At 38.6% G+C, this 72,089-nt stretch overlaps 1 gene segment (V, D, J or C); it reads left to right on the top strand.

Moving 5' to 3' along the window:
• Positions 1 to 44,604: 44,604 nt before the first annotated feature.
• LOC128632985 (immunoglobulin lambda variable 2-23-like) lies at positions 44,605 to 54,933 on the top strand. The segment is given in 3 exon segments: positions 44,605 to 44,790; positions 44,930 to 45,252; positions 54,757 to 54,933. Coding segments are annotated over 3 exon segments (519 nt in total).
• Positions 54,934 to 72,089: the final 17,156 nt, after the last annotated feature.

Below are 72,089 nucleotides of genomic sequence, written 5' to 3'. Positions count from 1 at the left end.
GGACAGAAAACAGCTCTATGCGAGATATGCAACAGTACCTTCCTTGCAGTGATGATGATGTTTATGTATCTGATAAAAGTTTCATTTATGGAAGAAGCACAAGCAATCAGAGAATAGAGAGCTGGTGGGGCTTTCTCTGTAAAGACTGTGTGGTCTTCTGGCTCGACCACTTTCTGATGAAGGTGATTTTGTTGGAGACTTCTTGGACCAGAACCTGATGTTATTTTGCTTCCTTGGTTTGATACAGGCAAGTGGCATCAATAGACAGTGGATGATGTACATGTCTAGTCTTCCCTATAGGCCTGTGTTTTTGCTGCAATCAGCAGTCCATTCCAACATCTGAAATGTTTTCCATTACATGCTACATTTTGTGCTTTTTACAAATGTAATTTAGTTCTAATTTATTTTATTCATATAGCACCATAAACAATTTAAATTGTCTCAAGGCTCTTTACAGAGCCCTGAGCATGAGTCCCGAACCCCCTAGAGCAGTGGTTCTCAACCAGAGGGGCGTGGAGAGATCGGAAGAGGGGGCATAGATTGTTTTCAAGAAAAAGAAACCCAGAGACAGAGCATCATTTGGGTACTTGGTGTATTTTATTGCTTTTCAAATAAAATATGCATAAATAAAAAAACCCACGTTCCCTCTCCCTCTGCATTTTCTTTTTGCCTGGGAGAGGCAGAGCTTAGCTTGCCTTTTATCTAGCGGACAGTGCAGACCAGTGTTGCCAATTTAGCGACTTTTTTGAAAAAAAAAAGTGCCTAGTGACAAATCTTGCAACTTTTTGGACAAACCATAGCGACGTTCCAAATGTCACCAGTGCTGTCCTCCAAGCGCGAGGTCTTGCTTTCCCGCTGCACTCACACCTCTCTCTGAGTATGCTCTGTTCAGTGAGGGGCTGAGAGCCGGAGATTTAACAATAGCTGCGTTTACATGTACAACAATAATCCACTCTTAATCCGATTAAAACCATACTCTAATTAAGAAACTACCATGTAAACAGCAATTTTTATTTACCTTAATCTAATTAAGGTCATAATCGAAGTAAGCAATAATCTAATTAAGACAGGTGGAGTACTCCTGTTATAGTCGCATTATGGATGTGTAGTAGTGACATGTAAACATCTTAATCACATTATGAACATCGTGTGGGAGTTTTCACCGCATTTTGCGACAGGACACAATCACACACGGCAGTTTTAGGTTTTACGGAGAACAAGAGAGTTCGGCTGTGTCCCAAATGGCATACTTGCCTACTATAGGCCTGTAGTGGGGAAAAATACATGTATCTCGGCTACTATATAGACGGTAAGTACGCGATTTGGGACACACCCACCGCTTCAAGGAGTTGTCTATTAGCACGTATAGCATGACAAATAATTAACTGCACTTAAAGCGTTCGTAAAAAAAATTAATAAAAACACCCGAAACTGTATACGGTACCATAATGAAGACGAACTGTATGTTGATACGTGAAGTTCTGGAGGGACATCGGACGGCGTGGCGCGGTGACGTAATGACATGGGCTCTAAATCTAATTATGTTCTATAACATGTAAAACGGGAACATGACAGGAGTATTCTAAAAGCAACTCACGTAAACACCTTAATCACATTATTACCTTACTTAGATTAAGGTGATTAATTTGATTATTAGATTAATTAGATTATTGCTGTCCATGTAAATGTAGTCAATGTCATGGATAACGAACCGTGGCCTTCCTCCGAGTTTACATCATTCGTATAGAAATGTTTTTAAAATGCATGATGAATGGAGTGCAACATGTTTTACATGTAATATAGTCCACGTTATTACAGCCTAGTTCAAGAAGTAGTTATAGTGTTCAGAAACATTTTTGATCATTCATGTTCCATACCTGTCCGTTATATAGTTTTATTCAATTCAATTCAATTCAATTTTATTTGTATAGCGCTTTTTACAATAGACATTGTCTCAAAGCAGCTTTACAGAAATATCAACACGGTATACAGATATTAAAGGTGTGAATTTATCCCAACTGAGCAAGCCACTGAGTGGCGACGGTGGCAAGGAAAAACTCCCTAAGATGTTTTAAGAGGAAGAAACCTTGAGAGGAACCCGACTCAGAAGGGAACCCATCCTCATCTGGGTAACAACAGATATTGTGAAAAAGTTCATTATGGATTTATATGAAGTCTGTATGGTGTTAAGAGCAGCCGTAGTCCCAGCAGTCTGGAATTAAAGAAGATTTGAGCTCCATCCAGAGGCTGAAAGGATCAGGATCTCTAGTATCTCCATAAATTCGTGTGGGGCTCGGCGAAAGGAGAGAGGGAGAAAGTAGAACAGAAACTAGTCAGGGTAGGCTTGAGTAAACAAATACGTTTTAAGCTTAGACTTAAACACTGAGACTGTGTCTGAGTCCCGAACACTAATAGGAAGACTGTTCCATAACTGTGGGGCCCTATAAGAGAAAGCTCTTCCCCCTGCTGTAGCCTTCACTATTCGAGGTACCGTCAGATAGCCTGCATCTTTTGATCTAAGTAGGCGTGGCGGATCATATAAAACCAAAAGGTCGCTTAGATATTGTGGCGCGAGACCGTTTAGTGCTTTATAGGTTAATAAGAGTATTTTATAATTAATGCGAGATTTTACTGGGAGCCAATGCAGTGTGGATAATATCGGTGTGATATGGTCGTATCTTCTAGTTCTAGTTAGGACTCTAGCAGCTGCATTCTGGACTAATTGGAGCTTATTTATATTCCTACTGGAACATCCAGACAGTATGGCATTACAGTAATCTAATCTAGAGGTGACGAATGCATGAACTAGTATTTCCGCATCATGTAGTGACAATATGTTTCTTATTTTAGAAATATTTCTGAGATGAAAGAAGGCTATCCTAGTAATATTATCTACATGAGCAATTATTATTTTTAATAATTAATTATTAATTTTTATAAAAGTCATAAAAGTTATTTTAAAGAATCATAAAAGTTATGAAAAGTACTAAAACACAAAAGCAAAAACAATTATAGATTATATATACATATATATATATGACGTGCCACATGATAGTGGAGGCTTGGGGGGGACTTTAATTATAAAAGATTGAGAACCTCTGCCCTAGAGCAACCAGTAAGGTGAAAGGGGCAAGGAAAAACTCCCTTTTAACAGTAAGAAACCTTGAGCAGAAGCTCAGGGGGGGAGACACATGTGGCTGGCCAGGTAGTGAGTTTGAGATAAGGGGTAGGGAGAGGGAAGCAGATACATCCATATACATATCAGGATAAAATGGACAGAGCCAGGATTCAAAGTATTTGTAGTAGAACAGCTTAGTGGGTACACAGTATGCACATATGGTTGCTATTATAAGGATAAGTAGAAAAATTCAAACTGGAACTCTATGTCACTGGTGGCATACTTTTATATTACAGGTACATAAACTGGCACACAGTATGTAAATGTGTCATAAGCAGACTAGGTTTCGTGCACAACAGTTTGGTGGGAATGGGCAGCTGTAAACAGAGGCTTTCTGCAAGTGGATGAGGTGGAAAGACTGCAGCAGCATCTCACCTTAGAGATTTTCTAGAGTAGGAGCAGAAGAAAAGTTGCCTTGTATGAATATATGGTATTATAGGTTATGTAGATGGAAAAACAATGTTTCCAGTATTCTCTAGAAATCACGATAAACCTTTATTCCCAGCCGTTTCCACAAAATATTAACATCCAGATGGATGGTTCATCTTCATTGACCCCAACTAAAACTGCATGTGACTTGGGTGTTATAGTTGATGACTAATTTAATTTCTTTGAGCATGTAGACTCTGTCTTGAGGTCTTGTTGGTTCTCACTTGATTCGGAAGGTCAGATCCTATCTCACACAATATGCTACACAACTCCTGATGCAGGCCCTGGTTGTTTCTAAACTAGACTATTGGAATGCAATTTTAATGGGCCTGCCAGTAGGCCACTGCAGATGATTCATAATGTGACAGCGCATTTGGTCTTTGATACACCGAAAAAGGACACAGCTAACTCCTCTGCTGGTCACCCTCCACTGGCCCCCTGAGGCTGCTAGAATTAAATTGAAGTCCCAAGATGAAAGTAAACGTGATTCCTGCTGTGTCTCCAATACATACAATTACTTGCTTGTGAAATTGTACAACCATCTCTCCTCCTCCGTCGGGGCATTTTTAAATGTCATTGACTATGTTTACATGGACAGCAGTTTAATCTAATTATTGGCCTTACTCTGAGTAAGATAATAATGTTATTAAGGTGTTTACATGAGTCGCTTTTAGAGTATTCCTTTCATGTACCTGGTTTACATGTTATAGAACATAATTAGATTAATGGCACATGTCATTACATCACCGCGGCACGCCATCCGATGTCCCTCCAGAATTTCACGTATCGACATACAGTTGGTATGGTATCGTATACAGTTTTGGGTGTTTTTATTTAATTTTTTTACGAACGCTAAGTGCAGTTAATTATTTGTCATGCTGTACATGCAGATAGACAGCTGCTTGAAGCCATGGTCTGTGTCCCAAACCGTGTACTTACCGTCTATATAGTAGCCGAGATACATGTATTTTTCCCCACTACAGGCTATAAGCATAACTTCGGTTTTCCCGCTTTTCAGAAACAGAAAGTTAGTATTCATCCATTTTTTTAAATCTCAGAAATACATTCAGAAAGAAAACAAACAATAAAGGTTTTCACCAGGTTTTGAGTGAACGTAGATTTGGGTATCATCAGCATAAAAGTGATAATGGAGGTCGAGCGATCGCAGCAGATGCCTAAGTGGAGATAGATAGATATTGAAGAGTAGAGGGTCTAAAACTGAACCCTGAGGAACACCAGTGAGCACAGAGCTAGTATCAGACCTGTAGCCACCCATATAAATAAACTGGGAACGGTCAGTAAAATAGGATTAAACCAGTTTAAAACTGTCCCAGACACACCAAAAACACTTTCAAGGCAGGTAAGTAAAATACCATGATCCACAGTATCAAAAGCAGCTCTAAGATCAATAAGAATAAGAATGGAAGTAGCGCTAGAATCAGAGGCCAATCAACAAGTCATTGGTAACTTTGACCAACGCCGTTCAGTGCTGTGAAGTTTAAGAAAACCTGACTGAAGGGGTTCAAAGAGGTTATTAATTGTAAGATGCATACATAGTTGAGAGGCAAGAACACGCTAAAGTATTTTTGCCAAAAACTGAAGATTTGAAATGGGACGAAATTTGTTAAAATTATCCACGGAAACATTTTCTTTCTTTGGTACAGGTGTAACAGCAGCAGTCTTTAGTACTGCTGGAATGACCCCAGTCTCCAGTGATTCATTTATAATGCTGAAGTTAGTAGGGCACCAAACATCAAATAACGATTTAAATAGGTTTGTGGGAATTGGATCCAGCAAGCAAGTGGTTGATTTCATACTGGATACCTCCCTTGAGAGAGCCTCAGAATCAAGCAGTGAGAAATGAGTGAAAGAAACACCAGTGAACGCAGATGGACGAAGGAGTGAAGTGGCAGGGTCAGGTGCGACAGAAATTTCTTTGCGAACATTATCAATCTTAGAATTAAAAAACTGAAGAAAAGAATTACATAGCTGTGGACAAACAGGCAAAGTGGTAACAGCATTAACTTGAAGCAATTTGTTTATGGTTTGGAACAAGTGTCTGGGATTATTTTGATTGTTTACAATAGCCTGAGAGAAGTAAGAGGATCTTTCAGTCTCAATTAGTGCTCGATAATCACCCAGAAGATCCTTCCATGCTTGATAGTAGACATTCAGTCCAGTAACGTGCCATTTGCGCTCCATTTTCCGACAAGCAGCCTTTCTAGAGGGCAGACTGTCATTATACTAGGGAGCATAGCGGGCGAATGTGACCTTATGGGTCACATTTTGTGCTCGCAGTACGCTATGGAATTTCAACAGAGTGTGACCATGGCCCTAAGGTACACTACACGCCAGCTTCTTTGGGAAGCGCAGGTCATCAGCGCCTTATAGTAATAGAGTCAGTAAGGGACCATCTAAAAAGTGCATGACATGGGCAATTGTATAACATTTTTATATGGCACAATAAGTTTATATGTGTAATATAAAGGTATATCATTAATAATATATATGCTATAAAAAATTCTTTATCCATACTGTATCCTAACACTGCAATAAGTTAGATATCCTGTTAAGTAGACGACTATAAACTTAGTAGAATCTTATACAGTTGCCCAGGTCACGCACTTTTTAGACGGTCTTTTGGTTTCACTCTTTCAAACAGTTAATTATAATATATAATTATAATTTAGGCTTTTTCTATTTTTTCTGTCTCCTTTTCTCTCCTTGCTTTGGCTGTGTGCCATCTGCGCAGTAAAAAAAAACTCTCTCGCTGTCACCTGTCAATCAAGGCGGGATCTACGTGTAGAATGGTGTTAATTGGTCAAAAAACTACAAGAAACATTTTAACTGGTTCAAATAACGTATTTTAAAGTATAGTGGTTTACATTCTGCTTTATTTTTAATTAATCTATATTGTTTTAAATTCAGTTTTAAATATTTATTTAACACACGGCTCCAATCACATCATCAAGTTCGTCAATGACACGACTGTGGTGGGTCTCATCAGCAAGAACGACAAGTCAGCATAGAGAGAGGAGGTGCAGCAGTTAATGGACTGGTGCAGAGCCGACAACTTGTCTCTGAATGTGGAAAAACCAAATAGATGGTTGCTGACTTCAGGAGAGCACAGAGCAACCACTCTCCTCTGAACATCGATGGCTCCTCCGTGGAGATCATCAAGATCACCAAATTCCTTGGTGTTCACCTGACAGAGAACCTCACCTGGTCCCTCAACACCAACTCCATAACCAAGAAAGCCCAGCAGCATCTCTACTTTCTGCGAAGACTTAAGGAAGCCCATCTCCCACCTCCCATCCTCACCACATTCTACAGAGGAACTATCAAGAGCAACCTGAGCAGCTGCAACACTATCTGGTTCGGAACCTCATTGGATCGCAAGACCCTTCAGCGGTTAGTGAAGACAATTAAGAAGATCATCGGGGTCTCTCTGCCCTCCATCACAGACAGTTACATGACATGCTGCATCCGCAAAGCCGGCAGCATTGTGGAGGACACCACACACCCCTCACACACATTCTTCATCCTCCTGCCATCTGGAAAAAGGTACCAAAGCATTCTGACCCTCATGGCCAGACTGTGTAACAGCCTCTTCCCCCAAGCAATCAGACTCCTTAATACTCAGAGACTGGACTGACACACACACATACGCTCTGAACTGAACACCATCCCACTCCCATTGCAATATTTGCACATTCCTGCATTGAATCTGTTGCATTTTTGCTGCTACTGTATTATAAAAATATAGTATTTAATTTTTTGTCACTATATATACTTTATATACACTTTACCTGGCTGCTACCACAATAACTGCTATGTTCATATTTGGTATAAGCTAATTTGCTCAATACTCAGTTTTAGCATGCCATGTTTACATTTATACCATTTTTAAATTATATTGTTACCCCTTGGCACCTATCTTCTGCACTACCTGTTATATCAGACACTTCCTCACTAAAACTGTGTACTGTTCAGCACTACATTGTCACTTACTGTACATATTGTTCTGTTTTAGTAGTACTCTACTGTCCTGTGTTAGCACACGTCTGCACATGCACTTTATGTAGAATGTTTGTAGATCTTATTTAGTTCTGTGTCATCTCATGTGGATAATGTGTTGTTGTGTGTAGCACTATGGTCCTAGAGGAACGTTGTTTCGTTTCACTGTGTACTGTACCAACTGTATATGGCTGAAACAACAATAAAACCACTTGAACTTGAACTTCTTATGATTCTGTTTAACAATCTGTAGAATTCATTGCTCTCGGTAAAGGAAATGCAGTAATTTTAACAGACAAATACCAACCCCAATACTTCCAATACTCTGAAAAGATAAGCGGTATAGAAGATGGATGGATGGATAACTAATACATAATATTTTAAGCATAATTTTTTTAGTTGATGTTTTGGGTCTGATTACAGAAATAGTTCATATTCTGTTAAATATATATATATATTACAGCAAGCAGTTTTGCAGATACAGTTTGCCAGTGGGCGGGGATGCCAGTATTAATCTGAAATGTTCGTATGAGTCAAGCAGCAATCCAAATTGGCTACACTGGTACAAACTATGGGCATAACCACACATTCTTTGGGGGGGTCATGTCCCCCCCAATGTTGAGGAAATACCAATCTGTCCCCCCAACATATATTACAAAATATTTTCTATATGTCCCCCTTTATTGAACCCTGCCAACGGATCTGTCTTTTCTTCATCTATTCTAATTATTTATGTCTATAAATATATTTTTAATATATTTCCGTTTGTTAAGGAAAATAGGTGTGTGTGTGTCCCCTCTCCAATTGTACACACAGTTGCGCCCATATTCAACGCAAGTTTGTTGATATATTTTAGCAGCTCAGTCTGTAAGAAATGGAGACAGCAGCCAAGTGTAGAAAAGTGCAGCAGAACATACAAGCTTTTTTTCAGACAATAAGTAACTAGATCCCTAAATAGTAGGTAACCTTAGCTTAGTATAGAAGGCATCATACCATGGCTTTGTTTGTTCTAAAGAACTTCAATTAACTTTTGATATTTGCACGCCCACGAAGTAGGCTGGGCTAAGGTCAGTTCCAGTATTTGACCATTAATGTTACGTTCACTTGCATATCCTCCCGCCGAGTTCGCTGTGAACCCTCAAGTTGTGACAGACTGTTATAAATGCGAGTGAAAGTGAGGAAAGTTGCACAGCATTTCGTTACTTTACACTACATTTGGGCTAAGGACAACTAAGTGATTTTACAAGTATAAGGCTCAGCGTAATGCTGAGATGTGCTAGCTTGGCAACGAGAGATATGGAACTAACATCTGAGTTGTGGCCATATTGTAGCTATCCATTCAGAACTAGTTATGTCAGTTTGTCTTTAGAATTAAGAAAAGAAAACTCAAGTACCCTTTACATAACTAATGTTTCAGGTTACTACTATATATTGTTGTACACTTTGTACACTTATTACATAGCAAGCTAAACAGCATGAAGACATTAACATAATAAATGACACCAGTTACACAAACAGAATATTCAGTTTGCCAAATTAAAATGATCATCTAAGTCAGCCATTGCTCTTCTGGGAAAGTAATGGTACCTGGTGACAATGCAAGCAGCAAAGCATTGCTTGGAAGCATCTGTGAGGAAATTGTATTTACAACATATATAGGGTTGAATTTAGTTTCATAGGTAGCCATCCTTTCTGAGTTTGTTTAAAAGTTGTGATTGCGTGTTAAAATGTTAGCGTGTGTGCTATGTGTCAAACTTTGGATGTTTGGGGGGGCTTGGACCCCCCCAATATCCATACCATGGTTGTGCCCTTGGTACAAACAATACCCTAACAGCGCACTAAAGTTTTTCTTATTTAAAGGTGCAAAGTTAGCAAGTTCTCATGAGTACAATCCTACTGGTTTTTGATTACAGTCAAAAACACCCTGATAATCTACTGAACTTATTATCAAAGATCTACAGATCTTAGAGTCATTGAAAGGCTGTACAAAACCATAGTTTATAAAAATCACAGTTCACGTGTATGTTTGTTAACCACAGGCACAAACAAAAGATGTGGTAACAAACGCAAATGAAATGAAAAGTAAATTATTTACTTTAAAAGAAAGAGAAATAAACATCTACACATTAACCAAAGTAAATTCACAAATCTACAGTTTAATAGTTAAAAATATATTTTAATGACATTTATGATCCATAACATTGCTGGTTTTCTTTTAGATGTTGTTACAATGATGCTGTTAGATGATATATGCGAGTTTGGTGTAATATGACACTGTTCCCGCTCTGATTGTAAAACTAAATGTAAGTGGTTGGAGCGAGAACATGGTATGATTGGTCAGTACAATGTGCAGGTTATCCAAGTGGCTTGAGTAGATTGTGAGTCCAATTATTTGTTAATTTATATGCACTCTTGATGCTAGAAATGTTTCAAAATCCACAAATGCACAAAGCAATCCACAAATTCACAGGATGCAATCAACAAATGAATGCAAGACAGAGTTGTGCTTGTGACATAAAAACATATTTGTAAAATACATTTTTATCTGCAAATCTCATTTTATTTATGTGTCAATTTAATTTAATTTTGTGAAAGTACTAACTACTATATTTGTGGATCTCATTCAATGCATTTCTCAATTTGTTTAATTTTTGTAAATCTTACTACATTTATTTGTGGATTGTAATTTATTAATTTGGAATGATGAAGCAATTCTAACCCCATAAAATACAGACCTCTCAGAGAGATAGCAGAAAGTTTATGAGTGGCCAAATCAAGAGATAGCAGAAAGTTTATGAGTGGCTAAATCAAGAAGAGTTGTCATGAATATGAATAAATATGAGTGGGTGGAGCTGCATGTTAAGATATCAGAGACAATCTCAAAAACACAACACTGACATTTATTTCTAAAGCTAGAGGTCTGAACTAAACACTCAGGATAACAATGTTATTCTTCATTTTGTTTTTCTTCACTATTGCTGATATTGGTAAGTCATATACATTGCACATGACTTGTTTTAAAATGCACGTTTTAAAACGCACAAAAAGAGCAATTATTTATTTATAAGAGTTTATTATTATTAAATGGTCATGATATTTTAATATCTTTATAGCAGAGGCTGCTGACAACAGCATTAAACCAGAACAAACCACCATGTCTGTAATTGAAGGCAGCAACACCACACTCTCCTGCACATATACTGGATCAGCTTACAGTCTCCACTGGTATCGACAAAAACCTGGATCAAGACCAGAGTTTCTGCTTCTGATTGATAAAGCCAGTGAACATGTCACACAGGCTCAACCACCTCATCCACATCTGTCAATAAAACTTGATGAAAAGAATACGAAAGTGGATCTGCTCATCTCCTCTGTTACATTGACAGACTCTGCACTGTACTACTGCGCTCTGAGGCCCACAGTGACAGGAAAACCAACTACACTGTGCAAAAAGCACTACACCTGTCTGGAGCAGGGCCATGCTTTGCTCACAAGATGGAGCTATTTACATGTTTACATTCACTTCTTCAGTTACCGGTCTATGATGTCAGATTAACTAGATGTCAGATTAACATAATTTTTGCACTGACAATGAGTTGTGGTAACAGTTTATTTTAAGGAACACAGTAATGAAGGTTAATTAATGTCTGATTTTTCATTATTAATTAGTCTTTATTCACAAAGACCTGCATTGCTTTATAATTGGGGATCTGTTTTGTGAAAATGACTGACAAATTATTAGTAATAATACACAAATAAACACTTTGTTAAATCCTTGTTATGCAAATTAGTTTATCTTATTAATGTAACTGAAAACTTGTTACTTCTGTTGGATCTAGGCAGTGTCTTGACTTGACAGTTCCCTTTCAAAGGGAACTTCGATGTTGCATTTAGCATAACAGTATGGGAGCGCCCTTGCGTGCGTGACCGGTCTCTGAAGCTTGTGTAAAATCATGCCTCTACTTATAGGCCTGCCATGATCAGGTGACGTGGAAATTAAGCGCGTTGCATGATATATATATATGGCACCTGTGAACCACGCCGCCAGCCTTATTATCTTCAGCGAGACTCCATGTCTGTTGTTTGTATGATAACAAATGCTTCAAAAAAAAAAAAAGCTTTCTACTCTATATTTTCTCAAAATCTCTATCCCTTTTTTTAAAAAAAAGAAAAGAAACGAGAGGGAAATAATGAGCGAGAAAGATTTCAGAAAGTGTGTTATGCCTTGCTCCCGTTTCATCATAGGAGGAGACGGATATGCTTTCTGTGTGAAGTGTTTGGGCGTGGAGCATGCTACAGCAGCCCTCGAGGGGTCTGACTTTCAGCATTGTGAACATTTCACAGTTAGGCAACTACGCTCTCAGCTCGCTCTCTTCTCATCTGAAGGGAGTTGGGTTTCAGAGCCTCATGGATCTGGGCCGGCCACTGCCGAGGCAGCCAGCCGCCTAAGGTCGTGGGGTTCTCGTATGGATCTGGAAGAGGAGCCGGAGACGAGTGCTGCTCTATCTCTTGCTGTCTTCCAGGCCCGGCTCTCCGCCTGACTTTGGAGCTCACGGCCCGACTCCTCCTTCCCTTCTGGAAAGCCAAAACACCCTCGCTGACTCCGAGGAGTCGGTAGAGGGTGCCATTGCACCAAAAACCGACAGCAGCTCTCAAGCATATAAAGAGCTGCTTGAGGTGATCACTAGGGCAGTTGAAAAGTTGAATATAGACTGGCCCGGGGAAGAGGAAGTGGCTCGTAGCAGGCTGGATGAGCGCTTACTCTCCAGTGAAAATAAATATAAAGCTCCCTCACACCGCAGAAAACTCCCCCTTTTTCCGAAAGTGCATGATGAGATATCACACTTTTGGAGAACACCATACACTAGCCTTGTTTATAACTTCACGACGTCTGATTACTCAGTCGTCATGGGGCGTGAGCAGCACGGCTATTTAGTGATGCCAAGGTAGAGGAGGCGCTTGCGAGCCACCTCTCTCCATCAACGGCAGGTAATTTAGGTAGGCCAACTTTACCTTCTAAGCGATGTAAGGCCACATCGGCCTTGGTGGGTAAAGCCTATGCGGCAGCGGGTCTTGCTTGCACCTGCTGAGTGAGCTCGATACTGGGGAGGGAATTGGGCCCGAGGCAATCGGCCAATCATATCGGCCATTCAATGGGTAGCCTGGTTGTGGTGGAGAGGCACCTATGGCTCAACCTCTCAGGGATGGGGGACAAAGATAAGGTCTCCTTGCTAAACGCCCCTGTTAAACCTTCTGGCCTGTTTGGCGGTGGATGGAGCCTGGGCCAGCGCTAGTGCAAAGGAGGCGCAGAAGGCGAGTGTGGTGACCTGCCTCCACCCGCAGATAGCCGGGGGACCGGGCGGCCATGGCCACAGACTGATAAGAGGCCCGATCTATGAATGATTCTAAAAGAAAAGCAGGCTAGGAAGGAACGGTTCTGATGGGCCACGGAGGGACATATCAGGGGACATGAGGTCGTTTGGGCAGTTAGCCCCCAGTGCTACTGTAGGGCCTGCCCTCGCCAAGGCCATCCCACGTTTTCAGCCTTCTCTGGTCAGCGAGCTGTCACAGGGAGACAGAAATCTGATGCTTTCCCTCCAACTAAATGTGGTAAAGCTAACATCACTGAAAGACCATTTGGCAGCATGGAAACTACTGCCAAATGTGTCTCCATGGGTTCTGTCTACCATAGAAAAGGGTTACCAGGTCCAGTTCAGAGCCCCCCCCGGTTCAGAGGTGTGCTCAGAACGTGTACCCCGTTCCCTAAGGGAAGGAGGTTTTTACAGCCATTATTTCCTGGTCTGCAAAAAAGATGGGAGTATGCGGCCATTTTTAGATCTGCTTCATCTGAACCATACTCTTCGGACATACAGGTTCATGATGCTGACGCTCAAACTTATCGTGCCACAAATTCAGTCCGAGGGTTGGTTTGTGACGACAGATCTGAAAGATGCATATTTCCACATAGGAATATCGCCCAGTCACAGGAAGTTCCTGAGGTTTGCGTTTGGAGACAACACATACCAATTCCGGGTTCTTCCCTTCAGGCTAGCTTTATCCCCTCGCACCTTCACAAAGTGCATGGATGCTGCTCTGGCTCCCTTGCGACTCCAGGGCATCAGTGTACTAAACTTCAGACTGGTTAATTCTAACAAGATCCAGGGAACAGGCAGTTCAACATCGAGATGTTTTTCTTGCCCACACGAGGAGCTTGGGGCTCAGGTTGAACCTCAGGAAAAGTATGCTTTCTCCAGTACACATGACAGCTTTTCTAGGTGTTATATGGGATTCTACTATGATGAGGGTGTTTCTATCCCCAACACGTGTAGGATCTATCCTATCAACTGTGAGCAAGATAAAGCTAGGTCTGGGCATCCCCTCCAGTCTCTAGGAGAGACTGTTGGGCCTTATGGCAGCAGCAGCCAATGTCATACCATTGGGCCTATTGCACATGAGACTGTTTTAGTGGTGGCTGAAAAGTCGGGGGTTTCATCCGAGGATGAAACCTCTGAGAGTAATCAGTGATATGCGGCAATGCCTACGTGCTCCGAGTATTTGGAGGTGTCCGCAGTTTCTAGCCTCAGGTCACACTCTAGGGGCATCTCCTTAACGCAAGAAGGTAATGACAGATGCATCCCTCACAGGCTGGGGTGCAGTCTTAAATGGCTGTCCAGCTCATGGTCTTTGGAGCGGCCCTCATCTGGAGTGGCATATAAATTGCCTAGAGATGCCGGCCATATTCCTAGCACTGAAATTCTTTCTTCCTAGGTTGAGGGGTCACCATGTGCTAGTTGTGTCAGACAACACAGCGGTGGTCTCGTATATCAACCACCAGGCAGGGTTACGTTCATGCCCCCTGTTCAGGCAGGTGCAACTAATCTCTCTCTGGGCAGAGGGAAAATTCTTGTCAGTGAGTGCAATGTACATTCCGGGCAGCCGGAATGTAGGGGCAGACATCCCATCGAGGCAGGGGCTGAGGCCCAGGGGTTGGAGGCTACATCCACAAGTGGTGGAGTCCATATGGCGGAGGTTCGGACAAGCGGAAGTGGATGTGTTCGTCTCCGAGGAGACAAGTGCACACATGACCGAGGTCACATCTATATGCTTTCCCCTGATCGCTCTGCTCCCACAAGTTCTAGCGAGAGTTCACCAAGACCATCTACGTCTGCTGCTAGTAGCACCTTATTGGCCAGTTGGAATATGGTTCTCGGAGATAATTTCCCTGCTCGACGTCACTCATTGGGAGATTCCCATCCGCAGGGATCTACTGTCTCAAGCTGGAGGGCTGATTTATCACCCTCGGCCAGAACTATGGAAACTGTGGGTCTGGCGGCGGGGTTCACAGGTGCCATATATATATCACGCTTAATTGCCACGTCACCTGATCATGGCAGGCCTATAAGTAGAGGCATGATTTTACACAAGATTCAAATACCGGTCACGTGCACAAGGGTGCTCCCATACTGTTATGCTAAATGCAATGCCTCGTTCCCTTCTCAGGGAACAGGGTTACATGTGTAACCCCGACGTTTTCTACTTTAAAAGCTAATAAGAATTTAATAAATCGCTAACACTACAATATGTGTCCTTATTCTGAAATAGGCTTTGAGTTATCACTGGAAGCTAAAAAGCATTAAATAAGTTCATATCCTACTTTTTAAAGTTAAGAGTCTGAATTTTACTGGTGTTTACTCAGCAAACCGTGATTGCCTTCACACACTGCAGTTTTGGTGACGAGGATGGGATGTTTTTATCATACAGAAACAGAGTTTTGAGTAACTCTGGTGACGCCTGCAGTCAGGGAGCGTGTTAAAGAGGGTAACTATGAGCAGAGTCTGTTAGAATGGTTTTCAGAAAGCCAGCGGATTTCCACTCCAATGATACATTCCACTTTATTACCCATAACTTTATATGCTGCCTCCAAGTGTTTCTGGAGCTCTTGATGTTGATGTTGCTTCCACTTGTGGATAATGGCCCCAATGGTGCTTACTGGAGGATTCAGAAGTTTTGAAATACGTCTGTATCCGATTCCATCAATATGTTTTGCAACAATAAGGTTGCAAAGGTCTTGGAAGAGCTCTTTGCTTTTACCCATCATGAGATGTTTCTTGTGTGACACCTTGGTAACGAAAAGCCTTTTATAGACCATCAATGTACTAACCCAGATGATGTCAATTTTTACAGATAGGGGTATAAATACTGATGGATTTCAGCTGATTCTTTCCCATACATCGCCTTTGAGAACTGCTTTTTCTTAGCATGTTCAATACTTTTTTCCTGTGTCATTCCACTTTATTACACATAACTTTATTTATGGACTTTAATGTTGTGAATTATTTATATTTTCCAGGTCTGTGTTAATATTGATGTCTGGTGAAAATTTCATGTGAATAAACTCATTGGAAATATATTTATTTAGCATAACTATTCTGCTATAAATATTGATGACTTTGATATTGATTTGACTGCAAATCAAGCATTTCTCATATAGTTAATTTATTATGGGCAAATGAATGGTCATAACTTCACAGATACATCAAACATGAAACTGATGTATAAGTAAACTTTCAATGGAATTTGTGTAAAATAAAATTGTCTAAAACCTTGTTAGCTAAGCCTGCATTTCTCATTTAATGAATGAACACTTTGATCAAAGTCGCTATGTGTCACAGCAAAATGTACATTCATCAATTCACTTTGTAATCAGAAACCAAACTCTCAAATTGTCAGTGACCTGTTTGACCACATTATCAGAGAAAAGAGCGTACACACTGCAGAGATAGCAGTAGACAAAGTTAAAAAATAAATAAGTTCTGACCTAATGAAAAAACAAAAATTTAGCTAGCATAATAGTAACATAATTCCCAGGCTGGTACATAAATATATGGCTAATTACAATATGCATTTACAAGTGTATCATTAACCCTGTCCAGGGTGTACCCCGCCTTGTGCCCATACTCCCTGGGATAGGCTCCAGGTTCCCTGCGATCCAGTAGGATAAACGGTATAGAAAATGGATGGATGGATAGATGTGTAGCATTACATACATAACTGAATTCCACAGTGGGTTCCTTCATTAATCTTTAGTAAGGACTTTATCCTGATCAGGGCCATGGTGGATCCAGAATCTATCATGGAAACACTAGGCACAAGGAGGGAACACAGAGAATCACAGAGAATACATACTGTACAGTGTATTTTCTCACACCAGTAGTGGAAAACATACTGAGAATGAAGCACATGGACACTAACACACATCATGAAGCCTTGCCTATTGTTACTATTCATGTAAGTTCTGAGCCATTGTTTCTTGCCTTGATCATTTGTGTATGACACTTGATTTTCCTTTGCGTTTATGCATTTGAATTATCCTCTTGATTTAAAAAAATTCTGTGCTTAATTGTGTATCAATCTCTGCGTTTGTGTATCGTGATTTCCATTCTTTTTTCCACAAAATGAGTTTGGAGGAGAAACTAAACATTGATAGACTAAACACACAATGACCAATCAAAGTACAAATTACACAAAATAAAAACCACAAGTTTATTGTTTTTCTGGTTTGAATGAAAGGGTTACAGAGGAAATGTGGCATGAACCCTGTATAGCATTACAGAACTGAAACATTTAGGATAAAAATTATAAATCACTAATTTCATGTTTTGTTCTTCTGTTTGAAAGAAGAAAGCCTTTATTTATCACATATACTCCAGTACAGTGAAATGTGTTTCTTTGAATATCTCAGCTTCTTGGGAAGTTGGGGTCAGAGCACAGGGCCAGCCATGATACATTCTAACCCTGGAGCACTTAGAGTTAAGCTTGGCAGTGACTTCTGATCAGTAAATCAGAGCTGTAACTCTGAGACAAAACTACCCTATAACATGCCTTTGATATATGTAATGACTTATGAAACTTCATACAATGAAATTTAAGTACAATGGAATATAAATAGGGTATAGCACAATGCTGTTGTAATGTAGGTGTATTAGAATATATGGTTTATTTAAACAAACTAATGAATGCAGGTAGTGTCCTACATTCACAAAATGTATGCGGTTAGTAAAGAGTCATATAGCAGTGAACTTTGTAATATCATCAGAAGATTCAGCAGAACATAATTAATTCAGCAATAACAGAATTAACAGAATACATCATAAACTATATTGCCATCATTCAATACTAGTTTTAATTCAATAATTTTAAACAATATATTGTTACCCAACCTGATGCCAGAATTGACATGACTGTGCCTATGTAAAAAAAAAAAGAAAAGGTGGAGCTACATGTGGTAAGATACAGTTTAGACAGTTCCACAGAGATATTGCCATTTATATCTACTGCAAGAGAAACACACATACAATCATGTTTCTATTCTTTGTTTTCATATGTGTTCAAAATATTGGTAAGTCGTTTATATCATGCACAAATTTCATGTGGATGCTAGAGATTTGTAATGATACCGAAGTTAATTATGTCCTTAAACAATTATAAATGTTTATGTTGTTACAACATCTTTATGGCAGGTGCTGTTGACAGCATCATAACACCAGTCCAAACCATCATATCTTCAAGTGAAGGCAGCAACACCACACTGACCTGCAAATATGACCAATCAGCTGACTACCTCTACTGGTATCGACAAAAGCCTCAATCAGGACCAGAGTTTCTGCTAATGATTTTTGTATCTACAGATCATGTCACTGAACAATCTGACCCAAGACTATCCACCAAACTTCGTAAAATGGAAAAGGGAGTAGATCTGGAGATCTTTCCTGCTGCAGTATCAGACTCTGCACTGTACTACTGTGCCCTGAAGACCACAGTGAAACAAAACTCAAACAGACTGTACAAAAAGTGAAGCTTGATTTTTTTTTTTCCTCAGGAGGGGGAGCTGTTTATTTGAATAGTTTTCTTAGTTCCCAGACTAGTTTTCAGTTTCAATTTGAATGTCAGCAATAAACTTTTTGCCTATGTTTGTAATGATTATTGGTTGAACAATCACTGGAAACCTTTGAAAATAAATGCTACTTTTTAATAAGAAGTATAATTGTTTCTGTTAAGGTTCATTTTGTTTATTTTTTCTGACAGAATAATGATTTAAAGGAGACCTATTTTGATCCTTTTTACAAGTTATAAGTCTCAGGAGTCCCTAGAAAATGTCTGTGAAGTTTCAGCTCAAAATACCCCACAAATCAATAATTATACTGTCACAACCCCGGTCTAGGTGTAACATAAAAAGTATGAACACAAATCATAATCAAAATAATGAGGTCGACACACGTTTCATTAAACTCTTTGATTGCCTTGTGTCTTCCTAACAACCTAACCTAACAACAGAAAAGGTATTTCAAAATAAAATACAGAGTCTAACCTAACTCCCTAGCTGATTCAAAAGCAGAGAATAAAATATTGAATAAAAGCTCACTAAAGTGATTCACATAAACATACACAAATTTAGATATTTTTGAGGCACACTTCCATCAAAAATAACATTTCTCCACTGTGTCTTCAGTGGCTCTGATGCCGGGAGTACACAAAGACTCTTATGTTGATTCTTACAGCCAACAACACAACACTTAAAATGCTTACGAAGCTGTTCTTATCACTGTAACTCAATGACGTGAAGTGAGGTTCATGGCTGGGGAGGCACTGACACTTTCGAAGTCAGATTTACAAATATATGAATTCAACAGGGTAGCATAAATTCACCATTCAACTGGCTGCTTGCACATTGTCTACTGGTTATGTTTCATATCCCATATCAGCATTCTTTACACACACATAGGTAAGGTACATATTTGGCCAAAGAAGAACGTCAAATTTATAGCGGCTCAGAGAGAGCGCATTTGCTCTGCACCCTCTGTGTGTTCTTAATTTGCCATCATAATTCCACAATTCATACTCATTTAATACAAATGAAAGTATATATACAGTTCACAACAAAAAGTCAAATGTCGTTTTATTCTTTAAAAGAACTTAATTTTTTTCTTATCTTGTTTTATATAACTTTTTTTAGTTATTTTTTTTGTCATGGACTGTACAGTATGGTCTTACCTTTACTCGTCTGTCATTACTCACATCATCAAATCCCAAAAACGGCTCCCTTACTTCACAGGCCACCTCACTTTTAGACACATAACACAAAATGACAGATCTGGGGTTGTTTGTGACATCCGTTGTCTCATCTACTTCTACAACAACAAATAGGGCTGCGTTAATCTCCTTTTTTATATCAATTCTAATCACATCACTTATTGCTTCAATTAAATCGTTCTGAATTCTGTTTGATAAGCCAGAAAACACAGTGAATGTCTCTAAATGTCCAGCTAACCTATCATCTTTCTCAGCAAAAGCATGTAATAGTTCTACATAGTTGCCACGATTAGAAGAGGTCGTACTCTCATCGTTATCACGAAATGCTAATTGCTGTTTGGCTAGGAAGCAAGTTGCATTAATGAGGTCTTTTAAAATCTCTCGGTTTTCCTTTACCTTAGCTTTGTGGACGATTATATTTAGTCTCTGCTGTTCATTCAAAGTCAAATCTATCCTTGCGCTTCCAAAAGTTTTTAAAGAAACTTGGGTTTGAAGGAGAGTAGTTGAACTTTCATGACTGATGAGGCTTCTTGGTATATTTTTCAAGTCACAAAATCCCGTTGTAGTCCAGACATTGTCACTCGTTGAGAACCAAAGGCAGGGAAAGCAGAAAAGGCGGTTTCTTGTAGCACAGCCACACAGCCAGTCTTTTCGAGTATACCACCCCATTTGAAAAGAACGTGTTATCTTCTGTCCCGTCGTTTGAAGCAAATCTTTTATCTCCGGCATCAGTCTTCCATTATTTATCACTTCCAGTTTTGACTGAAAGTCCCGTTTTGAGAAATGTTTTAGCTTATATATATAATCTTCCATTTTTGCAGTCAGGGCAAAAAATAAAAATAAACGGACAGATGTGTTGCACTTGACTTCTCTACTTGACTTTTTTAGCTAGCATATTACCCAGAATGCCATTTGTCTGTAATACGTGAAGAAAAACAATAGTAGAACAAGCCTGAATGCTCACACACACCCCCTTCAGTGAGGCAGAAGTACTGACTGCTAATATGTTATACAGATATGTGAAATACATGACCTAGACTATGGAATGTGAGGACATATAATAAAAGTGTGTACAAACATTACATTGGTGACATACAGAGAGATCAATTGCACATGCTCAAGTTGAGCAAAAAAAAAAAAAATGAGCAGCTCAATCCAGTTTGTGAGGGATTGCGCAATCCGAGAGGAGGCTCAACACGTCACTGCCTCCCTTCACGTCTTTCCCCCGTATTTGAACAGGAAAATACACAAATTCAGCGATACTGACTATAAAAATCATTGGAATGATAGGAATCATACAACAATTACATTTCTATCACAGATCAGTGGACAAATATATTATATATATATATATATATATATATATATATATATATATATATATATATATTATATATTATATATATATATATATATATATATATATATATATATATATATATATATATATATATATTATATATTATATATATATATATATATATGTTTTAATCATTATTTGTTTTTTATATTTCACGATCACACAGGGGAGGCCTCCCCTGCCTCCCCTGACTGCATGTCACTGCTGTAGCTGCTCCAGCATGGAGAACATGACAGATTGCATGCATCTCACTCAGGGGAGGATCTAGGCTAATAGGGCAGAGTCCATCACCAGTTGTGGGCGGGGCCTGTTCCAATCATGGAGAAATAATGAAAATGGATTTTTACCCTCCTGAGATGTGTGCAAACCTGGAGGCCAACTACAAGAAACGTCTGACCTCTGTGTTTGCAACAAGGGTTTTTAAACCAAGTACTAAGTCATGTTTTGCAGAGGGGTCAAATACTTATTTCCCTTATTAAAATGCAAATTAATTTATAAAATCTTTGACATGCGTTTTTCTGGATTTTTTTGTTGTTATTCTGTCTCTCACTATTCAAATAAATCTACCATTAAAATTATAGACTGATCATTTCTTTGTCAGTGGGCAAACGTACAAAATCAGCAGGGGATCAAATACTTCTTTCCCTCACTGTAGTCTCTGAGAACCATATTCAAGCTGGCCAATTAGGTGCTAGTAGCAGCAAATGTAGACAGTCTTGGCAAACTCTCACTAGAGCTTGTGGGAGCAGAGTGACCATGGGAAAAATGTACAGATGTGACCTTGGCCACGTATGCACCATGGTGTCAAATCCCACTGGTCTGAGAGTAGTGAGGGTGACCCACAGCGGACAGTGTGTTGTGTCCTCGGAGGCGAACACATCCAGTTCCGCTTGGCCAAACCTCCGCCATATGGACTCCACCACTTGTTGATGGAGCCACCAGTCCCTGGGCCTCAGCCTCTGCCTAAACAAGATGTCTTCCCCCACATCCCAGTTGCCCAGAATGTGCATTGCTCTCAGTGAGAAAAACTTTCCCTCTGCCCAGAGAAGAATTAGTTGCGCCTGCCTGAACAGGGGGTGTGAACATAATCCTCCCTGGTCGTCGATATGTGAGATTGTCTGTCAACACATGGTGACTTCTCAATTGAGGAAGAAAGAATTTCTGTGCTAGAAACATGGCCTGCATTTCTAGTCAATTTATATGCCGCTCCAGATGAGGGACCGTGAGCTGGACAGCCTTCTAAGACCATGCCCAATCCTGTGAGGAAAATGTCTGTCATTACCGTCTTGTGTTAAGGAGTGACCCCTAGAGTGTGATCAATGGCTAGAAACCGGGGACACTTCCAAATTCTCAGAGCACATAGGCATCACCGCGTGACACTGATTACTCTCAGAAGTTTTGTCCTCGGACAAAACCTCCAACTTTTCAGCCACCACTGAACAGTCTCCTGTGCAATAGGCCCAATGGTATGACGTTGGCTGCTGCTGCCATTAGTTCCAATAGTCTCTCGTAGAGACTGGAGGGGATGCCAAGATCCAGTTTTATCTTGCTCAATGTTTATAGGATTGACCCTATGCATGTTGGAGATAGAAACGCCCTCATCATAGTAGAATCCTTATAACAACAACAAAAAAATTGTCCATTGCACTAGAGAAAGCATACTTTTCTGAAGGTCAACCTGAGCCCCAACACACTTCCTGAATTCTCACACTCATACTTTTCTCCCTATTTTTTGTGTGTGTTCAGCTAACACAATGTGGAGTTCCCTTTGAAAGGGATCTCCTTTAATGCTTCTCCTGCACTTAGTTCAGTATACTGATGTTAGCCAGTCAGCTTGCTCGGGCAGCTTTGTGCTCCTCCAATTATTTTTGTTCCGCAGACATCTGTATGTATTGCATATTACGTTTTCTGAAACGATTTAGTACGAGTTATACACAGAAGATAAAAATCAAGTACTTTTTCACACCCCTGTATGTGTGTGTATATATATATATACATACACACACACACACACACACACACACACACACACAGTGTGTCACGATGTCGCCTTGAGACAGCGTGCAAAGCCAGAGTGCATGCGTGTGCACGAGCTAGCTGCACGAGCCAGTTCCGTGAGCGCTCAGCGAACACACGCTTTTCGGTGTTTAATGACTGTGAATTTGTTTACTGTGGACACGTGTGTTTGTTATGATTATGTACTGTCTCCTCCCCGTTTAGTCATTGGTTGTTGTCCAAAGGTGTGTCAATATTGGTTTCAGTTGTCCGTGTTTACCCATGATTGCAAAGTATTGAGTTTACCTCTCTACTAAGCGGTTGTTTCTCGTTTCTCGATTCTCTTTTCATGTTTCTTGTTATTGACCTTCTTTCTCGTTTCCTCATTTTGATTCCAGCGTAGCCCAGCTTATGCCCGTTTGCAATTCAACTGACCCTTTTCCTGTTTAGACCACATCTCTCTTTCATGATTTGGATTTGTCTGCCTGCCTCTCTCCTTAATAAACATCTTTATCTGCATTTGCATCCATAATCAACTCCATTACATCCAAGAATGTTACAGAATACTGCACCATAATATGGATGCAGCAGGAAAGTAAGGAGAGCATCATGGAAGGGTATATGGGGATGTGTGGCCACCTTTCATGTCAGACCAGTTTCCCCAGTGGACTGCCATCAACCTCAAGGAGAATTGTGGATTCGGTGACTACCCAAGGCAGTCCTTGTTCCACATCCAGTTGTACTTCTCAAGCCTAGCGCACCCCAAGCCAAGGAGTCAGTGGCTTGGTTTCAAGGTGTTCTGGTTTTATGGCCTGGCCCATGACTGGGCAGAGCATCTGGCCAGTACAGGGTCCAGTGCCCTTCATAATGTAATGCAGTATGAGGAACTATTCTTGGAGAAATTTGGGCATCCAGGGCAGAGCAAGGACCTGGATCAACTGTTGAGGGGAATCATTGTGATGAACAAGGCTGACCTGCCATTCCACACCTATTACGAGTGGATTGGTAGGGCAGCCTCCACAGCGCAGCTTCAGGCTCTGGCCGACAGGGCAGTGGTGGAGGTGACACCGACCTGCATGACCGTGGGCTGCTGCAAAGAGGCCCAGCTACAGTGTCCCACATGTAGGAAATGTGGGATCCAGGGATCATATTTCTGCTCTCAGGAACAGCTGGCATAGCCAAGTTCCTGACCGACGTTGAAGAGATGGCCTCTCAAGCCAGGTTCCTGTCTGAGGTTGATGAGGCAACCTCCCATGCCAAGTTCCTGTCTGAGGTTGACAAGGCAACCTCTTACACCAAGTTCCTGCTAAAAGTCAACGAGGTGACCTTCCATGCCACATTCCAGCCCAAATCCGACGTCATGACCAACCGAGCTATGCTCACGCCAGAGTCTCTTGACAGGACCAACCAAGATCTCCTGATGTCTGACTTCTTCTGATGTCTGAGTTACAAGTCCTAGGGAATGCAAGTACTGTACCACCATCTCCACATTTAAGTCACCAGCCACTGATACTGCTGCTCTGCTGTCCGATCACTGTGGTCCCATGGTTCCACTCAAGGTTGTACACATCAGGCCTCAGTGAATTCAGGATGCTGTTCAGGCCTCGGTGGATTCAAGTCTGATTCAAGATGTGGCATTACTTTTACCATTATTAAAGCTACAGGATGTATAATTTTGTATTTTTTATTAGAAAATTGATATATGCATCATTCTAACTTCACAATCTTGAGAGAACATAAGACCTTATCATGGATGCAGCAGAATTTTTAGGGTCCAAGAGGCCCTGTACGAGAGGGAGAAGCCAAAGTGGAAGCCTTCCAACCAGGCTGGAACCATCTCCCACCCTCCCTCCTCCATTGTGGAGCTTTTCCAGCATGCTGAGTCGGCGGATAACTTAATTCAGCCTCCTTGCTCGTCTGAGGATGCCGCTCAGCATTCCTGGTCAGCTAAGGATGCTGCTCAGTCACCGTTTTTGCTAAATACATTGCTCCGCTTCCCGGAATGGTAAAGTGCTCTGCTCTGTTTTCCTGCTCTGCTGAGGATGCTGCTCAGTCACCCTGCTTCGCTGAAGACGTTGCTCTGCGTCCCAGAATGGTAAACTGCTCCGATCTGTTTTCCTGCTCTGCTTAGAATGCTGCTGTTCTTTTCTGCTCCGCTGAGGACTTCGTTCTGCTTTTCCGCTCTGCTGAGGGCATCGCGCGACTTTTCTGTTCCGCTGAGGGCATCGCGTGGCTTTTCTGCTCAGCTGAGGATGGTGCTCTGCCTTCCTGCTCAGCTGAGGATGTCAATCTGCTTTTCTGATCGGCTGAGAACATTGCTCTGCCATCCTGCTTTGCTGAGGACGTCGCTCTGCCTCCATATTCTGCTGAAGACATCGCTCCTTTTCTTTACTTAACGCCATATGTCACTCCCACTTACTGCTCCACGGAAGGCATTGTTCCCCCCTCATGCTTCATCAGAAAGCATCGTTCTGCCCTCTGGCCTCGTGAAGAACCTCGCTCCCATCTCTGGCCTCATGGAAATCTTGGCGCTTCCCTCTGGCCTCGTGGAGAACTTCGCGGACCTCGCGGAGAGCGGCACTCTCCCTTCTAGCGTCATGGGGAATGTCACTTCCCCCTTAGGCTCCACCTGGAGCTTTGTTCCTCCCGCTGGCTGTGCATTAGCCATCGCTCTGCATTCAAGCCAGGCTGGGGATATCATGCCCGAGTCTGCAGACACAGACAACCAGGTTATGCTCACACCCGAGTCCGTTGACACAGACAACCAAGTTCTGCTCATGCCAGAGTCTGACAAAGTTATGCCTTCCTGCCCAGCTGAGGTTGTCGCACTGCTCTCCTGTCCTGCTGAGGATGTCGCTCTGCTTTCCTGTCCTACTGAGGACAGCTTGCCCAGAGAGAGAGAGCATCGTTCTGCCCTCTGGCCTTGCGGAGAACCTTGCTCCCCTCTCTGGCCTAGAGGAGAACTTAGCTCCCCCTGCGGACCTCGTGGAGTGCGGCACTCTCCCTTTTAGCCTCATAGGGAATGTCGCTTCTCCCTCAGGCTCCGCCTTGAGCTTTGTTCCTCCCGCTGGCTTGGTGCGAATAATCGCACCAACTGTTGTCCCCTTCTCACCAAGCTGCTTGGCAATGGTCTTGTAGCCCATTCTAGACTTGTGTAGGTCTACAGTCTTGTCCCTGACATCCTTGGAGAGCTCTTTGGTCTTGGCCATGGTGGAGAGTTTGGAATCTGATTGATTGATTGCTTCTGTGGACAGGTGTCTTTTATACAGGTAACAAACTGATATTAGGAGCACTCCCTTTAAGAGTGTGCTCCTAATCTCAGCTCGTTACCTGTATAAAAGACACCTGGGAGCCAGAAATCTTTCTGATTGAGAGGGGGTCAAATACTTTTTTCCCTCATTAAAATGCAAATTAATTTATAAAATTTTTGACATGCGTTTTTCTGGATTTTTTGTTGTTATTCTGTCTCTCACTGTTTAAATACAACTACCATTAAAATTATAGACTGATCATTTCTTTGTCAGTGGGCAAACGTACAAAATTAGCAGGGGATCAAATACTTTTTTCCCTCACTGTACATACACGGCAGTGCTCGTCTGTTTGACGGCAAACAAGAGAGCATGGCTACAAGCAAGAAGGCACATTTTGGTCTGAGCAGGAAACGATGGTAATGTTAGGCATTCTGAAAGAAATTGATATTATGGAGTGCCTTGATAGTCGTAAGAACAGGAATGGTGACATCTTTAAAAGAGTCGCAGAAAGAATGGGGGAGGAAGGTTACATAGGTTCAGCTGAACAAGTGCACACCCACTGGCTAAATCCTAAAAAGTTGTTACTATGTGGTGAAAAAACAGAACACCACCAGTGGTTCTAATCCTTCATCTTTCCCATATTTTGAAAGTATGCATGAAATACTTAGTCATCGAACTTTGTCCAACATATTCGAGAATGGAGTGGACATTGGGTTTGACGGGGATGAGGATGCAGTGGAACACTCAAATGCAATGGACGGTAAATATGTCTGAACTGGTTGTATTTGTTTTTCTGCTATTAGCTAGCTAGTAGGTTACAGAAAATAATCTATACATTGCTAATTTTATGTATTTACTTTGCCATATAGAGAGTATAGTTGGTGATGAAGTGAGTTCTCTAGCTGGCCAGGAGGAAATGAACGAGGATGCAGATGAAGATAACGCATCATCAGATAACGCTGATACGTCTGGTACTCAAGACGACAGCTTTTCAGCCACGACACTAGATGTCGACCCACCCAGGACAAAAGGTGATATGTTTTTGATGTAAATGTTATTTCAGTTAAATAGGCACTATGTATGTATGTTTGTATATGTATAAGACAACTCTTTGTAGGCATGTATTGGTTTGACTCATCAGGTGCAGTAGTTGTTACATAGGCTAGCTACTGTATGCTGCACATATTTGTCCCAACATTTAAAATATGCATACTGTAGAAAATGGAGACACTTAAAAAGATCTTTTTTAATTTCCCAATACTTTTAGCTATGGTATTGCTATCAAAGCCTGTCACTTCAACTGACGTTTCTATTCTTTTTTATCATAGAATTTGTAATTCTATGATATGATATGATTATGTAATTGTTACGGAACGAGACTTGGACAGGAAGTAAGTGCAGGAGGGAAGTCTTTATTTGATACTCAAATAGAGGACATAGAACGGAAACACTAATTGAACTAAGGCCTGAAAACTCCTTAAACTAATACACGAACGTTCTTTAATCCAACACATGAATCGTCCTTCAACTAAGACATGAACGTTCCTTAAATTAAGGTAGGAAATCCTCATCTAACTATGGCATGAACACACAACTTGCTTGGCTTGGCGTTGCTTTGCTGCAACTCTTTTGCTTTGTCTCGCTTTGTCTCGCTTTGTCTTGCTTTGTCTCGCTTTGTCCAGTCCGGTCCCGATTCGCGTAGGTAGATTCCGTTTAGTTCAGGTTAGTTCACGTTAATGCCGTGCCACGTACGCGACACCACGGGGTGTTTAAATAACTAAAATGATTAATCTAAACCAAAGACACCTGGGTTAAATCAAGGACATCCTCACACAGAAACTAGAACTCGGGCAGGAAGCGAATGAAAACAAAGAGTTACGTGAGCCTCATAGCAACCGCCCCACAGTGTCATCTGCCGGCGGTGGCATAACAGTAATACACATTTCTTTTGGTTTTGGCTGTGGTTGTTTTGTTGGGGTTGTTGGGTGTGGTGTTATAATCTATTCTTTTTTTAATGTAAACTTATTGTGTAGGTTACTCTCGAAGAAAGAAGCCTGCGAGATGCACTGTGATCTCTCAGCATCAGCCGTTCATGATACAGATGATGAGGCAACAAAATGAATGGGTTCAAGACCAAATCCAGCAATAGAGCAAAGAGAGGAGAGACTTTAATTGAGAGCAATGTCCGTTCTACTGAGTGCATGATATCAATACTTGTTGAGGGATTCTGAAGCACCCAGCTACAGCCCATGTTTGCACATGCTTCACTGCACCCCCCACACTTTCAAGGGTATCACACACAGCCATCTAACTATCCCATGCATGCTTCTACTGTGTCAAACACATACACTGCTGAACATGGGTCAGAAGAAGCAAATAACTATGCCTGTTTTGAGTGCAGTTTTCCTGGAATTAAAGCATACAAAGCCCAACAGAAATAGTGTTTATTTCTGTGATTAATGAGTAACACACAAAGTTCTTAAAGAAATTGCCTAGTTCAAATTAAAATAAAAAGTGCAGCACTTCTTCACAAAATAACTTCTTGAATGCAGTTAACATCAGAGACTAGAGATAACATTGAACAAATACTAAGAAGTGTGACTTTCCAAGTTCCTCAAAGCAAGCAAATATGCTGGAAGTTAACCACTTGTGCCTAATGTATACTCCTCCGAAGGGGAAATGTTGCTGCTATGTATGCTGATAATGCATCTCTCTTGACATCAGCATCTGCGCTGGAAGTGTGGTTCTGTGGTGCACTGTGGGGCTGGGGTAAGGCTCTCTCCATAACTGTTGCCTCCTCCAACCAGCATTGGGGGACCTTGTCCTTTTCTCGTTCACAAAAATTGTTCAGTGCACAACATGTTGTAATCATGCAAGGTGAGAAAGTGAAGTGAAAATCACTGCGTTTCAGGAGCACCCTCCATCTAGACTTCAGTCTCCCAAACGCAATCTCCACTGTTGTTCTTGCTGAGATGAGGTGAACATTGAACAACTCTTGTTCAGGTGTTAGGCCTGGAGACTGTGGGTAGCACTTCATCAGCCAGTCCATGGGTGGATAAGCTGGATCTCTGAGGACAAAGAAACGCACAGGTTTCCCCTGAATCACCCTCACTCCCTAAAGGTCATACAACAACATAAAGTTATTGATGTCACTATGATCATTTAATGTTACCAGAAAAGACCATGGAAAAATATTTTTTACCCTGGGGAGTAGATGGGCCAATAATAAGGTCAATAATTAGGTTACTGCTGTCCATGTAAACATAGTCAGTATTGTGATTAAGGTGTTTAGATAGATCGATTAACAGCATGCGTCCTAACGTCACTGCACCACTCCATCCGACGTCCCTCCAGAATTTCACGTATCAACATACAGTTCGTCTTCGTTATGGTACATACAGTTTTTGGTGTATTTATTTAAAATTTTTACGAATGCTTTAAGTGCAGTTAATTATTTGTCATTCTGTACATGCAAATAGACGACTGCTTGAAGCCGTGGGCTGTGTCCCAAATCGCGTACTTACCTACCATATAGTAGCCGAGATACATGTATTTCGTCTACTACAGGCCTATAGTAGGCAAGTACGCAGTCTGGGACGCAGCAATGCTCTCTTGTTTGCCGTAGAACGGTTGACCGCTGCCGTGTGTGATCGTGTCCTGTCATAAAATGCGATGAAATCTCCCACACGATGTTAATAATGTGATTAAGGTGTTTACATGTCTGCAATGACATGTGGAGTACTCCTGTTTTAGTTGCACTATCGATGTGCATTACAGACATGTAAACAAAGTATATCATACTTTCTGTATCTGCATGTTTATTTCAAATTGAGGCGCAATGCCTAGGGAATTGGTCATCAATTTCTTCTGAAGTCCTCTGTGGAAGAAATAGCCTTAACATGAGCTTCATTTTTTTAATTGAATGTGAACATAATCATAGATATAATCTAAATCGGCGATGTGCTTTTATTTTCCTTACTCTGGAACTGCCTGACTTTGAAGATTTAACATGTTTGACTCTCTTTTCAACTAGGCTGTTGGTGGAGCACATGGTGAAAATCCATGTTTCTACATTCATACATTATGTTAGATGCCAAACTCTCCTATGTTGAATGTACTTCATAAAACATAATAATAAAATGAATATTTAAAAAAAAAAAAAAAACTGAATATGAAAATGAATCAAGACAGATCCAAATAAACAATAAAGTTCCAATGAACAGTAAATCTACACATTCTCTTCCTCTAACTTGTTCAGTACTTGTAATACAGATTAAATACGTGTGAACAGATGATGTAAACTATGGATCTGGTCCAATGTTATTTTGGAACAACGAGCAAGCTGAATTTTCTCAATATAAATTTTGTGTAGTTTGTTATCAGATTGTCTAGATGTACTTCACACATCTGATGAAAGAGATATACCAACGTAATCTTCACCTATCATCATTCCCTGTTAATGAAATCTGTCACCACCCAATAGAACAGTTTAAGTCACTAACTAAAGTAACCTTTCTTAAAGAAATTCCTAAAATCCTCTGACCAAGTATATAGCTGAGCCATCTGTCTATTAAACAAATGTCAGTCCTTCAGGCTGAAAAAGAAGGATCAAAATATTCTGCCATAGTTTGGCACTGTGACTCAAAAAGTTGTTTTTCATCTGACATCTGAAAGCTAACTACTGTCCCAACTGCCGTACAATACTGATAATGTTCTTACACTTAAGAGGGCTGAATGGCAGGCCTTGTTAAATAATATTATTATGTCTCTTCCTCATAATGTCTTATATTTTATAAATATATTCTTATATACATTATATTACTTTTTGCCTTTTCTTATATGTTGACGTGGGAGAAGAGGGGTCAAGGGGCAATGCTGCTGCGAAGGTGAGCCTGCACAAGGATATATCTTTGTAACTGTGACTAGTCAACTTAATCTTTCACATAGTATTCATAAGTTGCCATAAGTTTCTGCTACTCTATGGTTCATGCTGAAGTTTGAACAAAAAGGTTTGACTTAATATCCGCAGCAATAGTTTACATGTCATTTCTTCCTAATTTGTTTATTAACTTTTATTGTATGCCTAAATGCAATAAAGGTTATTTACCAGATCCAGATGCTCCTAAACAAATTATCATGAAGAATGAGTTGGGACCTAATCAGCAAAAGATTGTATCTATCATTTCTAATATAATGCATTTAATATGGAAAATATTTTCACTGAAACATTTGAGAGAAAGTTTTGAATTTATTTATTTATTTTATTGTTTTACACTAGTTTACACTAAATGTCTAATACACTGTTCTGCTGGAAATATGCCTTAACTGTTGAATGAATTTGGTTCCTGTAAATATAACTCGACTGCTTCTATAACTTTGGCTTACAGTGTATATGACTGCTGACTGTCATAAACCCATACAAGGAAATTGACTCCAGATCAGGAGTGGGTAAAGACATGCTGGTGATCTGATCTCTCTCTCTCTCTCTCTCTCTCTCTATATATATATATATATATATATATATATATATATATATATATATACACACTTTAGATAATGCCTCTCTGAGGGTCATGTTGGAATGTTCTGTAGAACACAGTACTACAGTACAAATACTGTAGAGCTCCTAAACATTAGATCACCACAATTACTCTTGTATACTCTTTCCATGCCATCGTGCTCTTTGCCTGACAAAGACATTCACAAAACATATTTGACAGTTGGGGCCCATTTATAAAATCATCAGATACCAACTGTACAACAGTTTTGCCATCACAAAATAAAAATGTTTAAACCTTACGTAATATAGTCACGGAGGGTATGTACATTTGTCACTCTACACTAATGATGGGGATCCTTATAGACTGTGGAACAGAAATGTAGTCAGTGTGTCTCCACCGATTTATTTCACATTGCAGTACAGCCATTTTTATTTTTTACCATTATGGACGAAACACCCTTTTCTTCTAAAATATCATCTTTAAATGTTTAACATACAGATCTATGTGAAGGACCACCGATATTAATCTTTGACCTACACTTGTGAAGATAATGGCTTTTGGTGATGACCTTTGACCTGGCTCATGAGTGTTAGACAAAGGATATGCATGTATGTATGTGTGTGTGTGTGTTTCCTGTTGTCTCAGGAAACTCATAATCAGAAATAATCCCAACGCTTTTGTCTAAAAAGTAATTCAGGGACCTATTTCCACAATTTAATTAAATTTGTGGTTGCAAGATAAAAATTCTAATTTATTGATTTAATTAAATATTTAAAGTTGTAAAGATTATTTTGATGAGATGGGTTGACATAATAATGTTGATAATTACATCAACTTAACATTGTGTGTAATTTAAACTGAAATTTCTGCCTTAATTGATTTAAAACAAAATTAAGTTGTAGTACATTTACATTTATTCATTTAACAGACGTGTTTATCCAAAGCGACTTACAAATGAAAGAATACAAGCAAAGCGATCTATCAAGCAGAGAACAATACAAGTAGTGCTACCATGCAAGATCTATTAATCGAGTTCTAGAAGAAAGTAGTAACGTAACGAAATTGGCTTGACAACTTCAAGTCACCAATGTCAAGTCCCCTCCCCTACCATTTATCATGTCTGGACAAATTCTGACAGTTAAGACTGCGTTAGAGGACCTCTAGACTGGACAAATATTATACTAAGGATGTTTCAGTGTGAGGATCATTTCACCCCTGCCTTGTGGAGGTTGTTGGTGATATCACAGAATGTTATTTTGGTGTTTTTCTTCACAACTCTCATATCTACATATAAATACAGGTAATAAAAGCTGAAATTCAAAACTCTTCTAATATTCATCTTTTGTTCTCAAACCAAAATGTCTTAATGTCAAAAATTTATTGGCCTTGCCATTCAAATAGTTTTGGAGAGGACTATAGGTCATAAATCACAAAAAGACCAATAACGTTTTTGAGTTATAGAAAAGAGTATAGCAGTTTTGAAAAATATCTGTAAAAACCTAACAACAGAATTTATATTGTCTTCAAATTAATTATTTGTTCATCTTCAGTTACCTTTTTATGCTGGTCAAGGGAGGGGTTAGCTCTCCATATTTATGCAGAAATGTAGAAAATTCTGAAGAGTTCACGAACTTTTAAGCACCACTGTTGATAATTAAATGTTAAGTCTTTAATCAGCTATCCAGTCTTTGTTTATTGTGCCTCAGAATTAATGTGTTCCTCATGCCTATCTTTGCAGGTTTGTAATTGACTTTTGGGTCTTAAAGGATAACATCTGGATAACTGAGAATTTTCCAGAATAAAAACACAGTAGGCTCCACACAAGAAGGTTGAGTCTAATTGCACACACCACACCAGCTGCAAAGGAAACAGAAACGATGAGGCAGGGACAAACAACACTGCATGCAAAACCACACCAGTTAAGAAACCACATTACCTGACTGAAATGCATACTATTTACAATTACAAATACATTGTCTACCACCATTCATGTGGTATTTCAGTACCTACAGGGATAAGTATTATGTCCCTGTAAAATTCCTTCAGAAGGAGAGTCCAATCAGCATCCTTTTTTTGGTGTTTTTCTTTTGTCTGTTTTGTTGCAGCTATATGTTTACTCATAGCATATTTACTGTTCGTATCACGTGACACAAAAGCAACATCAATGGAATCTACAATTTGTACAGGTTCATAACAAGAACTAAATAGATGAGAGCAGATTTATTGTTTTCATGTAGTAAAAATAATTGTTGCTGGAACAAAAATGTTTTTGGGTGAGTAAAGGTACACTAATTAATATAAACATTTTAAAATGAGATTCCAAACTGCCAGAAATATTCTACACAAAACACAAGAATATAGAATGTCTTTTCTTTTTCCCTACCTAGCTAGAAACAGGAAAAAATAGCACTGACTTAATAAATGGCATATACCACAATCTTTCTTATGTAGTGTATTTTAGTTTCAATTAATTTTTTTTTCTGATATTTTTGGTATGTTAAACAGATTTCTTCTGTTTTTGTGCATACAGAGGGGAAATAAGAATTGGACACATCAACATTTTTTTTCAGTAAATGTATTTCCACTGAGGCTATTCACATGAAATTTTCACCAGACATCAGAATTAACTCAAGAAATCCGCAAATATAAAGAATTCACAACATTAATGTCCATAAATAAACTTATGTGTAATAAAGTAGAATGACACTGGAAAAAAGTATTGAACTAGCTAACTGAAATTTATTTAATACTTAGTGGAGAAGTCTTGTTTTTAATGATAGCTTCAAGATGATAGCTTCAAGCTTCAACATGCCTTTTCTTAGTAGTGGAGTCTTGCCGGGTGAGCGTGAGCAGTGGAGTGCATTGCATTGCCTATTGTTTTCTCTGTGACGATGGCACCTGCTGCCTCCAAGTGTTTCTTGAGCTCTTTCTGAGTGGTCATTGGCTCTTGGGCTACTCTTCTGACTATTCTTCTGAGTACCTAGTCAGAATGTTTGAATTCTTTATATTTCCAGATTTCTTGAGTTACTGTCTGGTGAACAAATCATATGAATAGCCTCATTGGAAATATATTTACAAATCAGACCCTAGATACTCCTCATACTCATTTGTCTGCTAAAGTTCAAACAAGTTTGAAGCGTGTGGAAATATTTTCTACAACAATATCAGATTCTGCACTATACTACTGCACCCTGCAGCCCACAATGACAAGAAATCCAACTGCACTGTAAAAAACCTAAACATACCTCACACATGAAAGTGTTGAAGAATAACCAGAAGAAGAATAGACAGAAAACTATGCATAGGGATTGTCTAGCTTATAAAAGAACTATGTTATATCACGCTCATCCTTTTTCGCCATTATGGCCTTGTTAAGAAGTTGAAGAAGTGAGTTCAAGACTCTGAGCATAGAACAGTAAGCCTCTGACTTTAGAATAAATTAGAGTGAACTAACTTTCCCCACACTTTGCCATTATTAAAGTAACAGAATGATGATGATGACAGAAAATATACATTTGGAAGAAGATTTCATAATATGGGTCTTGTTGTGCTCTTCCTCTACTGCCCACATTCATCTTACAATTGTGAGTGCACAGAATTCAGTGTTGTGTCACAACTTGTACAATGCACAAACAGCACTGAATGCTTTAATTAGGGTGTTAGGCAGAGGAGCCTCCATGTGGACTAACTGCACTGGGCAAAGAAAATCAGTTGATGAGACACTCACTCATACAAACAAACAAACAAACAAACAAACAAACAAACAAACAAACAAACAAACAAAACACAGCAAGCGCGGTCTATACTTAATAAGATTAATCATGAGACTACAATCTAGGCATTGCACGAAAACAAACACGAAGCTACGACCGCTAGCATGCTACACATACATGCTACCAACGTGACCATACACCAATACTCCTTAGACATTGCAAAGTAAATACTGTGCGAAGTGCGCAGCCACACGAGGGGTTTAAATACCAAACTCAATTAAACCAAAACACAAACAAATGAGTTAAACAGCGGGATAACCAAAATAAACAAGAGGCGCGTGTCCATATTCATGAGTCTCATGCACGCGCGCTTCTCTGCAGCAGTCTCTGCGCTTTGACGCCGCAGCGCCCTCTGCTGGCGGGAGTGTAACAATTATGTCATTATGCTGATATGATTGGCAGTAAGTGGGATGAGAGCTCCTAAATCAGTTTACTCGCAATTGCACTTTTCTACTACTAGAGGTTCTTGCATACTCGTGATCAGATGTTTGTGTAAATATACACACCTCCTCACACACAAGAATAACTTGATAAATTACATTTCTATGTATAGAGACATATATATGCACAGTTTCCACACATTATGCAAAAGCAAGGTTTATAAATGAGACTGCAGGTGGGTTGGAAGCAGGAAAATTACTGCAAGACAGGAATGGTGCTGAAAATTCTTGACAGCTTTTCAAATAGTCTTAATTAGAGAGCTGTTTATTACTAAATAATTAAATAAATTTATAATGTGTTTAAAATGTGTAGAAGTTAAATGGAATATTATTTAAACTGATCAGCCTTAACATTTAATCCACCTCTCTAATATGTGGTGGGGCCAACATGGATCAGAATTGCTTGTCTAGCACATCCCACAGATGCTCAGTCAACCTGAGATCTGGGGAATATAGAGGCCACATCAACACCTTGAACTCTTTGTCATGTTCCTCAGACCAATCCTGAACTATGGCCAATGCCATTAGGGAATACCGTTTCCATGAAGGGGTGTACTTCAAGGTGGTAAGTTTAAAATTAACATCCACATGAATACCTGGACCCAATATTTCCCACTAGAACATTGCCCAGTGCCTCAAAGGCTTGCCTTCTTCCCATAGTGCATCCTGGTGCTATCTTCCAAAGATATGTCACACACACACACACACACACACACACACACACACACACACACACACACACACACACACACACACACACACACAGCGCCATCCACAGGATGTAAAAGAAAATGTGATTCATTAGAATAGACAATGTTCCATTGCTCCATGATCCAGTTCTGATGCTCACATGCCCATTGTTGGCACTCAGCGGTGGATGGGGTCAGCATGGGCACTTTGGGCTACACAACCCCCATATGCAGCAAGATGTTATGCACTGTGTGTTCTGACACCTTTCTATCATAGTCAGCTTTAACCTTTTCAGCAATCTGTGCTACAATAGCTCTTCTGTTGGATGGGGCCAGACAGGCTAGCCTTCTCTCCCCACTTGCATCACTGAGTTTTGGGCACTCATGACACTGTCAGCAGTTCATCAGTTATAAACCACTGCATACCATGAACACCCCATATGACCTGCCATTTTAGAGATGCTCTGGCCCAGTAGCTGATATTAGTCTATACCTCTTTTTCAACAATATTATCAGAAAATTTAGCAAAATGTGGATGTTAACAGAATTAGCATAAAAAATTAAATGTATTATCTACATATAATATTTGTTTAAATTAAATGATTAAATAATGGATTGTTACTCCACCATTGTAATTTCAAATTAAATGAGGGCAGAATTGACATGACTACACCTAAGAAAAATTGGGTGGAGCTAGATGTGGAGAGATAAGGTTGAAACAGATTCACAAAGATGCTGACATTTACATCTACTGCAAGAGAGACGCTCACAGAAATCATGTTACTCTTCTTCATTTTTATAGTTGTTAAAAACATTGGTAAGTCATTTATATTATACACAAATTTTAGCTGGATGCTGGAGATTTGTCGATTTAATTTTTGCTAAAAAAAAAATTCTTAAGCAATGAAAATAGAAATATAATCTTGTTGCAATATCTTTACAGCTGCTGTTGACAGCAGCATTACACCAGATCAAACCATCATATCTTCAAGTGAAGGCAGCATCACCACACTGACCTGCACATATAATCAATCAGCTTACTCTCTCCATTGGTATCGACAAAAGCCTCAATCAGGACCAGAGTTTCTGCTGCTAATTATTGTATCTTCAAATGATGTCATTAATGCTAAACAACCTGACCCAAGACTGTCTATCAGACTTCGTGAGGGAAAGAAAGTAGATCTGGAGATCTTTCCTGCTGCAGTATCAGACTCTGCACTGTACTACTGTGCCCTGGAGCCCACATTCACACAAAACTCAAACAGACTGTACAAAAACTGAAGCTTGATTTTTTTTTTCTCAGGAGGGGGAGCTGTTTGCCTTTTTATTCAAATACAGCTTTCTTTCTTAGTTAGTTTGTGTATTTGCTTTGAATTTCTACAACCATCGTCTTATGTTCCTATGTTGGTAATGGCTATTGGTTGAACAAATCAATGGAAAAAAAAACTTTTTATAAAAAAAAAATGTTACACTTACACAATGAAGAGTCTAACAAGCTTGCTATGATGTTAAATAATTTGATAGTTCTTAATTTAACTCCATGGTTTCTACCCTCATTATTTAACAGCTTATAAAACAGTTCTTGATCCCACACTCAAATTTTTAATTGTTTAAACAAAATTTTAATCAATTTTTTCTATTGTCTATTGTCTGTTTTTATTTGGTCTAATTCTGTTTCTATGTTACTTTCCTTACTCTGTGCAGCAGTTTGGTCAGCTTTGCTGTGTGAAACGTGCTATATAAATAAATTTTACTTACTTACTTACACACACTGATGTTAGCGGTCAGCTTTCACATGTAGCTGTCTGCTCCTCCTATTTATCAGTCCATAAAGGTCTGTTTGTGTTGTACAGTAACGTGAAAAAAATAAGTACACCCCATGGAAATTGTTGGCTTTTTTGACATATTTGAAGAAGCAAACATTTGATCATCTTAGAAACATTGCCTATTAGTGAAGCTGATAACAAAATCCACTAGTAAATTACCTTTTTTCAATAATTTATTAATTATTATAAAATAAAGATAACAGAAATATCATTCAATGTGATACTCTTCTGTGGAAAAAGTAAATACATCCTTGGCCTCAGAAGCTAGTATTGTCCCTTTAGAAGAAATAACTTCCAGTTGGTGTTTTACATAATTGTCCACCAGGCTTTCTGTAATTTTTGACCACTCTTCCATGCAGTATTCTTTCAGTTGCAAGATGTTTGAGGTTTTTCTTGCATGTACTGCCTGTTTCTAATCCTCCAACACATTTAAATGGGATTCAAATCTGAGCTTTGACTAGGCCATTCTATAACCCTCCATTTCTTCTTTTGAGCCATTCCTTGGTAGATTTGCTAGTGTACTTAGGATTATTGTCCTGTTGAAAGGTCTACTTTCGGTTCAACTTCAACTTTCGGACAAATGACCTCACATTATCTTCAAGCATTCTTTGATATGATGCAAAATGCATAGTTGAATTAATGAATGCAAGCTGTCCAGTACCTGAGGAAGTGAAGCAACCCCAAACCAAACATTTCCACCACTGTGCTGCTCAGAGGGTATGAGGTGCTTCTCCTGAAAAGCTGTCTTTGGTCTGTGCCAAACAAATCTGCTGTTACTGTGGGCAAACAGCACTCTTGGATTCGTCTGTCCAAAGCACATTATCCCAAAAAGCCTGGTCTTTGCCTATATGCTCATTGGGTAACTGTAGTCTTGCAAAGGCTTTTTTCTGGCACACCTCCCATGCAGGTCAAATTTGTGCAATATATTTCTGATTATAGAAGCATGCACTTTGATACCAACAGTTGCAAGACTTAGTAGCAGATCCTGTGATGAAATGTTGGGGTTCTTGGAAACTTCTTTTTGCATCAGACATCCTGCCCTTGGGATGAATTTACTGAATTTGCCAGTCCAGGACAAATAGGCTGCCATTTGAAATCTGCACCATTTGTAGATTATTTTCCTTTCAGTGGAATGATGCATTTTAAATAATTTGGAGATCTTTTAAAATCCCTTGCCAGACTCATAGGCATCCACAACTTTTTTTCTGAAGGCCTTACAGAACTCTTTAGATCTTGGCATGATGACGCCATACTCCTCAATAGCAAAGGAAACACCAGACACTAAATAACAGAGGTGTAAATAAGACAGGTTCCACCTGCACTCCCTAAGCAGGTTCTAATCACTGGCACCCAATCATGAACACCTGATTCTAATATTATGGATTTGAATGGATATGTGTGATAAATGTAGGGGTTTACTTACTTTTTTCCATGTGACTGATCTGTTTTTTTGTTTTTTGTTTTTGTTAATTTTCTGTTTTACAAAATTTTAAACACAAAATTCAAAGAATTTTTTTTTTGTGAAAATTACTACAAAATGTCATTATTATGTCATTTGATAGTGTATCCACTTTATTAATAGGCATTGTTTCAAAGAGGATCAAGTGTTTGCTTGTCCAAATATGTAAACAACAAAACAAAACAAAACAAAAAAAATAAATAAATAAATAAATAAATAAATAAATAAATAAATAAGCAATTTCCATGGGATGTACTTATTTTTTCACATGACTGTATTTTATTTAGAGGCAGAACACAGCCAAAGCAAATGCCATAATGCCAAATGCAATACAATAAATGCCAAGCACAAGCTAGCAGCGGACAAGCTAGCAAGTGTTATCTGCTCGGATACCTTGTGGAAGTCCATGTTGAGTTTACTTTGTTGTGCTTCCTGAGGCTCTACAGCTTATGGCAGGAAACAGGTTCTGGTTGAAATGGAAATTATTGCTCCACTCCAAACATTCACTGTACTGTCACACAATTGCTCATGCTCCATAGTAATAATTGCAGTTCTCATAAACAATTGTGCCAGATTAGCTGGCTTACTTTAGCTAGCTAGCTAAATGACATTGCACTATTCACGAGACTAAAATATACCTAAATGCAATTAAAACTAATTAAAACTTTATGTATTAATATTAGTGAGCCCGTAGGAAAAAACAGTGGTATTGTTCTGCGTTAAATTGGTGACAAAGTTCACAGTTCAAGTGATGATCTCTACAAAGTTATGCTACAGCATCAGCACTTCCTGCCTGTGGCCTTCTAGAGACATATTTATAAAATTTTGCACTTTCTGCTCTGTGAACTTTGCCTTATATATTTTGTGAAGTTTTGTGGGCTTCACCAAATGCACCTGGTAATTTACAGGTGATTGCTATTTATCAACATACACACTTGAATACAAAGAAAATCACATTTTCTGAAAATTTTGTTAATCCAGCAAAAATTGCTTTAGTTTGGCTAATGCAAACATGTGCACACAACTTTCCTAAAAGAACGAGGGCCAGTGTTGCAGTGGATAAAAAAGCATACAAAATGAAAATAACCCCCCCCAAATGCAAACATAACCTTACATTGAACCTTTAAAATTACTAAAAATATACTTATTAGTCAAACTGTGGTTTACCTGGTTTTGGATTTATTTTTTTCTTCAAAAAAGCAGAGATTCTAGATATATTCCGGTCAACAATGTTACAGGCAAAATAAATAATTTTTCACAACATAGGAAAATGAATTAATATAAATAGCCGCCTGATTTGAAGATTATGTAACCTTTTACCAAAAGCAACAACTGTGATTATTAACCCTTTAAGGAAAACATATTTGGAGTCATGATACCTCTATAGTTTCACAAAAGTAATTCAATGGTCTTCACATTTTTTAAAGACAAATTTGTAGAGTTGTGCTCATAAGTTTGCACACCCCTTGCAGAATCTGCAAAACGTTAATCATTTTAAAAATAATAATAATAATAATAAAAAGGATCATTAAAATTTCATTTTGTTTGTATGTGGTACTGCTCTGAATGAGCTATTTCACATAACATATGTTTACATATAGTCCACAAGACACAATAATAACTGAATTTACACAAATGAACAAGTTCAAAAGTTTACATACCCTTGATTGTTAATACTGCATTTTGTTACCTGGATGATCAACGACTGTGTTTATGTTTTGTGATAGTTGTTCATGGGTCAGACAAGAGTTTGTCCTGAGCAGCTGCCCACCTCCAGGTCCTACAAATTATTTGCCTTTCAGCATTCTCTGCATATTTGACCCCTTTCCAACAGCAGCTATATGATTTTGAAATCCATCTTTTCACACTTAGGATAATTGAAGAACTCATACACAACTATTACAAAAGGTGCAAATGATGCTCAAGAAGGCAAAACAACACATTAAAAGCCAGTGGGATGTAAATTTTTGAAGAGGATAATTGGTGTAAATTGTGATTATTTTGTCTTTTGGGAAACCTGTACATATCTTTTTTAGCTTCTGAAGGGAAGTACAAAATGAAATAACAATTATTTATTAATGTACAAATAATGTAATATTAAAAAAAATAAAAAAATAAAAACATTCAATCTGGGTGTTATATTTGTAAAATCTTGTTAAATCTTTAAACACAGACTGTATAGGTGACTCAATTCACTGTCACTGATACTGTGAAGTGATGATGTGTACAAAGTTATGCTACAACATCGGAACTTACTGGGTGTGGCCTTCTATAGATGTGCCCCCTCATGTGTACAGTTCAGTACATACAGCACTATTATACAGAATCTTCACAGAGCTGTGTTTAGAAGTGGCTCAACTATACAACTTACTGTACATAGTGAGATTCTCTCTCTCATACTGAGTCTCAGTGTACTATCAGGTAATTCTTTTTTTTTTAATTATAAATTATTAATATATTAATTAATGCTCATATTTGAACCATTATGATATTAATTTCAGTAAACTTTGGCTTTTTCACACACACAAAAAAACATGTTATTTCTTTATTATCTTCCTTAAACCAGGCAGATTTGCAGATATAATTGGGCCAAAAGACACAAGTGGGATGATCGACAGGAAGGAAACAGACACTGTTACTCTGAAATGTTCATATAAATCAAGCAGCAATTACATTCGATATCTAGAGAACGATATCTAGAGAGCACTCCTGATGATCCTTGATTAGAAGCAGAAACAACCAGAGATTTTATTGTACTTACTATGAGGTCTAAACCTTCAGATTCTGTACTCTTTCACTGCGCTCTTAGAAACTTAGCACAGTAATACAGAGTCAATGAAAGGTTGTACAAAATCATAAAAATGGTATAAGCCTATAGGAATTTCTAAAACCACAGAAGATACTCCTTTTACCAATTTGTTATCAGTTAGCCAAAGACACAAACAAGGTTTAACATATGCAGCTGAAAGAAATTGAAACTAAATATAAATAGCATTTAACTTGACAGCCATGCACACAATTACAGTAAATTCACAAATCTATATAATTGCTGCATAAAAAAAAAGTTATTGATCTTTTCTGTTTCCACATTATTTAATGAATTAATTTATTTAATTCATTATATATTAATATATTAATTAATTAACATCCATGTGTTTATAATGCAAAAGATTATTATTATTATTTTTATATCTCCAACAGTCCAGTTTTGGTAAGTCTGTGCCTATGGTAACCTCAAAGTCCTGTTTGCAGCTGACAGACGTCGAACCCAACGTAGGCTTCTGCTGTTGTAGCCCATCCATGATTCAATGTTTTGTGCATACTGAGATACTTTTCTGCTTACCACGTATTAAAAAAGTGTGATTATTTGCATTACTTTATCCTTGCTGGCAGCTTGATCCAATCTGGCCATTTTCCTCTGACTTCTCTTATCAACAAGGGGTTTCCATCCACAGAACTCACTCAATGTTTTTTTTTTTTTTTTTTTTTTTTTTTTTTTTTGTTAGCAACCATTCTGTGTAAACTCTAGAAACAGGTTTGTGGGAAATTCCCAGAAGATCAGCAGTTCTGAAATACTCAAATAAGTGCTTCTGGTACCAACATAGATGCCACGATTAAAGTCACAGTGATCACACTTTATCTTCATTCTGATGGTTGATGTGATCATTAAATGAAGCTCTTGACCTCTATCTACATGATTTTTGCATTGCACTGCTGCCACATGATTGGATGATTAGATAAATGCACAAATGTGCAGGTGTACAGTTGTTCCTTATAAAGTTGATGGGGGGTGTATTTTGAGCACCAGTTTAATTAAATGCATTAAAAATTAAGTTATGTCAATTAGATGATTAGTTTGTCATTACAATCATAAAAAAAGATACAGAAGCTTCACAGTGTTGTCATGTAATATTGGAGAAGGACCTCCGGACTACAGTTCCCAGCAGCCACTGCACTTCACGGCATCACGATAACATGACCACGTGCACCTGAATCACTTTCAAGTTAACGAGCAATTTTGTGTACATAGCCACAGTTTGCACTGCACTCCTTGTCTTGTGATTGTCTTTCTTTACCGCTGTCTCTGAGGCTGTGTTTGTGGTCATTGTTTTATGTTTATTCCTAGCCTTAGTGTTTTTGCCACTAGTTCCTGTTTTGTGTATGCTGGTGTTTGTATTAAAGCTATCTGCTCTTGCATCCATTTCAGCCTCCATATCGTGACAAGTGTACAGCTATCTACTTGAAAAGTGTTTATTATTATTATTATTAAGTTCTTACTATTATTAACTCACTCTTGTTACTTTACTACATTTACAAACAACCAAACTCCAAGTCTCTGTTTCAGAACAAGATGCATAGAATGATTAAGCAAAGTAAAGGTATATATTAATAAAGATATGACCCTGTAGTATTTCACATACTTCTGACCTACTGAACTTGGTTGAGGGAATTTTAGTGAAGGAAGGAAAACTGGCCTTTAATGAAATGCTGCACAGATAAATCAAGTGTATGAAAAATGTTTTTCATACACTTGAAAATGTGTAAGAAGTTAATGTTATATATTTGTTAAATAACATGTACATATGTTATAGTGTACAAAGTAATTCTATAACAGCAGCACTTCCTGGGAGTGGCCTTCTAGAGTGCTCCCTTGTGTGTATAGTTCAGCACATACAGCATTATTATAGAGAATCCTCACAGAGCTGTGTACAGAAATGTCTCAACTACACAACTTACTGTACATAGTGAGATACACATCACTGATTCTCACTGTAGCAACAGGTAATTAATTTTCATTACTTACTTAATTGTATTAATTAATACCCACATGTTTAAGAATAAAGTGACTAATTTCTTACATTAATGATTTGGTTTGATTGCAAAATAATTTTAAATATTTTTTTTATGTTCCTTAAAATAGGCAGTTTTGCAAATACAATTGGACCAAAGGATGAAGATGTCCGCATTGTCGGGAAAGACACAGACACTGTGACTCTTAAATGTTCATATGATACAAACAGTGATTACATTCTGCTTTACTGGTACAAACAATATCCTAACAGCGCACCACAGTTTTTACTGTATAAAGGCGCAAGGTCAAGATCAGATGAGAGCACTCCTACTGACACTCGATTAGAGTCAAATACAAACAGAGACTCTACTGAACTTACTATCAGAGGTCTAAAGCTCTCAGATTCTGCGCTCTATCACTGTGCTCTGAGAATAGTAGCACAGTAATACAGAGTCATTGAAAGGCTGTACAAAAACAGTATATATGAAGTTTCAAAAACCACATCAAAGATACTCCCTTTAACAAATTGTTATCATTTAACCACAAATATTTCTGGTAACATATGCAGCTGAAATAAATACAAATGAAAAACAAAAAGGGTTTAAACATGACAACTATATACACTCACACTCAATTGGTTAACTGGTCATTATTGCCTTCTTGCACCGATCACTGGCTTCTGAAGATCATGCTGTCAGCTTCACCAGGACAGAAACCTGGACCAAATATACACTGTGGGTTAGAACTTCAGGAAACACTCTGTTCTACACATTTGTGCAGCATTATAGCTATAGCATTACTGCTAGATTTTATTTATTTGGTCTATTCTAGTTTGATGGAATCTGAAATAAAACTGACAATAAAAATACAAAGGCAAACTACATCTAGTTTTTAAATGGTAAATTCAATAATTTTAGAAACTAGTTTAAATTTAAATGGAGCATTGGTTCCACTAGATTCAGAGACACCACTGAAAATGTGTAATTAAATTACTGATTGTCTTAGTTGTGTAGTAATAATAATTTTTTTTAGATTGGTTAGTAATGTGTAATTAAATTATTGATTGGTTTAGTTGGTAAATTGTGATTTAATCATTGTATAAAAATTATTTAAATGATTACATGATTTAAACTATATTATTGTGACTATTAGCTTTTATTAGCAGTTCCTACTTTTAGTGTGTGTTTACTTAAAATATACAGTATTTAGGCCAGATTCCCTAACTGAGGCTGAATGTTAAGCCAGGATGCTGAAGTAAGAATCAAGAATCTTTCAGCAACATTGGTGACACTGTGATGTGATGCTATGGGGTGGAGCTTCAGGAATCTTTATGATGTTAACATATCAGACTATAGAAAGAATATTTTCATTTGCTACGACCATTCATCATGTTCAAGATTATGTTCATGTGTCTGTGGCTTTCACTGGGTGAGTTTACATTTTTGTTACTGCAAAAATACTAATTTCTGATTGAATGAATATGATTTATTCAACACATTATTATTCTTTATTATTTAAAAAAACAATATTCTCTCTTCTCTACAACAGGTGACTCCATGGCAGATCCAATAGAGCCACTTGTTAGTCACAATGTTGTAGATGAAGGTGATAATATTACTCTGTCCTGCAGCTACAAAGGCTTCACTGAAAACATATATAATGTCCAATGGTACAGGCAATATCCAAAATCTAAACCCGACTTCCTTCTTTATATTACTCCAAGTGGAGAGCTAAGTCTCAACATCCCACCACGAATGTCTGCTAAAGTTAATGGAGAGAAACAAGTGGATCTGCTCATTTTCTCCACTGCTGTATCAGACTCTGCACTATACTACTGTGCTCTGGCGCCCACAGTGACAGGAAATCCAACTGTGCTGTACAAAAACTTTGACACAGTTTTGTTATATTGAAAGCAGTTTTGCCAATAATTTTGAGGAATGTACATGCTATTTTTGGGGATGTCTCTGTCTTTCTCTCTCATGATTTATAAAGAATGTATATTATTGACACTTGATATTGACAGTATTGAGTTACAATTATGTGAAAAAAGTAAGTACACCCCATGGAAACTGCTGGTGTTTTTTTTTGGACATATTTGGACAAACAAACATTTGATCCTCTTTAAAACAGTGCCTATAAATAAAGTTGACACACTCCATCAAATGACACATAAAATTGACATTTTGTAGTAATTTCCACAATTTAATTAATAATAATAATAATAATAATAATAATAATAATAATAATAATAATAATAATAATAATAATTTAAAAAAAACAACAGATCAGTCACATGGAATAAATAACTACACCCCTACATTTATCACCTTCAAATCCATAAAATTAGAATCATGTGTTCAAGATTGGGTGCCAGTGATTAGAACTTGTGAGAGTGCATCTTATTTATATCTAGTGTCTGGTGTTCCCTTTGTTACTGAGGTGTGTAGTATCATCATGCAAACATCTAAAGAGTTCTGTAAGGCCTTCAGAAAAAAAAAAAAAAGTTATGGATGCCTATGAGTCTGGCAAGGGATTTAAAAAGATCTCCAAATTATGTGTAATGCATCATTCCACTGTAAGGAAAATCATCTACAAATATCACAAATTTCAAACAATGGCCAATTTTTCCAGGACTGGTTGTCCCAGCAAATTCATCCAAAGAGCAAACTATCTGATGTAAAACGAAGTCTCCAAGAGCCACAAAAATTAATCACAGGATCTGCTAGTAAGTCTTGTAACTGTTGGTGTCAAAGTGCATGTTTCTACAATCAGAAAGAGATTGCACAAATTTGACCTGAATGGTAGGCATGCCAGGAAAAAGCCTTTTTGTCTAAAAAGAACATTACAGCAAGACTACAGTTTGCCAGTGAGCATATAGGCAAAGACCGGGCCTTTTGGAATAATGCACTCTGGAAAGACAAATTAAAGATAGAGTTGTATGGCCACAGTAACAGCAGACATGTTTGGTGGTGACCAAAGACAGCTATTCAGGAGAAGCACCTCATACCAACTGTGAAGTCCATACCAACTGTCATACTATTCCTGTTTTCAAATAGTTTGCCAGGAGCTTCTGGATTGTGTCAGCATTTAAATTATACTGTTTTATTCTTTACATTAATTATTTTGCGATATCATTCTCAGTTGTTGTAGTTTCACTTTCCCTTCTACTGTATTTTCATTTATTTTGAAGAACACTTTTGTTTCTTTCACTAAAGTCAGCAAGCGGCGTCCATCCACATTATAATAATAATAATAAACTTTATTTTATAAAGCGCCTTTAAAGCAGCTTCTCAAAGCGCTGTACATAAAATCACAGTCCACAGAAAAATAAAACAAATAAAAGTTAATAAGAAAAAAACAACAACAACATTTATAATAAAAAATAATTATAAAACAATCTAAAAAGACATCAGCAGTCGAATGCAAGTTTTAAAAAAGTGTGTCTTAAAAATGCCAAAAGTCTGGACTTCCCTGATTTCAGGAGGAAGAGAGCTCCAAAATGAAGGAGCATAGACAGAAAAAGCCCTGTCACCCATAGATTTTAGGTGTGTTTGTGGAACAGTTAACAGATTACACTGTGAGGAGCACAGTCTGCGATTTGGGGTGTAAGGGATTAATAAGCCAGATAAGTATTGCGGAGCCAATCCATGTAATGCCTTGTTTGTCAAAAACATGATCTTGAAATCGACACGGAACCTGACCGGGAGCCAGTGTAAGGACTTCAAAACAGGAGTAATATGGTCACATTTCCTGGTTCCCGTCAGGATCCGGGTGGCAGAGTTCTGAACATATTGCAGTTTGTTTATTGCGGCTTTAGAAACTCTGGCTTAAACGGCATTACAGTAATCCAGCGGTGTGACAGCAAATGAATTAATCAGCTTTTCAGCGACAGATAAGTTTAGCATTGGGCGTAGTCTGGCTATATTTCTGAGGTGAAAAAAGGATGCCTTCACAGTGCCCTGAACAAAAAAATCAAAAGTGAGGCTGGTGTCAAAAATTACACCAAGGTTCTTCATCTTACTTTGGGTCTCTAAAACAGAGCCATCAACAAACAGAGACAGTGGAGCCGCTTTGCGAATTTGATGACAGGAACCTATAAGCATAAACAGCACTCTTCCTGCTGAGGTCTGCGTTCAATTCCCAGCCAGGGAACCAACCTCAGCCAGTGGAGGGTTGAACGAACCAGTGAACCCATAGTACCAGACCCAAGCCCACAGAGGTGGATAGTAACGGGGTATATTTACTTTGTCACATTTACTTGAATAACTTTTGAATAAAATTTACCTTTAAGAGTAAGTTTAACTGGCCATACTCATTCAAAGTTAACTTTTAATCACAGAAATGTAATTTGACTTCACTACATCCGGTGGCTTTCTCCATTACTGTTAAATGTTAATGAATATATGTAGTTTATACTCATTATACATGTATTATACACTACAGCGATACCATGCAGTGGTCTGAATATGTTCTTACTTTTTTAGTGGCTCAGACCTGGAAGATAATGAACAAAAAGGGGGAAGAAGCAAGCATGTGGACGGAGGCAGGACACACTTTTTATTCTGTTCTGTTTTATAGACTGTTCTTTTGTTTTCTGTTGTCTGGTTTAAATGCAGATGCTAACAAGTTTGTGTTAACATGTGAAAATAAAGAGAGTCAACAGGAAAATGTTTGTTTTGGGGTATGTGTTTGAGATTTTGTGATGAAAATTTCAGGTTCTGTGTTATTGTACCCATCACAGGACTGGGGTATCTTGAACCCAGGTTTCATATCATATAAACAGAACAGACAGACAGACTTTCAAGGAGAGGTATGACTTACAGATCTTCATGGAGTCTGAGATTTGTGATTTTCCCTTTTTAAATCAGATCTGAAGTACCTAGTAACTTGCTATTTGAGTAGGCTTCGCATTGGATACTTTATTACTCTTGCTCAAGTAATTATTAACATTATTACTTTTTAATTTGAGCAATTATTTTTATGAGAAGTTTTACTTGTACTTGAGTAAAATTCTTACCTACTTTACCCACCTGCAAGCCCAGAAAATAGGTAGGGTTGTGTAAGTAAGGGTCTCGAGCATAAAAACTTGTGCCAGAATTAAATATGCAGATGTGTGAGCTCAAACCGAAGCAGCAGAGGGGAAAATTTATCAACATTCAATACTTGTTTTAATGATTTTATTTAAATAATGTATTGTAAACCTTTCTTTCTCATTTCTAAATAAATTATGGTAGAATTTCCATGATCGTAAACTGAGGGACTGATGCCAGAGTTGACATCACTACACCTAAGTAAGAGTGGGTGGAGCTCCATGTGATGAGACAGTTTAGACAGTTTCACAGTGATTCTGTAATTTATATCTACTGCAAGAGAGAGACAGAGAACAATCATGTTACTCTTCTTTGTTTTCATAGTCATTAAAAACATTGGTAAGTGATTTATATTATACACAATTATTAGGTGTACATAAGAGATTTGATACCTAAACATGATTATTCAGTTGGATAAAAAAATTGCAATATCTTTACAGCAGGTGCTGTTGACAATAACATTACACCAGACCAAACCATCATATATTCAAGTGAAGGCAGCAACACCACACTGTCCTGCACATATGATGCATCAGCTTACAGACTCCATTGGTATCGACAAAAGCCTCAATCTGGACCAGAGTTTCTACTGATGATTCTTGTATCTTCAAATGTTGTCACTGAAGCTACACAGCCTGATCCACGACTATCCATCAAACTTCATAAAAAGGGAAACAAAGTAGATCTCGAGATTGTTACTGTTGCAGTATCAGACTCTGCATTGTACTACTGCGCCCTGGAGCCCACACTGACACAAAACTCAAACAGGCTGTACAAAAAGTGTTTGTATTTTGTTTTTTTTTTCAGGAGGGGGAGCTATTTACCTGTTTTATTTAAATGTAATTTGCTTCCTTAGTTCCCAGACTTTGATGTATGTTTGTCTTTGAATATCAACAATATAATTTTTTTGGTAATGCTTATAAATTGGAAAAAATCTATGAAAATAAATGTTTATATTTAATCAATAAATGTATTCTTTTATTGATTTAATATTTTTTGCAAGGTTCATGTTCTTATTTTCCCTGACATAATAAAGACTTAATAGAAAGTTCAATAATATAATATAAAGTTAAATAATTTGAAATAATTGGCAGTTTATAAATGTTATGTAACGACAGCGAAGATGGATACACGTGCAGATTGTAGTTTAATGAAAAAACAAAGAATACAAATGAGATAGTTTGGAAACACAAAACAAAGTAGGATATCAAAGCAAAAACATACATGGATTAAAGAACATAACAAGAGCAATGAACAGCAACAGACGACAAAAGCTAGACAATGGGTGAAGTGCAAGATGTGACCAGAGATTGTCGACAACCTCCCAGAGATATCTCCTATGATTGGATCACCATCTGATTGCAAAGAACTTGATCAAGGGTCTGATCAAGTTCTTTGCAACGTTCTGCTGCACACTAGATAAGGTACTTCCACTTAAAATAAACATAATTAGAGAAAAATTACATCCCGTATACTTCCTGGTATAATGATAGCACATGTACCTTAAAACACACCACTCGAAAATTAGAACGTAAATGGCGGCATGCCAAACTGGTAGTATTTAAAACAGCATGGAAGGAGAGCCTCCTGAACTACAGACAATCTCTTAGTGTTGCAAGAGCAGTCTATCTCTCCACTATAATTGAAGATAACAAAAGTCTAGCCAGAGCTGTGTCAACCTGCAGTTCTCGCCTTGTGTTCCTCTGAAACTAAGCAGGGTTGAGCCTGGCCAGTACCTGGATGGGAAGACTAAGGTTGCTGCTTGAAGTATTATTAGGTAGGTCAGCGGGGCATGCTCACCCTGTGATCTGTATGGGGCTTAATGCCCCAGTATAGTGATGGGGACACTATACTATTTAAAAAAAAAAAGTCATTTAGATGAGACATTAAATTGAGGTCCTGACTCTATGTGGTCATTAAACATCCAAGGACACTTCTCGTAAAGAGTAGGGGTATAAGCCCAGTGTCCTAGCGAAATTCCCCCATTTCCCTTATCTATCTAAATTGGTACCAATCCATGCCATTGTTAAAGTCACACAGATCACATTTTTTCTTCATTCTGATGTTTGATGTCAACATTATCTGAAGCGCTTGACCTGTATCTGCATGGTTTTTATTTATTTATTTATTTATTTTGCATTGTGCTGCTAGCACATTAGTTAAGTGCATGAACATGCAGGTGTACAGGTCTTTTAAAGTGGACAGTAAGTGTATGTATGTGTGTAGTTGTATATAGTCAGTTATGGATGTGTGCTGTTTTCATAACACTGTTTAAGATGAAAAATGTGGAAACTGAACCATTTTCCAGCAGGTAGTTATGTGAACCCTATTTATAGCTTGGTTCTTATTCATTTTAGGAACCGGATAGTTGAGTTAGATTTATAATCCCAATTCCGAAAAAGTTGGGACACTAGAGAAAATGCAAATAAAAACAAAGAGGAGTGATTTTTAAATGTACTTTGACATGTATTTCAACAAAAGATGTATAAAGGCAGGGTAGTTGATGTTTTACCTAAACAACTGCATAGCTTTTTAAAGATAAATATTTCTTTTGAAGTTGATGCATGCAACATGTTCCAAAAAAGTTTAGGCAGTTTAGGGGCAGTTTAGGACTACTAGCGATGTGACAATCTTAAAAAAAACGTCATGTAATGTACAGTATCTCACAAAAGTGAGTACACCCGTCACATTTTTGTAAATGTTTGATTATATCTTTTCATGTGACAACACTGAAGAAATGACACTTTGCTCAATATAACTCAACACACAGCCAATAATGTCTAAACCACTGGAAACAAAAGTGAGTACACCCCTAAGTGAAAATTTCCAAATTGGGCCCAAAGTGTCTCTGGCACCTGACAGACTGTCCAGCACCACAGAAAGGTCCCAGGTGGGCCTCAGACACCTGACACCACACATAAACCTCGAAGTTAGAGGATTTTTCCCCACAGAGACTCCATCAATAGGGGCATGGCTGTCCAAAATGGTGGCCACATAGACCCTGAATGTAGAAGGAGCCATCACCGCTGAGAAATGTCCTTGTAAGAACTCCAGGCTTGTAGCGATTTCACAGTTCACTGGGTCTAGTTGATGTTCCTCACACCACGAGAAAAAAAGTCACCACTTGAGTGCATACAATTTCCTCCTGGATGGTGCACTAGTGTTCAACACAGTCTCTACCACCTCAGTTGTGGGAATCTATGTGCTGATGCCCCTCAGGGGCCAGACCCACAGTTCCATAGTTCTGGCCAAGGGTGATAAAGCAACTCTCTGGCCTGAGACAGTAGAGCCCTGCAGATGAGAATCTTCCAAGGAGTGCCGCCTAGCAGAGATATTATCTCTGAGAACGATATTCGAGCTGGCCAATTAGGTGCTACTAGCAGCAGACACAGACAGTCTTGGTGAACTCTCACTAGAACTTGTGGGAGCAGAGCGATTAAGGTGACTTCGGCAACATGTGCACCATGGAATCCAGCCCCAATGGTACATGAGGAGTGAGGGCTGGACAGCGTGTTGTCTCGACACATCCACTTCTGCTTGGCCAAACCTCAGCCAAACAGACTCCACCGCTTGAGGATGGAGCCTCCAACCCCCTGGGCCTCAGCTGCTGCAACTATCCGGTTGGCCAGAATGTACATTGCACTCACTGACAAGAACTTTCCCTCTGCCCAGAGAAGAATTAGTTTTGCCTGTCTGAACAAGGGACATGAACGTAACCTTCCTTGGTGGTTGATATATGAGACCACCACTATGTTTTCTGTGACAACTAACACATGGTGACCTCTTAATTGAGGAAGAAAGAATTTCAGTGCTGGAACACTGCCTGAATTTCTAGGCAGTATATATGCCACTCCAGATGAGGGCTGCTCCAAAGACCACGAGATGGACAGCCACCTAAGACTGCACCCCAGCTTGTGAGGGAGGCATCTGTCATTGCCATCTTGTGATAAGGAGATGCCCCTATAGTGTGACCCAAGGTTAGAAACTGGGGACACCTCCAAATTCTCAGAGCACCTAGGCATCACCGTGTGACACTGATTACTCTCAGAGGTTACGCCCCAACAGTCTCACATAGAGACTGGAGGGGATGCCCAGATCCAGCTTTATCTTGCTCAATGGTTATAGGATCGACCATATGTCTTTTGGGGATAGAAATGCCCTTATCATACTAGAATCCCATATAACCCCTAGAAAAGTTGTCCTCGAGAAATTCACTGGAGATAGAATACTTTTCTTGAGGTTCAACCTGAGCCCCAAGCTCTTCATGTGGGAAAGAACAACATCTCATTGTTGAATCGTCAGTTCCCTGGATTCTGCTAGAATTAACCAGTAGTCCAAGTAGTTTAGAAGACGGATGCACTTTAGTCACAATGGAGCCAGAATGACATCCATGCACTTTGTGAAGGTGCGATGGGATAAAGCTAGCCCGAAGGATAGAACCTGATTTTGGCATGTGTCGCCTGCAATGCAAACCCCAGGAACTTCCTGTGACTGGGCAATATTTCTATGTGGAAATATGCACCTTTTAGATCTATCGTCACAAACCAGTCCTCAAACTGAATCTGTGGAATAATAATTTTGATCATCAGCATTTGGAACCTGTATGTCTGAAGAGTACAGTTCAGATGACACAGATCTAAAATTGGCTGTATACTCCTCTATTTTTTTAGACCAGGAAATAACAGCTGTAAAAGCCTCCCTCCCTCAGGGAATGGGGTACATGTTCTATGGCCCCTTTGTCCAAGAGGGAGCTTACTTCCTGCGCTAACGTCGGGCTCTGGCCTGTGCTGACTACTGTGGTGAGCATACCTCTGAACTGGGAGGCTCGAGCTCTGAACTGGACCTGGTAACCCTTTTCTACAATAGACAGAACCCATTGAGACACATTTGGCAGTAGTTTCCAAGCTGCCAGATGGTCTTTATGTGATGTTAACTATTCTGTATTCTATTGGAGGGACAGCATCAGATTTTTGTTACCCTGTGACAGCTCGTTGACCAGAGAACACTGAAAACTTGGGACAGCCTTGGCTATGGGAGGCACTACAGTAGTACTGGGGGCTAACTGCCCTTACAACCTCATGTCCCCTGATATGTCCCTCCACAGTCCCTCAGGATCACTCCTCTTTGTCTGCTTCTCTGCTTCTGCTTCTCGTCTGGCTGTCTGCAGGGGTTGACAGGCTGCCGTACTCACCTTCTAGGTGTCCTTCACACTAACGCTGGCCTGGGATCCACTCGTGGTTACCCAGGTGAACTCGACACAACAGCGAAGGAACTGGCTGAATGCCATCATATGTCGAGCTCACTCAGCAGGTCTGCTTGGTAGGCCTGCAAGACTGTCATTGTCTGCCGTGACCCGCAAGCAAGACCCACTACAAGACCCACCAATGCTACGGTGTACTTACATGGCTTGGATGGCAAAGCCAGCCCTCCTAATTACCTGCCGTCGATGGAGAGAGGTAGCTCGCAAGCACCTCCTCCACCTTCAGCATAGCTAAATAGCCATAACGTTCATTCCCCACAATGGCCGAATATTCCAACATCGTGGGGTTATAAATACAGCTTATGCATGGTTTTCCCCAGAAGCCTGATATTTTGTCATGCACTTCTGGAAAAAAGTGGCGTTTTCTGCAGTGTGAGGGATTTACATTCACTTGGGAGAAAAAAGCTCAACCAGCCTTAGTAATCACTTCAAGCAGCTCTTTATATGCTGCTCTCAGTTTTTAAGACACTCCTCGGAGTCAGAGGGGAATTAATACTATTATTTTTGTGTGTGTGTGTCTTTTTTCTGCTTTCCATAGCGGAAGGAGGACTCCAAAATCCAGGGGAGAGCCAGACCCGGAAGGCAGAGCAAGAGATAGAGCAGCAATCATCTCCCGCTCCTCTTCCGGATCCAAGAGAGATCCACCAGACTTGAGATGGCTAGCTGCATCGGCAGCGGCCGGCCCAGATCCGCGAGGCTCTGAAACCCAATATATAGGCATGATTTTACACAAACTTCAGATGCCGGTCACGCGCGAGGATACTCCCATAGTGTTATGCTAAACACAACGTAGAGTTCCCTTTGAAAGGGAACAGCTTCTTTGTTAGCTTGTATGTTAAACATAGTAATGATTAAGTAAAGATGTGTATGAAAAAACATTAATAAACAGACAAATTAAGAAAAAAAACTTTGACACTGTATATACTAGAGTATAGAAAGAGTATAGGAAGAAGGAAAAATAAGGTAGATGGCATGAAATTCCGATGTATTTTCAGCAGATACAGCACTATAATACCGAATCCTCATAGAGCTGTACTCAGAAATGGCTTAATGCACATAGTGAGATACATACCACTGATTCTCACTGTAGCAACAGGTACTTCATTTTAATTGATAACTAAGTTAATTATATTAATTACTACTCATATTTGAAGAATTAAGGTATATATAGAAAATGTGTTTTGTTTCCTTAACTTAAATACTTTACATATATATTTATTTATGTCCTTCTTTACAACACGCAGCTTTGCAGATAAAATTGGGCTACCAGAGAAAGATGTTAACATTGTTGGTGTAGTGGGGTGTGTGTCGTGGTTAAAACTTCACCCTTATTAACTATGTGGCCAATAAGCTATCTTCCTACCACAGTATATAAGTGGTTGTTTAGGCCTCCCAGAAGGCGTCATGGTCAAAAACCCGCCCCTTCCTTTCATTGCTATGGACTACAGAGTGTGATGTTGGGCTACTGAGACTGGGTGTAAGTGTGATGTGCTGCTCACTCTCAGTGCGGTGTGCCGTCAAGACCCCCATCTGTGTAGCATGGTAGTTTAATGTAACTCCAGTTAGCACACCAGCTGTTGCTGTCATGACTATTAAAGAAGATATCATGATTTTCGTATGTGCCATCGTGAGTACGATGTCACCGGATCATGGGTCCTCGATTTTGCATGCGATAAGGCGGGCTGAGTGAGAAGTGGTTGTTTCGGTACAGCTCCTCCCTCTCACTTGCGGAGCCAAGTTGCTGCTTGCTTGATTGTTTGGATTTGCTGCTTCGGTTTGCTTTGCTTTTACTTTGCGTTTGCTTGGTTTGGGGCTGCTTTGCTGCTTTGGGCTGTTTTATTTTGTTATTTTGTTTCATTTGTTTGTTACCATCACAGAGATTAGTTTTATTGAATTTAACTGTTGTAACAGTCTTTATCAGTTATGCTGATACCACTATGTGGTAGTAGTGGTTTTGGTCAGTCTTGGTAAACTTGCTACCTGTAACCTGTGTGAGCTCGGAGTTATCTCTGTGTTTTTGTGACAGCAAGTTTGTCTTTGTTTTGTGTTTTATTCTTTTGTTTGCCTGCTTTGAGCATATTGTAAATGATTTTGGGTTTTTGTTTTCTCCTTGTAGGAGCAGTGTGCTTCCTGAGGCTGGGGGGAGTTCTTGGCTACACCTTAGGCTTTACCTAACCAAGGGCTGTTATTATTGCTGTGTTTATTTGCAGTGAACTTTGTGGGTATGATTCCGATTGGTGGGGTTCTTCTCCCTTTTGTATAGCTGGTGCTGTCATACTAGCCTGCCCTTCATGCAGGAAGCAGAAAGTTTTTGTGTGTCTTTGGGTTATTTTCCTTGTTTTCTCGGGGTGGTGTAGTTGCTATGAAACGAGCCACATTGATACGTTGGGAAAGAAACAGACACTGCTACTCTGAAATGTTTATGTGAGTCAAGCAGCATTTACATTTGGCTTTACTGGTACAAGCAATATCCAATATCCACACTGTCATTAAAGCAAAAACGGAACATACCAAATGCTAAGAAACCCTGAAATTCATGTAAATATTACAAAGATTCTACATTTCACTAAAGTTGTTGTGAATAATATAACTTGCATTGAAAATTGTTGCATAAAATTAGAAAATAATGCAGAATAGCAAACAAATTCACTAGTGGTCTCAGACATTTGGACCCCACTGTATATATAATACATAATTAAAATGCTTGATAACTTAATTAGCTTTTTTTCTTTTTTTTTTAATATAGAATGCAATCAATATTTTCCCCAATAATTACATTCTCTTCCTGCTTTCAGTTTGTGTTTGTTTACTATGTGCCCAGGACAGGTTCTCAATGTGAGGCTGAATGCAAAGCCATGATGCTTTAGTAAGAAACAACAACAATCTGTCAGCAACATGAGTGACAGTGTCATGTGATGCTGTGAGGTGGAGCTTCATGAAATTTGATGTTACTATATTAGAGTACAGAAATGCCCCAGAATAGTTTTATTTAGCTAAGACCATTCATCATGTTCACTATTATATTCATGTGTCTGTGGCTTTCACTAGGTGAGTTAACATTGACTTTTTGTATAAATATTGCATAAATATTAAATGTTGAATTAATGATTAAGTAGTCTGTGTGGTGTTAGAAAAAAGCAGAATGTGAGACTTATTTAACTGTTGCTTGATCCAAACATGTAATGGTTAAAAACATTATGTTCTCTTCTCTATGACAGGTGACTCCATGGCAGATTCAATAGAGCCACTTTTCCCTCATAAAGATATAGGTGAAGGTGATAATGTTACTTTGTCCTGCAGTTACAAAAAATTCAGTGGTACAGTAAACTACCTGCACTGGTACAGGCAATATCCAAAATCTACACCCAAGTTCCTTCTTTTTATTGATCCAAGTGGATTTAAAAGTAACTCCATCCCACCACGTCTGTCTGCTGACATTGATAAAAATGGTAAACAAGTGGATCTGCTCATCTCCTCTGCTGCTGTATCAGACTCTGCACTATACTACTGTGCTCTGGAGCCCACAGTGACAGGAAATCCATCTGCACTGTACAAAAACCTTGACCCGGTTTTTATTGTGATACTGGAGCCTGCTCAACAGCTAAAGTTCAAAATGCATGGTAGGAGACCAGGAAACCTGCTACTTTTTAGCGTATTCTCTCTTTCTCTTTCCCTCTGGGTAAAATAGCTCTGACCCGTCAAAGCATGGACAAGGCCTGTGCTGTGGTATCTGGAACCAAGAAGTAAAGTTGCAAAGTAGGGCCTCCATGGATTGGACTTGTTTGTCCAGCACATCCCCCAGACGCTCAATTGGATATAGATGTGGAATTTGGAGGCCAAGTCAACACTTTGAACTCTTTATGTTCCTCAAACTATTCCTGAACAATTCTTGCAGTGTGGCAGCATTAACCTGCTGAAAGAGGCAACAGCATTTAGGGCATACCGTTGCCATGAAGGAGTATACTCGGGCTGCAACAATGTTATATAATATATATGTGGAATTTGGAGGCCAAGTCAACACTTTGAACTCTTTATGTTGCTCAAACTATTCCTGAACAATTCTTGCAGTGTGGCAGCATTAACCTGCTGAAAGAGGCAACAGCATTTAGGGCATACCGTTGCCATGAAGGAGTATACTCGGACTGCAACAATGTTATATAATAACATCCACATGAATGCCAGGACCCACGGTTTCCCAGCATAATATTGCCCAGAGCATCACACTGTCTCCCCCAGATTGCATTCTTCCCATAGTACTTATCCTCCCCATGTATGTAATGCACATGCGCCCAGCTGTCCACATGATGTAAAAGAAAATGTGATTCACCAGACCAGGCCACCCTCTTCCATTACTCCATTCCAGTTCTGATGCTCATGTGCCCATTGTATCTGCTTTCAGCAGAAGACAGGGGTCAGCATGCTGTGTGGTCTGACACCTTTCTATCATAGCCACCATTAACTATTTCAGCAATTTGTGCTACAGAAGCTATTCTGTGGGACCAGATGGCTAGCCTTCGCTCCTCATGCGTATCACTAAGCCTTGGGAACTCATGATCCTGTCCCCAGTTCTTCCTTGGACCAATTTTTGTAGGTAATATCCACTGCATACTGGGAACACCCCACAAGACCTTTTGTCAAGGTCGCTCTGATACTTAAATTTTTCCTGCTTCAGACACACAAAATTTGAGAAGGTTATATATATATATATATATATATATATATATATATATATATATATATATATATATATATATATATATATATATATATATATATATATAATCACTTTGTCAAAGCACACAGCAAATTGTTATGTTTATGGAAACCTCGATATCTTAGCTCAGGATGGTCCTAGCTCCTTGGAACAAAAAACTGATTTCTGAAGCACATTTCAAGGTACATTTGCATTTTACATATACTTGTTCCTCATGCTTAGAACTTATGTCCAACTTATGATTGACTAAAAGGGTGCCAATAATTGTTGCACGCCTGTATTTAACAAAGATTCTTATTTTTGATAAACCTCGGTTTTTTGTTTGCAATTGTTTTATATCAATGAGATCAAAAGATTAAACAATAAAGACAATTGTTCTCATATTTAACAAGGGTGCCAATATTAGTGGAGGGCACTGTATATTCCACTGGTTACAGAGCTAGGGCTAGTAGAAATCTGGGTAAAAGCCAACTTTATTCATGCAGTTTGAGAAATGAACAGATGTAATATAAGCATAACAAATAATGGTAACTCTTTACATTAAGGTTCCCTTTGTAAAGCATTTATAAAGGTATTCAATAATGTGTAATAACTCATTTACAATTGAATTTTAAATCACTGATAGGCAGCTAGAACTGCATGAATAAAAAAGGTGACTAATGAATACCTGCCAAATAGTGATCCATATTTAATTCACATGTTATAAATGCGTAATAAATGTATTTATTCATACTTATTTGACTCAAATCCAGATTCATGATTATCATGATGTTAATTGCAAAATGAATGTTATAGTGAGACTGAAGAGTGTTGTATTGTTTTTTCTTATTCTAATATCTCACGACTCATGTCACTTTTCCAATCATGTTGCCTACCACACTGAAAAAATAAATATATATATTGTCCCTAATTACATTCAACGTTATTAAATTGTACTCATTTAATTAATTAGAAATATATAAATATATATTAATTGTTTTTTTATGCATATCACATGTGTTTTGAACCAAGTTATGTGAATTAATTAAAGTCAGTTAGAAAAAAATATGATGGTTTCATTTGAGGCCCTCTTTGCACGTGCGTATTAATATAACACATGAGCAGTTTCCTTGGTATTTCTGGTACCACACGGTGTGAATTGAAGACCATTCCACTTATGGAGTTTCATCATACCATCAATTTGCCCAGTAAGTAAGATGTATTTCATATTATGCAGTACCATTCATTACAGTAAACAGTCTGTTGATTGATTAAAGAAAATATTAGTGCTGACTCATAATATAATATGCTAAACATTAAAGCATTCACATTGTAAGTTACAGAGTTTTTTTGTAGTGTAGGTCAACATTGCACGTGAAGTCACATGCATGTGAGTATGCATGCATTTGTAGCATGTGTGAGAGATTGTGCCTGCTTGTACTTTGCCAGTGAACGATTGTGTGTGTGTGTTCACTGTAGAATGTTTTTACTATGTGACGAATTTCCAGTTTTATTCCTATTGGATCACAATATAGTGTTGGGATTTATAAATCTTTTCAGAGACACAGCAAGCTCACGATAGACTTCGGAAATGTGACGTCAACCAAAGAGACACAAGGCATTCTGGGACTTTAGGACACGGAAGCATGGTAGAGACTGAGTAGTACCAGAGTTAGACAATGGTGTTTGCATTATTTAACTTCAAAATACACTGAAATGGTAAATCCTTGTTGTGTTTTCGACTGCCATACCATTCGCATGACTGCAGTGGAAACAATATTGAAAATGGAGTGCGATTTTTCAGCATTCCAGCTTGGAAGCAACACAAAAGAACTCATGTCGCTGAGTTAACAAATGGCATGGGTAGCAGCTGTTGTCGTGGAAAACAATCTTTCCAGCCTAAGTCAAAAACTTCAGAGACAGCGAGATAGTAGATGTCAAAAAGTAAACAAACTTTATTTAATCAATAAAGTTAGACAGGCTGTGGAAAGTCTAAAATATGCAAATACACACAGCCCTTTTTTATACTTATCTCCACAGCGTAATCATCTTACGCAGGGTTTTTGCCTTTCCTCATTAAAAGAGACCAATCTTCTTCACCACAATTAATTATTCATGTCTGTATGTTATCTTAAATTTGTGGAGCAAGCGCAGGTAGTTGTTTTTCTTGAAATGGTGTTAGGAAGACATGGTTTCTTTTTTTTTTTTAAAAAAAAAAAGGTTTCACTCAGTCAGAGTCTTTAGGGTTTTTTTGTTTCTCCGTGACCTTGACCAACACTCCCTTCTTTGGCTGAAACCTACCTCCCCTCCTAAGGCTCTATCCTAACTCGTTAATTGGTATCTGGCCTCACAGTTATTTACTTCTGTGGAGGAAGATATAGGCTGGTACAGAAAAACAATTATTGTACAGTAAGGCACAGAATTCATCTAACTCAATAGACACTTAGAATATAACATGATCAAACATTATTCTGTGGCTTTAGATGATTTTTCTAAATATAGATGATACATATAGGTTATGCTTATTAATTAATATTGATTATTTGATTATGTGTAAGTAACAATTCTAAATGTTGGTTATACATATTGAATATACTTCATTAACATAACCAAATGGTATTTACACATATTGATTATACTTCATAAATATTTTCTGTATTGTAAGACAAACAAACATCACATTCAGCAATATTTCCCGACACACGTTCATGTGTTCATGGCATTTTCACACAGGGAAGTTATTATACAATCACCTATAACTTTTATTTGGTTACGGCTAGTAATGTAAATGTGCTGTAGAGTTGTTTCTACACAGCTAACTTTGTACAACTAGCTGGCTCCATAGATACATAACAAATAAAATAAATTCTGTCCTTTTTTCAGGCAAACCAGACTATGAAATGCTAGAGTGTCATCCTGACTGGATACCGTCATTACACCTCGGGCACACAGATGTCAAAGCAATGATGATGCTGCACCAACAGAGGTCAGAAATGGATGATGCTGCACCATCAGATGAAGCACCAAAGGATAACATTGGAGAACAGCACAACTGATTTAAAATCATCAATCAGTTACCAATCAAAAAACAATGTCTAATAACTTATTATTATGTTTCTTTTTATTTGAATATAGGGTATACAAAGAGATGACTTCTTGAAAGACCTGGCAAACACCACCATGGCTATTTCTGTCATTAGAAAGGAAGGAGGAGATCTTGGACACTTTTGAATTGTTGTTGATGGGGTCATAATTCTTGACCACATCAGATCTGTTGCAGTGATGTGGGGTGCAATCTATGTCCTTAATTTGGCATACCTAAAAGAGCTCAAATACTACTGTGAATTTATTCAGAAAGTCCTTATGCAGATGAATTCTGAAAGGTTCTTCCCTACAGTTCTAGGACTGAAAAACTAAATAAGTTTTGTAATTTTACTACAGGCACTGATGTTCAGGTTCATACTATACAAACTGCAATTTGTTACATGAAATGTCAGCACTTTGTTGTTAACTGTTGCTATTACTATATTGTGGCTGGTTACTTATGTGGCCAATTTAACAGTTGTATAGTTTAAGCACTGTTGGTTCAATGATGCACAAACAAATGTTATGTAGCCTTTTTCCACCTGTGATTTTTTTACTTTTTGTGGTTATTTTATGAATGGGCAATTTGTTCTTATAAATGTCTGAAGTGTTTTAGCAGTTTTTTAAATGCAGTTTTTGCATTAAAAAAGTGTATTGCGCAGTCCGTACAGGATTTCACAGAACCATTTATTTATGAGCTATAAATGTTAGTAGCCTGTGAAAGAGCCCCTTAATGTAAAGTGGATGCCTGTGGACCATTTATTCATGACTTATAAACGTTAGTAATCTGTGAAAGTGCACCTTAGTGTAAAGTGGATGCCTGTGAGCCAATAATTCATGAGTTATAAATATCAGTAACCTGTGAGAGTGTATCTTAATATAAAGTGGACGCCTGTGAACCATTTATACATGAGTTATATACAGGTGTCCACTTTACATTAATGGCTCACTATTTGGCAGGTATTTCATTAGCGTGACACTTTTTATTCATGCCATTATAACTGCCTATCAATGATTTATATTGCACTTGTAAATGAGTTATTACTCATTAATGAACACCTATATAAATGCTTTACAAAGGGAACCTTAATGTAAAGTGTTACCCAAGTAATAATAATAATAATAATTATTATTATTATTATAACATGTATTGGTATGTAAAAGAGCGTGTGTGTGTGTGTGTGTGTGTGTGTGTGTGTGTGTGTGTGTGTGTGTGTGATTGTGCCCTGCGATGGATTGGCTTGCCAGTCCAGGGTGCTCCCCGCCTTGTGCCCCATGCCCCCTGGGATAGGCTACAGGTCCCCCACAACAAAGTAAGGATAAGTGGTACAGAAAATTATTACTGAATTATTATATAGGATTACTGAAAAAAACATCGAAACTACAGAGGTTAAATCTTGGGAGATAAAACAGCCTCTAACTCCAAAAGATATGTTTAAGAGGTGAAGTCGGATGCAGTGGGTTGATCAGCAACAGTGTAATAGTTCTGTGTTGTACTGGTGAGGCTTGCTGATATTGTGAAGTGATTATCTGTACAAAGTTATGGTAAAACAGCAGCACTTCCTGGGTGTGACCTTCTAGAAACGTGTTCCCTCATCTGTAAAGTTCAGCACATACAGCACTATTATACAGAATCCTCACAGAGCTGTGTTCAGAAATGTCTCAACTATACAACTTACTGTACATAGTGAGATACATACCCCTGATTCTCACTGTAACAAAAGGTAATTTATTTTCATCAGTTAATTTATTGTGTTAATTCAGAACCATGTTTGAAGCATTATGGTATTCCTTTCTGAAGATGATGTTTTGGTTTGTTTACAAAAATACTTCACAGATTTATTTCTTTATGTTCTTCTTTACAACAGGCAGTTTTGCAGATGAAATCTGGCCGACAGATGAAGATGCCAACATTGTCAGGCATGAAAAAGACACTGTTACTTTGAAATGTTCATATGAGTCAAGCAGTGAATACATTTATCTTTACTGGTACAAACAATATCCTAAGAGCTCACCACAGTTTTTACTGTATAAAGGCGCAAGGTCATATAGTTCTCATGAGCGCAAGGCCACTGACACTCGATTAGAGACAAAAACAAGCGGAGACTCTACTGAACTTACTATAAAAGGTCTAAAGCTCTCAGATTCTGCACTCTATCACTGTGGTCTCAGAGTAGGATCACAGTGATACAGAGTCAATAAAAGGCTGTACAAAAACCTAAAAATGGTTTATATCAAATTTCTTAAACCAGTGAAGATTAAAGTAACTCCCTGCCAACTTGTTAACCACAGAGACAAACAACATTTGTGGTAACATATGCAGCTGAAAGAAAAAGAGGAATAAAGAACACAACAACTACATATTAATCACTGTGAATTCACAAATCTACATTTTTCATTTTCCAAAATATATTTTAATGACACGTCAGGTTTTCCCCACAACCCACTGTAATCAATTTTCATTCATTTGCTCATTTGTGTGTTATGCATGTAGGTGTGTGTGTACAAACAAATGTGAGTTTGATTGTAAAGATAGAGATATATAAGAAAACTTTCAGTGGAATTTGCTTTTACTTGTTTCACGACAAGATCTGACTGTGAAGAGCTTTGTTGAATAAGGGTCATGTTTATATATAAGTATTATCTAAAACATAGTTCTGTGAACAATTGATGATGACTCCAGCCTTTTTAGCTTTTAGTAACTTGAGCTCAAACTTGAACAGGGGTACATGGCACTGTGAAGCAGCAATGCTACCTTCTGCCTCCAACTCACAGTTCATCAGGCCTGAAAAGTGGAAATTAAACAACATTTTGACATTTGTAATTTGTTCTTGGTGGATATTTGTATTTGCATAGGAAGTTATGATATACAATCACTTTTAAGAGTAGCTTCACTTTTGGTTTTCTGTGCACTGTCCTTAGTCAGGAGATGTGAACTGTTAAATCTGCCTGAATACTACATTTCATTGGATACTAAGATTATAATCATGCTGCTGATGCACAACAAGTTTGGCCTATTAATACCACTAGAGACACACCCAAAACTGGTGAGAACTTTTTGCAGCCTCACAAATATAATTTTATAAAAAAGCATGAAAATGGTTACACAGACTTCTTTGACATGTTTAATAATAAATATATAATATCCATCCATGTTCTGTACTGCTTATCCTACACAGGGTCATGCCTGGAGCCTATCCCAGGGGACCCGGCCCACAAGGCAGGGGTGCCAACCCATCACAGGGCACAATCACACACATATTCCCACACCACGGACAATTTGGAAATGCCACGTATTTGGACGGGGGGAGGAAACCAGAGTACCCGGAGGTTGTGGGAGAACATGCAGGATTCAAACCCCCAACCCTGGCGGTGTGAGGCAAACGCTATGTAACCACTAAACCACCATGCCCCCCACTAAATAAATAATATAGAAAATACTAAAATACGAATAAGAAAACGAAAAGAATAAGAAAGAAAACAGCATTTCCACCTTACATTTCCAGGGTCAGTTAGCCCAGTGATGGAGTGGTGTCCCTTCCATGATGAACTTCTTACACCCAGTGTTAGGCTCCAGATCCACTGCATCCCTGAACAGGACAAAGCCGTTACTGAAGATAAATAAGGGATGTGCTCAGAAAACCTTCTATTAGTGAACTGTGTAATATCATAATATTCACAAAAGTCAACATAAACACAATTAACAACAACACAATTAAACTGTATTATCAGGATTTTACTTCATTTCTCTCATTAATGGATTGCTACACCACATATGTAATATCAAATTAAATGAGGTTTGCGTTTACAGAATTATAAGCTTAGGGACTTATGAAAGAATTGACATGACTACACCTAATTATATGAGGGTGGGGCTAGATGTGTACAGAGACAGCACTGCCATTCATATCTACTAAGACACTCAGAACAAAAATGTTAATCTTCTTCTCTGTTTTCATAGCAGTTACCCATGTTGGTAAGTCATTTATGTTATTTTAGGTGATTTTATTTTCATATTTTAAAAAAGTTCATTTTCAATGTTGAATGTAGCTGTATTAGGTCATGATACAGACATAGACAAAAATTATTTTTATGAGAGATCTGAACTTACATTGAGGTAAACCATGTTACTTATCCACTCTGTAACACCTGTTATAAATATAAATAAGTATATATTATACATGACATACAAAATTCCATTTTAATGTTTTAAGTAAGTAACATTAAACTGTTATTCAAGCAGAGGCTGGTGATGAGCACATTAATCCAGTCCAAACTATCATCACTTCACTTGAAGGCAACAACACCAGACTGATCTGCAAATATGATGAATCAGCTTACAGTCTCCACTGGTATCGACAAAAACCTCAATCAGGACCAGAGTTTCTTCTGCTGATTCAAAAATCCACAGAGTTTATTACTAGGGCTAAAGAACCTCACCCAGGGCTATCCATCAAACTTCATAAAAATGAAAGCATAGTAGTTTTGGACCTCTCTTCTGCTTCAATATCAGACTCTTCACTATATTACTGTGCCATGGAGCCCACAGTAACAGGAAACCCATCTACACTGTACAAAAACTCCTTCTTAGGAGAAAAGTAAATTGTTGAAAATTTTTGTCAGGAGGGGGAGCTATTTGGCTTTTGTCATTCAAATAAATTTTCCTTTTTCAATTTCCAGTCTTTGATGTTGGAGCAACTTTGAATTTCTATGCTGATTGTGCTTGCATAATCTTATTTTAAAAAATGTAGATCACCTTTCCGGACATTAAGAAAGTTTATTTCTTTAATTAACTTCTTATGACCAGAGTTGTCCATAATACCATAACACATACTGTAATACCCAAAACGTCCCAACAAATTTATGCTGTTTGTGTTTATATATATATATATATATATATATATATATATATATATATATATATATATATATATATATATATATATATATATATATATATATGAATTAATTATTTAAAAAGAGATACTTTGAGGTAATATACTACAGAATATACTGTATGTGCAAGCTTATTAAAATATATATTAATGAGATGAGTTTAATAGTGAAATGCTTTCATTTAAAAATGGTAAATGTATTCACTCATGGCCATTGTTAACTGCTGTGTATATACATTTGATGTGTTCACTGTGCGAGCTTATAGGCTTTACTGTAATATGCCAGGAAAAAAACACATTAAGATAAATAATGTAATTGCAAATGAGTGAGAAAGGAAAAATAAAATATAAGTAAGAACAGTACAAAGTACAATACAATAAAAGGCCAATACATTCTCATCCATTAAGCACAGTATAGAGGTGAAACTCAAGAAAGTACATACAGTGCCCTCCACTAATATTGGCGCCCTTGGTAAAAATAAACAAATAAGGCTCTGAAAATTTGTATTATTGTTTAACCTTAAGATCTTTTGTTTAGAAAATTCACAAAAATACTCTTCTCTCTATGATATCAAACAATTGAAAACACAACACAGGTTTCTCCAAAAAACATCTTTGTTAAATATAGGTGTGCAAGAATTATTGGTACCCTTTTAGTCCATACATTGTGCTACCTCCATTTAGCAAGATAACAGCTCTGAATCTTCTCCTATAATGCCTGATGAGGTTGGAGAATACATTCAGTTCACCATGCAGGTTTTCTATGGGTTTCATTCAATTGTTACGGCTCTATCTCATGCTCTGTCTTCCATGTCTGGCTCTCCGCTTGCGTCGCAACTCCTATTACCACTATGGAAAGCCAAAACACCCTCTGTGAATCCAAGGAGCCAGTATGGGGTTCCATTGCACCAAAAACAGAGAGCAGCTCTCAAGCATATAAAGAGCTGCATGAGGTGATTACTAGGGCAGTTGAAAAACTAAATATAGACTGGCCCGGAGAAGATAAAGTGGTTTGTAGCAGGCTGGATGAGTGCTTCCTTCCCAATGAAAATAAATCTCTCACACAGCAGAAAACTCCCCTTCTTTCCAGAAGTGCACGCTTCTGGGGGAAACCATACACTAGCCATATTTAAAACCCCGCAATGTCTGATTACTCAGCCGTCCTGAGGAGTGAGCAGCACGGCTATTTAGCTATGCCAAAGGTGGAGGAGGCACTTATAAGCCACCTCTATCCATCAGCGGCATGTAATTTAGCGGGGCCGGCTTTGACCTCCAAGCCATGTAAGGCCACCTCGGTGTTGGTGGGCAATGCCTATGAGGTCTTGCTTGTGGGTCACTGCATACAATGGCAGTGTTGCAGGCCTACCAAGCAGACCTGCTAAGTGAGCTCGACACTGGGAAGGGAATTCTCCCTCATCTGGAGTGGCATATACATCGCCTGGAAACATAGGCCATATTTCTAGCACTCAAATTCTTTCTTCCTCAATTGAGAGGCCACCATGTGTTAGTTGTAATAGACAACACAGCAGTGTATCAACCACCAGGGAGGGTTATGTTCACAGCCACTGTTCAGGCAGGCGCAACTAATTCTTTTCTGGGAAGAGGGAAGGTTCTTGTCAGTGAGTGCAATATACATTCCAGGCAGCTGAAAATGTGGGGGCAGACATCCTTTAAGGCAGGCCCAGGGGTTGGAGGCTCCATTCACAAGTCGTGCAGTCCATATGGAGGAGGTTCAGCCAAGCGGAAGTTGCCTCCAAAGAGACAACACACTGCCCGCTGTGGTCCGCACTTACTCCTCCCGCACCATTAGGGCTGGATGCTATGGTGCACATGTGGCCGAGTTCGCCAAGACTGTGTACGTCTGCTGCTAGTAGCACCTTATTGGCCAGCTCAAATATGGTTCTTAGCGATAGTATGCCTTCTAGACAGCACTCCTTGGGAGATTCCCATCCACAGGGATCTTCTGTCTCAAGTCAGAGGCCATTATAATATATATATATATATATATATATATATATATATATATATATATATATATATATATATATATATATATATATATATTTATATATTTTTATATATTTAATTTGACAACACTGAAGAAATGACACTTTGCTACATGTAAAGTAGTGAGTGTACAGCTTGTGTAACAGTGTAAATTTGCTGTCCCCTCAAAATAACTCAACACACAGCCATTAATGTCTAAACCGCTGGCAACAAATTCCGTTTGTACTTCGTCTTTCATCTGTCCCACGCCTTCTGGATAGTTCGTCCGCACTTGTCTCCGCCCAGGTATTGTAACAAATATTGGCACCCTTGGTAAATATGAGCAAAGAAGGTTGTGAAAAATTGCCTTTATTTTTTAACCTTTTGTTCAAAAAAATTCACAAAAATATTCTGCTCTCAAGGATATCAAACAATTGCAAACAACACATGTTTATTAAAAAAAAAATCTTTGTTAAGTATAGACAATGCATGTTATGTTAAGTATAGACAATGATTGGCACTACTATGAATTCATCTGAGAAAAATATATTTGAAGTATATTTCCATTGATATTTTATTTTTTTTAGTACACTTGGGTGACGAGGAATAGTAAATTGATCAACCATGTCTTCCTGTTAAACATGGGTATAAATATGAGGTAACACATAGTCATTCGAAATAATGGTTAAGACCAATGAATATAGCTGTGATGTGCAGCAAAAGGTTCTTGAGCTTCACACAATGAGAAGTGGCTATAAGAATATAGCAAAAGCATTGAAAATGCCCATTTCCACCATACATCCACTCATTTTCTGTACCACTGGGTGGCGGGAAACCTCTAGCCTTTCCCAGGCGCATGGGGCACAAGACAGGGGACACCCTGAATGGGGTGTCCATCGCAGGGCACAATCACACACACAGTCACACACCCATTCATACCCTATGGACACTTTCGGACATGTCTTTGTACTGGGGGAGGAAACCAGAGTACCCGGAGAAAAACTCCCAAAGCACGGCGAGAACATGCAAACTCTGCACAATCAAGGCTACTGTGGGAATCGAACCCTCAACCCTGGAGGTGTGAGGCAAACACGCTAACCACTAAGACACCGTTACACCCATTTCCACCATGAGGGCAATAATTAAGAAGTTCCAGTCAACTGGAAATGTTATGAATCAACCTGGAATTGGACGTGTGTCTGTATTGTCTCAACACACTCTGAAGAGGATGGTTCAAGTGGCCAAAAAATCTCAAAGGATCACAGCTAGAGAATTACAGAAGTTAGTTGTGCCTTGCGGTTAGAAAGTCTCCAAAACTACAATCCAAAGTCAAATAAAACACAAAAAATTGTTTGGAAGGGTTTCAAGAAAAAAAGCCTCTACTTTACTCTCATCCAAATACAAGCTCACACATCTTCAGTTTGTCAGACCCTACCGGAACTTCAAATGGGATCAGGTTCTATACAAATTTGTTGAATAAAGGCCAATGTTTCCTTTATACTGCATAATCATTATAATACATAATTGTGTAATACTTTTTCTCACTAGAACTGTGATTCAAATTTTGATGACTAGATATTTTCACAGGTCAATATTTGTAAGACCACAGTTTCCCAAACCTAGTCCAGGAGAACACCCTGTACTGCATATTGTAGTGTTTTCTTGGGGTGTATTTCTTGATAATGCTGGATCATAGTGAATATTGAATTTCTAAACTAAAGACATATGTTACGTATAAGCCATATTTGCAAGTGTTTCCCAAAAGCCTTCATTATCAGAAATTTACCAAACATGACGCTAGTTCTTTACTGATTCTTTCCCAGCCAAGTGTGGCCAAAGAGGCTAAGTGTAAATTTAATAGATGTTTTAGTGATTTAAACTGCAAAAATAGACATTGATAGACAGTATTATAAATGGTGGATGATGGCATAAGTGTAATAATTTAACATTAGAAATAATACAAACAGAAATTACATTCTTTGGAAGAGACAGAATATGTTATTATTATACTCTAAATGGCATGTGGGCATGCTTGCAATGCAAGTTGTTCTTAGAAGTACAATATGAAAGGTGTATAAATGTGATAAGGACGGTTGCCCAGAAGAGCAAGGAACCTTTCTGGGATACGAGACTGCTCTCTTCCTGGGATACGAGAACACTTTCCTTCTAGGATACAAGACCGCACTCTTTCTGGGATATTAGAGTGTTCTCTGTCTGGGATGAGTTGAAAGCTAAATGCTAAAGCTACCTCACAAGGCACTAAGGGAGTGTAGCTGACAAA

Source organism: Ictalurus punctatus, chromosome 7 (genome assembly GCF_001660625.3).
Source record: "Ictalurus punctatus breed USDA103 chromosome 7, Coco_2.0, whole genome shotgun sequence".
Lineage (NCBI taxonomy): Eukaryota > Metazoa > Chordata > Actinopteri > Siluriformes > Ictaluridae > Ictalurus > Ictalurus punctatus.
Note: the sequence above shows the minus strand (reverse complement) of the source record. Positions and strands in the feature narration are given on the sequence as shown.